The sequence below is a fragment of the Engraulis encrasicolus genome, chromosome 9 (assembly GCF_034702125.1).
Source record: "Engraulis encrasicolus isolate BLACKSEA-1 chromosome 9, IST_EnEncr_1.0, whole genome shotgun sequence".
NCBI lineage: Eukaryota > Metazoa > Chordata > Actinopteri > Clupeiformes > Engraulidae > Engraulis > Engraulis encrasicolus.
The window spans coordinates 13,899,514-13,970,778 of NC_085865.1; the positions used below are offsets into that span (position 1 = coordinate 13,899,514).

Below are 71,265 nucleotides of genomic sequence, written 5' to 3' on the forward strand. Positions count from 1 at the left end.
ATTTTTGACTTTTGCATTTTATCATTGAAAATGTTCAGAGGTCCCATGACCTGTGTGTGAATTCTTGCTTGCAATTCAGATATTTTGAGAACATACTTTTTCAACCCATTTAAAATGCATTTTGCAATGCAATGCGATGGAATGCCCAATAAAAAAATGTCAATTTCTCAACATTCTACAAAATGTAGATACACCGTTTTTGCAAATAAACTCTAATCAAGGAGTGAGCTGGTTGGTCCCTGAAGGTAAGGAATCAGAAGTATGTTAAATTCATGACTGACACCTTTCCTCAGAAAGATAAGAAATCATGCTTTACACACCCAAATTATCTTCATGCCAGGCAATGGTGGGGAAAAAAGGTTTGAGAAAAATATAATTGGCAATCATTTAATTTGTAACACATACCCAGTAAATTAGACATGGACATTTAAAAGTATTTTGCAAAACTCTTAATTAAAATTCAGTTGTGTAAAAAATTGTACCATTAAGTGAGGGAATTCATACTAACTTTTTATACAGTGTTTTATTGTGTTGTAAACGTAAAACAATTAAGAACATAAAAGTTTGAGTAATGCCAGTGAGGAATCTTGAAAATGACATTGAAAAACACTGTAAATTCTTGGTCCCTGCCTAAAAAACAATAATAAAAAAAATCAAGAAATAGGCCAACACACAAAAAAAAGCAATTTAAGATCATTCAATCTGTACATTCTATACACACCCAATATTTATTTATTTATTTATTAACCTTGCCAAATTCTGGTTAAGTCAATATGGGCTACTACTCGTCTGTATGGGTGTCAGCAGCTTGGCATCTTATCGAGTTCTGAGAGTAGGTCATCCATAGTCGGCCTTTGGTGTGGATTGGCATTCCAGCATCTCACCAGGAGAGTCATACAAGTCTGTCCAAACGATGACTTCCTAAACGTGTCCCCATTCACTGGCGGCCGCATATTGTACGCCACAACAGCGTATAGAATGCACTGGCGGTCTCCTTCGTATGGAAGCTCACGGGTGATTATCTGCCACCAGGTGATGCCAAAAGAATACACGTCCGCCTTCAGAGTCACATCTTCCCCTTTCAGCAGTTCAGGCGCCTGGTGTGTGTAGGTGCCTCCGAGATGAGTTGTGAGAGGGCGCAGATCTCCTGACTGGCCAAGCTTCAGAGAGCAACCAAAATCAGCCAATTTGCACGCGTCCGCGTCCGAGACTATAACGTTGGCAGGCTTCACGTCAAGGTGTCCTATCTTGTGCGCGTGCAGATATTGCAGACCTCGTGCGATGTCTTTGGAGAACTTCAAACACCTGTCCCCCGGAAGCGGCTCAACTCCGTAGATAACCTGTTGCAGATTCCTGGTTCCAGCCAGTTCCATAATTATTGTACCAATGTTATCGGCGTTATCTTCATTGTCAGGTATGCATGTGGTGGCCGCAATTACTCTGACAAGGTTTTTGTGGCGCAGATGCGCCGCGTTCAGTTCCGCCCAAAAGCTTTGTCGGCATGCAAGCTTGTTCTTGGCGCATCTCTTCACCTTTTTCACGGCAACGGTTTCGTCGAAGTACTGACCCTTGTAGACAGACCCAAAGCCACCGGACCCAAGGGGCTCTGAGCAGTGGAGCTCGCTCCAGTAAACAACAGACGACCAGAGCCTGCTGGCTATCTTGCTTCGGAATGTGTGAGTTGGAACGGCTAGGGTAGATCCTCCGGCATTCTTGAACAGCGGACTGCTGCATGCTCCCAGCTCCACTGTTGGTCCAAAACCGCGAGGTAGTAGCCGTGTTACGGGGATTGGAGACGGCATGGTTAACCAAACACCTGTTCTGCCAAACTTTCATCTCATTACTTATCACTACCACGTGACTCCATCTGTGCGTCAAGGTCATTGGTTCACAGTCTTCGCGCGTAAAGTGATCCTGTTAAAATCTGGGAGCATTCCATCAACAAACGAGTAAGTATGTTAAATAAGTACATGAAAAATTACTATAGGCTAATTAATATCTGTAAGACCCAATGTGGAAAATATCCGCTAATAATGGCCGGTATTTGTGTTTTTCCATGGATATACCACGATATCTATTTCAAGAGTTTATATTGGCCCTGGAGGCCTGCATGAAAGGTGGTCAGGCCTTCATAGCACACTTAACCTTGAACTGGGCCACTTAAGAGGGCTAGTCGATATTCATTTGCCCAGCAAGTTTGAAGGCATGTAAAGTAAAGTGTTACACATAGCACTAGCATTAAGATTTGTATAGAACTTTAATGCATTGCAGACTTATGTGACCAAGCTGCTAAACCAAGTCTTGTGCGTTTTATTGAAGAAACACAATCTGTCTGAAGAAATAAATAAGATATGCAATATGATGATATATGATCACATGCCTCATTTAATGAGCCATTCAATGTCTCATATAACCCTTCACATCTAAACAGGGGGCAGACTGGCAACCTCCCCAGGTACCATTCTCTCTGTCCTAGTGCTTACATCTTCAGTTGCTTCATCCGTCAAGCCTTGAGCCTTGATGCTCGACGTCATTGAAAAAGTCTCGGTTGTACACAAATAGCAAATGGGTGAGAAGATGAAGGAGGAAAGATGCCGTAGAAGCAACCAGTACTGCTCGATTCTTGCTTCCTCCATTGATTCCGTTGTTTCTTCCACAGGAGGGGCGAAACCGAGGCACAAGGATGGAGGAAACACCTGGAGGAGGGATACTGAGACCCAGGCCATGTGATGTGACACCCAGGCCATGTGATGTACCATTTAATTGGCGGAACGAAGGAGAGAACTACAGTCATTGTACAGGTATGAGAATTTGAACCACCACAAGTTAACACGCCAACTGCTAGCCTGAGACTGACTGTTGTGACTCCTTCACACAGTCTGGAAAAAGCTTAGAGGAATCCTTTTCCATGGAGGGTGGGAGATGGTCTGACCTTACTCTGCTGTTTACATTAATTGGAGTTCCGAATTCAAATTAAAATTCAAATTGTGCTTTATTAGCATGACTGTTACGATACAGCGTTGCCAAAGCGTGAAACAAATATGTGAATAGTGTTGCCTTAAAGGGACAGTTTGGTCAATTTCAACATGCAGCTGTAATGCTCACACTACCCTGGACTTGTCAGTGCCTGAGATTTTTTTTTCTTCTTCTTCAGCCGTTTCCGAGATCCTGGTCATTGTAATGGGGGCAGCTCTTTGTTTACATTTCAAAAAAACATTTTTATTAATTCCCAAAAACATCCAAAAGGTTATAAAACATCAGCAGACAACTAGCAAACAGCAGTACCTTTTGGGAAAATATTTGGAGTTGGCCTATGTTTCATTTTTTTAAAATGTAAACAAACGCTGCCCCCATTAGAATTGCTCATATCTCGGAAAGGGCTGAGCCGAAAAATGTGGCATCACCAGTGTTGTGTGGTTTGATGAAACACATTAATAAAACACTGGACAACTGGAGTACGATTCAAGTATCAACTGTATTCAACTGTATCACTGTAACCAGTGTTGGGAAAGTTCATTTTGTACGTGAACTAGTTCAAGTTCAAGTTCACAGCTCTCAGAATGAACTAGTTCGTTCATAGTTCATATTTATTTCAAAATGAACTAGTTCATTCATAGTTCACAAAATAAATGAACTAGTTCATTTCAGTTCATCCCCCCCCCCAAAAAAAAAAATACAAAAAAAAAAAATCAAAATTCATTGAAAAAGCCCATATAAATGCTTCACAGATAGCCATTATTTAATGGGTTAATTAGTGTTAACAATGACATTGCTGGATATAGGCCTAACGGTATTTTAGTTGTGCATTAGAGCAGCGGTTTATTAGTAGTAGTAATAGAGAGTAGGCCTACAGTCCTTAACTGTGTTTTCTGCAGTGTTGGGAAAGTAAATTTTCTACTAGTTCATTGTTCAGTTCACAGCTCACCCCCCATGATGAAAAAAGTGTAGGCCTAAAGCCTAAATTAGTTTTAACAATGAGATTGTTAGATATTAGTCTACTGTATTTTAGTTTTGCATTAAGAGTGGTTTATCAGTAGGCCTAGTAGTCCTTTAGAGTGTTTGTTGTTTAGACACTGTGTGCTGAGCGAGTTCACTTCTTTTCTGTTAGCCTACTGTATGGACTGGACTTAAATCGGGTGCGTGGACTCTGTAACGTTTTCCTGCACTGTTGTTCTCTGTCTCATGCGCAAAATGTGCCTTCCTGCAACATGCCAGCAGGCAGCTTTCTCTTGTTGTTGTTGCTGCGCGCGGCGCATTTTAACTTAAATAGTGAAGCGAGAGCACTCCACACTTCTTCCGAACGCCCAGAAGACGGTCGCTAGAGGCGTTAATCTAAAAAGTCACCGGAAATCAGAAAACTCGCACACTGCTGGCTGGTTGCTCTGACTTTTAAATAGAGCGATGCCTGCTGTTTGCTTGGTCCCGCCTCTTTGCACGAGACTAAAGACAGTCGGAGAGAAAGGTGTCTGACGCTGTCAGAGAGAATGGATAAGACATAATATTAGACTCTCTGACATTGTTTTCAGTAGCGGTTTCGGCAGGAATATTAATGAAATCTGGTAACTACGGAATGAACGGAATGAAGAACTAATGAACGTTCACGTTCACGCTCCAGATGAACGCGTTCATAGTTCGTTCATCACCTAGAAAATACTGTCCGTTCAGTTCACGTTCGCTCAAAATATGAACTCGTTCATGAACTTTCGTTCATTGAACGCGTTCGGGTACATCACTGACTGTAACTGTAGTAGACTGTAGACTGACGTTCACATACGAGGACGTGGCTTATATACCCTGGGACCAGAGTTCCCCCTAGTGGTAATAATCGGTATAACACATGGCAAGTCAAACACATAAACACATTGGTTAACACCACATCCCCCTTACTGGAAGTTGAAGAGAAAATGATTACTCTTTTACAGTTTGCATTCAACATCAAATCACTATAACCAACATTTCATTAAACTTACCAGATTTTCTTTTCTATAACTTTTCAAGATAAAAGTTTCATTTCATTTCAAACATTTCATTACAACAAACATTTAACATTTTGCCACATTACTGTCATCACATAAACAGTGTGTTTTACATCAAACATGTTAATCATATTTCTTTGTCAACGTTCATTTTTTTTTTTTTCCTTTTTTTTTCCACCTGTCTTTTGGTTTCTCCTTTTTTTTTGTTGCAGGTAAGTGTTTCTCTTTTCTCAGATGTATCTTTTTGATTGTGTTATACAGGTAAGCATTTCATTCTCTTTTCAAATGTCACAGATAAACATTTCACATTTATTATTTTCACAGGTCAAGTCTGTCTGGTTTCTTTATTTCCCTGCCAGACCTGGTTCTTGTGATGTGAGGTGAGCTCACAGTCGGCGTGACTGTTGAAGGAGTCTCTTCACCTCTGTCCACCTTGCGTGGCTGCTGCTCGCTCTTTGACCCCTGCTCTGGCATAGGAATCAGGTGAGCACGGTTCCGCCGCAGTGTCCCCTGTGGTCCAGCGACCAGGTAGGATCGTGGGGTGTTGTGTGCGGATGTTACCTGACCTGGCTCGGCTGTATCTGTGATCCAGACGTCGTCTCCTGGCGACAGCTTACCCAGGTCTCGTGTGCGGTGTCTGCTGTTGTAGCGTTGTGCGTCTGCTCGCCTCTTCTCCCTCTCCTTCCGCCGAAGATCGCGAAGGTCTGGAAGTGCCGGCTGTAGTCTCTCTGGCAGGACCGGCAGAGTGGTGCGCAGGCGCCGTCCCATGAGCAGCTCGGCAGGGCTGTAGCCGTTGCTCAGGGGTGTCGCTCTGTAGGCCAACAGAGCGCGGTAGGGATCGTCGGCTTTCTTAAGCAGGCCCTTCACGGTTTGGACGGCCCGTTCCGCCTCGCCGTTGCTCTGGGGGTACTTTGGGCTGCTGGTTACATGCTCAAAACAATAGTCACTGGCAAAGGCTTTCATTTCATGCCCAGAAAATTGGGGTCCATTGTCACTAATTAGAGTCTCTGCGATGCCGTGACGTGCAAACATTGATTTGAGGTGTGTGATAACGTTTGCAGATCGTGTGTGGCTGAGTTGGGCAATCTCAACATAACGAGAGAAATAATCAAACTACTAACAGGTAGGTTTTGTCATTCAGCATGAAAAGGTCTGCACCTACTTTCTGCCATGGCCTATCAGGTAGTTGGGTTGGCATCAGGGGCTCTTTCGGGTTGGCCCTCTCCTTGATGCATTCTCTGCATTTGTGTACCAGCTCTCTAATCTGGTTGCTCAGCCCAGGCCACCATACTGCTTGGGTAGCCCTCTCTCTACACTTCACTATGCCCTGGTGCCCCTCGTGTATTTTGTCTAACACAGTGTCTCTCATTGTGGCTGGAATGACTAACCTTGTGCCCTTCAGGAGTAGTCCATTTTGCACAGTCAGGAACGCTCTCTCGTGCCAGTAGTGCTTGGCGGGCCCCTGGAGCTGGTTCCTGTTCTGGCCAGCCCTCCACGCAGTACTTCATCACCTGCGCGCAGACGCTGTCGCCCTGCAGCTGTTCGCGGAGCTCTGTGAGGTACCTGTCGCTGGTCGGGAGATGCTCCATCACCACTTCGACGTAGATGTTGGTGTCCTCCATCAGGTCCTTGTCGCTGCTTGTCACTGCATTCGTCAGTGGGGTGCGTGAGAGTGTGTCAGCTGAGGTGAGGCCTTTTCCCAGGTGTGTGGAAGATGGTGTAGGAGTACCTCATCAGACGCATCCTGAATCTCTGGATTCGTGGTGGCAGTGCGTCCAGAGCCTGGCCCCCCAGCAGGCTCACGAGAGGTTTGTGGTCTGTTTCGAGTTTCAAAGTGCACTCCGAGTATGAAGTCACTGAACCTCTCACAGGCCCATGTCAGTGCCAGTGCCTCTTTCTCCAGCTGGGCGTATCGCTGTTCTGTGTCAGTCAGCGACCTGGAAGCATACGCGACCGGTAGCCACGTTTCTGCCTTCTTCTGTAGCAGCACGGCCCCCAGCCCATAAGATGAGGCGTCCGCTGAAATCTTGAGTGGGCTGTTTGGGTCGTACAGCTGGAGTACTGGCCGCTGAGGAGAGTTTCATGCTTGAGGGGTTGCGGAAAGCACGTTGCTGGTCGTGCCCCCAGCACCACATGTTCTTCTTTGAGAGGAGTGCTCTCAGTGGCTTGTCCTTCTCAGAGAGGTTGGGGATGAACTTCCCAAGCTGGTTCACCATCCCCAGAATGCTGCGAAGCTCGCTGATGTTCGTCGGCTCTCTCATGTCTTGGACGGCTTTGGTCTTGTCTGGGTCTGGTTTCACCCCCTCTGCTGAGATGATGTGCCCCAGGAACTTTACCTCTTCTCTCCCGAACTCGCACTTTGCCATGTTCAGCGTCACACCTGCCTTCTCTGCCCGCTCCAGGACTGCATGTACCCTGCTGTCGTGCTGCTCCTTCGTGTCCCCCCAGATGAGGATGTCGTCGACGTGGCAGACGACGCCTTCCAGGCCCGCCGTGACCTCTGATGTCATCCTGTTCTGGAAGTGCTCCGATGCTGAGCTGATCCCGAAGGGTAGCCTGTTGAAGTGGTACCGCCCGAATGGCGTGATGAAGGTGGTGTACAGAGCAGAGTCTTTTGAGAGTGGTATCTGCCAAAAGCCCATGTTTGCGTCGAGTTTGGAGAAGTATTTGGCTCCGGTCAGCATGCCTAGGGTGTGTTCAACAGATGGCAAGATGAACTTTTCCCTGCACACTGACTCGTTCACTGGTGACATGTCCACACATATTCTCACCTCGTTATTCTTCTTCGGAGCCACCACCATGCCGCAACACCACTCGGTTGGCGCCTCGATGCGGCTGATGACGCCCAGGCTCTCCATCCTCTCCAGCTCCCGCTTCACCTTGCCCATGAGTGGTAGTGGTACCCGCCGTGGAACTTTGAGAGAGAGAAGGGTTTGGCGTCCGGCTTGAGTTTGATGGTGTAGGGCTTCTGGACCAGCCCTAGTCCGTCGCAGAGCTTCGGGTACGTCGTCCTCACCGTCTCCCGGTCGATCATGTCCATCCGAGCAACCAGTTTGAGCCTCACTGAAGCTGGCCTGCTCAGTAGACCGACGTGCAGGTCTCGGACGATGTAGATCCTCTCTGTGATGCTCCTGTCTTTGTAGGTGAGTGTTTCGGTGACTGACCCCAGCACGTTCAGCTTTGCACCACCAGGGCCATACAGCTGTTTCATGGCAGCTTTAATGTCCTTGGCACCGGGCATGACACTTTTATACACAGTCTCTGGTATGGCTGTTACATCGGCGCCTGTGTCGATCTTAAAAGTCACTTTGCTGCCCTGTAAGCCTATCTCAGCCATCCATGGATCTTCTCCCGAGGACACTTCACCTAAGAACAGTCCATCAGTGTCCTCGGCTAACTCATTTACAGTGCTGGCGAGTCTACATACCTTGCCATAGTGCCCTCTTTTGCCGCAGCTGTGACATTCGGCGTTCCGTGCAGGACACTGGACCGCCGGATGAGATGGTGCTTTTCCACATTTGTGACATGCCTTGTGTGCCGTCGCCGTGTGCGTCGATGTCCTCGTCTTTGCATGTCCTGTGTTTTGCCCTTTTGCCTTGAATTGTGTAGAATTCCGCGGGCTTTCCTTTGCTTCTGTGCAGCGCATCCACAGCCACTTTGCCAGCACGCGCCCGTCTCCCCCCTCAGGTCCGTTTGTTGGCGCCGAATTCCTCGACTGGCCTGGCCATGGTGATCGCCTTGGTGAGGGTGAGTTGGCTATCTAGCTGCATTTTCTGAGACAGTGCCGTGTCTCTGATGCCCACTACTAATCGGTCTCGTAACAGTTCATCGTGTAACTGACCGTAATTGCAGCTTTCTGCTAAAGCATAGAGTGCCGTGATGAATGCATCGACAGATTCTGATGGCTGCTGCACTCTTTGATTAAATTTTAGCCCGCTCGTAAATCACGTTTTTCTTAGGCACGAAGTAGCCATCAAATCCCGCCTTTACTGCACCGTACTGCAAACGCTGCTGCTGGGTTAGCACTAGCCCTCTTAGCACGTCATCTGCCTCATCACCCATGCAGTAAACTAGCGTGTTCACACTTGGTTTGCCTCAGAAGAATTGTTCAAGTTACTTGCAGTCTGAATCTTTCAAAAGCGACGAATCCATTTTTCCCACTCGTGCGGTTTGGAAAAGTCAAACGGTTCCGGTGGCTTAATGGTAAACGTAGCACTCGGGATAGCCTGACCTTGTCCACTTGGCGCGTTAGCCACCTCTTGGCGTTCCGGTACGTTAGCCACATGCTGGTCCGTAACGTTAGCATCCTCGTGGACCGTTGGCGCCTCAACGTTCGCCTGCGGTTGGTCTCGCTCGCTCATCCTTGCTTGATGTCGTCTCCGTCGTCTTCTGGAACTGGATCCTCCTGTCATTCACGCTGTCTCTTGTCCGCAGGTCGTGAACTACACTTCTGACACCATGTTGTGTGGTTTAATAAAACACATTAATAAGACACTGGACAACTGGAGTACGATTCAAGTATCAACTGTATTCACTGTAACTGTAGTAGACTGTAGACTGACGTTCACATACGAGGACGTGGCTTATATACCCTGGGACCAGAGTTCCCCCTAGTGGTAATAATCGGTATAACACATGGCAAGTCAAACACATAAACACATTGGTTAACACCACAACCAGGTACTGACAAGTCAAGGGTAGCATGAGCAATACAACTGCATGTTGAAATTGACCAAACTGTCCCTTTAAGGAATCAGTAGTGGGCTCCATGGGTGAGTTCTCAGTCACCACTCTCAACTGTTTGCTGATTGGCAGAAGCGTGAGCGAACCGAGTTTGGAGGGTTGGGCCAGACTATGCACGGAACCAAAATATTTGGGTGGAAGTACATAGGATGGAAAGATTAAGATTCCTTTTGAGGACGTCAATCTTCAAGGCACACGCACAAGGGTAACTTGACATTGGACCCCATATCTCACATCACATTGACCATAACCCTAGATGTCTGAAACCTTGAACTTGTTAATAAAAGATTACTATTTGATCAGTAGGGTGATGACCACCTTCGAAAGATGATCTGCTGTTCATGTACATGTGTCCTGTATTCGCACACAAGATGACGTCAAAGTCTGTCCACCTTTTCAAAAGTTATTGTGCAAATCAAATCTAGGACGAACTGAGGGATAGTGAGTAGACATACATCTACATACCAGACTTATTTAGTAATATAACTGTACTTGGTAAAAGACAGAATAGCAAAAATAATAGTTCTGTGAAAAGCACTAAAGTTGCAGCGGCCATGCAGGTGCATGATGTGCAGCCATTGAGGTCAAGAACAGTGCAGTTTCACATATTACCCACCAGATGGCGCTCTAAAACCAAGCGTAACTGAGGTCATCATGCACAGTCCGCCACTCAGGGCTCAGACCAGTGACCTGCCAGCAAATGGCCAGCCATGTGCCATCACAAACACCCCTGATGCTCCAGTTCAGCATGGGAGGCACAGCACCATGTGAAAAAGAGGTCCGCGACACTGCTTGTCTTACTGTGTATTTAATAGAGCAACGTTTCGACCTTCAGGTCTTCATCAGGCTCTTTGCCTGATGAAGACCTGAAGGTCGAAACGTTGTTCTATTAAATACACAGTAAGACAAGCAGTGTCGCGGACTTCTTTTTCACTTGGATTTACTCTCATTGTCCTGCACCTGGGCCATCGGGTGGGATGTTCACACATCTACTCCTCTGAACTAGGCACAGCACCATAGCACTGACCTAAAGGTGCAGGCCTATACTGCATGAGGCTTCGGGAGGGAGGTTTACTAACATTCTACGCTGAACTCTGCTATTTGGCATCCATTACACAGCAGTGGCACATTAGTCCAGGACGTCCGTATGAAGACCACATTTTGTGCAATTTTGTTAAAGCAAAAATATTTTTTTGTGGAACATCTCACCAATCATTGCAACCAAACGGTTATTTAGACCTGTGGCTCGCTGCATGACCCAAGCTTACAAATGTGCATTTGGCATGTACACCCCTTTAGAAAAAATGTAAAAATCATATTAACACACCATTGGCTTGACAAATTGGAATGGGGAGAAATGGAATTTGCCACGTGGGACAACTATCCATCTTTATGTACAGTTCTTGAAGCACATTATGTTACATGAACTTTGTTTGATGGTGAACTACTGTAATGCATATCCTACATTGATATGCATTTCCCAATTCCCACACCCAAGACAACCAGCGTCAAACTTGTTTGGCCTCTTTTCGTTGGCCAGCTTTTCTGCCATTCTGTAAAGAAATGGAAGCTTACTTAAAGGTGCAGTATGTAATATTTTTAGCTGTTTACTTCCAGAATTCATGCTGCCCATTCACAAATGTTACCTTCTTCATTAGTACTAACAACCATCATCAATTTCTAAGTATTCATTATGCCATTTTGAATTTCCAATAACAGGCCTTTTTAACTGAAAAACGTACTGTACTTTGATTATACTAGTACATATTAGTTCATTATTTATTTAGTAAATATTCACGAAAAGATCCAATTTGGCAGTAGACAGCACAGTTTCAATGAGCAGCATACTTGAAATACCTACTCTGGCCACCATCTTACACAATGCACCTTTAAGGGCATGCAGTCAGTGGTCAAATCATCTGCAGCCAACAGCTTAAAAAAACTAAATTTTACACCCCTCAGTTCAGCACTGCTAATGACACAAAAGCAGTATCTGTTAGTCTGCAAATCGCTTATTTTGTCTGTCTGAACCACCAAAACGTGAGCAAGGAAAATGCAAACGTAATGCACGGTGTGTGCCTGCGATTTGTCTCCCAATCCTTAATACATTACATAAGATTACACTTACCTGACACTTTTATCCAAAGCAACTTACAGATATTTTTTGCAGGTTATTGGTTACAGTCCCTGGAACAATGTGGGGTTGGGTGACTTGGTCAGTTAGGGAGAGGGAGGGATTCGAACCTGCAACCCTCTGATCTTAAGATGCTTAATACATAAAAATGATGTCAGACGCAAGGCAGACGTTATTATAATCCTTCTGTATGTTTATTGAGTTTCAGTACACTGTAGACAGTAACACTGGATGGAGGCTGCAGCTCTCCGTACGTAGCAGCAAAGGTCTATACATACACATACACCTGGCTCGGCTCAGCACCGCTCAGGGCCATGGACTTCAGAGTTGTGACAACAGGGGTAGAGGAAGTCAGTTGGTGACATGATTCACGTAGAGTTAAATCATTCTAGGCAGCGGCTTTCTTTTCACTAGAGACTTAACACAGCACCACTACATAACAAGCACAGATGACGTAAAAACAAATGACATTTACCTCTACTGCACTTTCTGTGTTCATCACTCACTTCCTGGAACTATTGTGGAACTATGGCGATCTGTGTGTCAAAGGCTCCATGAGCCGCCATCTTTGTGTAAAACTGGAACACGGAGGTTAATGGGATTAACTCAACTCTGAATTCCATGGCTCTGGGCACAGCTCTCTCAGCCAATAACCAATAATCTGTCAGACACTACACACACTTCTGGCTCTCCTTGCCAATCAAACAATCACTTGTCAAATCCCAAATCCCATTCCTGGCCCACACAGCCAGCCAATAAATAACCGTCTCTTTGGATGATGTCATCGGAAGGGAACTCCAGCAGAGACTGCAGCGTTGAGTTCTACCTTACACACACGCACACACACACACACACACACACACACACACACACACACACAGTCACACACACACTCTCTCTCTCTCTCTCTTTTTTTCTCTCTCCCACACATAGATATATTTTTATATATTTATATATAATAGATTTATATATATATGAATCATAAGGCCTATATTCATACAAATACAACAGTAGTTTGTAAAATACATTTAAGTAAAATATACATGATTAGCAACAGAGGTTCATTGTCACAGGATGGCATTACTGAAATATAAACATTAAAAAAAACAAAACAAAACAAAAAATATTGATTACAACTTAACCACAACAACTGCAACAATGTCCTCTTTTTTTCTCCCATTCTTGTTCGCCATTGCCATCATCATCATCCATCATCATCATCATCATCGTCGCCTTGTCTCCACCTCTGCAACCTTTGACCTCTCGGTTTGACAGCAAAGATGGAGACCAGAGTGTGCCCATCCGTCACCATGACAATAGAGCTCCCAAGCAAGGCAGGTGTGTGAGAATGGCGACACACATTTACAGGCAAGTCACAGTACACAACACTCAAGCACTGTCACACACACACACACACACACACACACATACACACACACACACACCAACCTTTTAGCACAGTTTGAGATTCTTGTGAAATAAAAAAATATAGAGATACAAGAGGTCTGTAGCACCTTCAGAAGGTTAAGGAGTGTCCCTTAGCAGCTTGATCCAAAACAGAATATTGCAGAAGTGATTTGCATACACACATCTGCAAAGTCACTCATGCACTGACCACACACATACTGTACACACGCACACACACAAATACACATACACACACTAGGGCTTGGCATGCCACGGTATGATACTTCAACACCTTCACAACATGTTGATACAGGGGAAAAAAACAGAACTTTCCCAAAACGTCTGATTCTATGACAACAAAGGCAAATCTTTAGGTTTCCACAACGTAACAACTTCCCTGATACACCTTAACTGCCAATTAATTCAATTAAAAAATAAATTCTGGTTCAATTTTTATGGTTAAATAAATTTAAGTAGTTAAACTCTTCAGTTGTCTCGTATGCTTTTTGCTATAGGCCAATGGTGTATCAATACTACAACAACTGTAATCAAAACATATTAAAACAAGAGTATGCTGGCAACAGTAAATCAGGATATTGATAAATTAACCACAGCCCTAATGCAAACACGGACGAACACACACAAACACACACGCATGGACATGGACACACACACACACACACACACACACACACACACACACACACACACACACACACACACACACACACACACATTGGTACCACTGAAACTGAGAGGACGATTTGTTAACAGTCTATGTCTCCCGTCAAAATCGGAAAAACTGGAAAACATCCAATCCCAATCAAATTCCAGCCATGTTTTTCAATGCAAGCATAACGGTTTCGCTGTTGGAACACTGCAGCATTGCAAACATTTTCTGACTTTGCTGGAAATGTGTTTTTTAATTATTCATTAATAATTTTAAAAGGGTTAAACCGCACCCTTATTTAATATCTCCAATGTGACAAAAAGAGATTAGACTTGACATCATGAAAAGCAATGGAAAGTCCGATAAGGCTAATAGCTAAGAGTTAATTCCAAGATGGCGGGTATTCACAGGAGCAGTTTAGTGACTTGCTCCGATTTGTCAACTCTGCCATGGTCGTTAACTGCCTGTAAGTAGAGCCGTCATTCTTCTAACAAAAATATACACGGCTCTCATTTTAGAAAGCTAACCAGTTGCTTAGAGTTGTAATTTCAAAGTATGTTTATAAACATGCTTTTCCAAAATACCCCTTGAACGATTGTGAGCACAAGTTATATTCATTTTTTATGCATGCATGCCGTTGGAGCTGTTAGTCCTGTCAAACTCAATTCTCTGAGAGTCGCAGACACTGTGTGCAAGTAAAGCAACATTTGAGTCTAACACTGCAAGAGCTGTACCTGTAAAAAAACACACACACACGCACGCTCACACACTATATATATATAACTGTACACACTATCATCCATCTGGCTAAATATGACATCTAAACCTTTAAGCATAATAAAACAAACAAAAAAATATTTGAGAAATAAAAGGCATTCGATCTGAAAGTGCTATATTCAAAACTGCCCAAATATATAGAGGCTTATCAAATATTTCATTTCAAAAACAAACTCTTCTGCAATTGTTCACTCACTCTCGCTCCCTCACACAAGCGCACGCGCACGCACGCTCAAATACGCGCACAGACACACACACACCCACACAACCGCTTCCAGCAGGTTTCACAACTAAAAAATATTCTTTTCTCCCATTTTAGACACTAAAACATCCACAGACAGCGCCTCCAAAGGAGGTGTTCTGTTCTCAGCTAAAATGTACTGGAAGTGCTATTTGCAATAGAACTGTTGCTGTTATGAAGTGGAGAAGAAGAAAGAACCAGGACTGTCACTGATCCCAGCCAATCAGAACTGGGTTTGCTGGGTATTCACTTATCAGGTGGAGCATAACTGTCAGGCCTGAGCCAATCAGAACTGGGATTGTTAGGTCTTAACCTATCAGAACCATGTCTGTCAGGCCTGAGCCAATCAAACCGTGGCTATCAGTCCAAAAGACACTGATATGTTGTTTCAATGTTCAACAAAATCCCATGTCAGTGCAACAGCATTTAGAACTGTAGGTTTGACTTTCTTCAACGAATTATTCCCTTTGTGCATGTGTGCGTGTATGTGTCTCTGTCTACTGAAAATACCTGTGCAAAATATTTGATTACTGGTTAAACAAATAATTACAGGTTCAGTTGTGTGATTGTGTGTGTGTGTGTCCTATTTTCCCTTTCTTCATTGTAAATGGAACTAGAACAATGTTCTTTTCTATGAACAGCAGCATTAAGAGATGTGGCCAAGAGGTCAACAGGAGTAGAAGGAGTGGAAGAACGAGAGAGGAGAAGATGGGGTGGAAGAAAAAAGAGAGGGAGAGAAGTGGAGGGTTGAGAAGGGGGTAGGGGTGGAGAGGAGGAGAGAGAAAATAAGACGAGAGGAAAGGAAAGGAGAAGGTAGATGTTGGGTAAGCAGGTCCTCTGTGGCTCTGGGTTTGGTCAGCTTTGGCTTTGTAGAAAACAGAAACGGTCAACCAGAAATGCTCGGCTTTCAGCACCAAGCAGCAACGCATGAGTGTAACTCACTCACATACATACAAAGAAAAGAAGAAAAAAAATGTAAAAGACAACAAACCAAAAGAAATTAAATTGGTTAGCCGTGATGGAACTCTCATCACTATAAAAGTTAAAAGTGCTAAATGGAAACATCACTTAGAGGAACACTCCACTTCTTGGCAAATGGTCTAATTTTCCAACTCCCTTCAAGTGAAACAGTTGGGTTTTAGCTGGGTTTTTTTTTTTTTTTTTCAAATTCATTTAGCTCATCTCTGGATCTGGCAGTAGGATCTCCAAAACGGACAGTAGCCTTGCAACTATTAGCTGAGCATGAATCATTCAATCAGATTAATCACCACTGCTGGTATGGTCTGATTCGTTAATTTATGTCTAAATAATAGCCAAAGTACTATGCCATTGCCAGGTCCACACATTGTCTGAATGGATTGAAAAAAATAAAAAATAAAACTCAACTTTTGAAGAAAGTTGGAAGATGAGGCCATGTCACACAATGTTCCTTTAAAAAAAACAACTAGAATCTACGTCAATGCTATCAGAGACACTCCACTGCAACCACACTTTAATCCCCTATCCTCCCTTCTCTGGCAGTGAGTTAGCCAGCGCTTGGCTACACTATCTTAGAGATCGTCAAAGGAAAAATAAAGGATGAAACACTTACATTTGAGGCATTGTGTGTGCAAGGCATAAGCTGATATGGGAGAATGTGTGATACAAGTTTTGTAATGGATGTGTCTGTGAAAGGCCTTTTTGTAGATAATATCTGGTAAAGCACAAAATAAAAATCTCTATATATGGTTTATCGGTAAAGACACGTCATGTGTTACTGGCATCAGGATTGTCCTTTGACTGGTAATGTTTATAGCTGAACGTAACTGTTGGAGTGAGGATGTGTATATGATGGGTGTATGATGGGTGTGTGTGTGTGTGTGTGTGTGTCTAAATTGAATGGTACGTTCACACAAAAAGCAACAAAAGCTGTGAGGTGACTAGTCGATTCCCAAAAAACATTGTTGTAATTTGTTTGTGTTTATGGGTAACTTGCATAATGTTTATAGTCCTCAACTTTTAGGCCGAATAAGTTGCCCAAAATGTGGACACTCGTACCTTCTTTTTTATTCTAATGGCTGGAATATGCTTGCTGCAGGGTACATGTGCATGTGCACATTTGGTGCACACATGTGTTGCCTTGACTATTTTATTTCAGTTTTGCACACAGTAGCACACTTCTGCGTAAGGTGTACAGATGCATGCGCAACAAGCAATATCGACACAATCACTAGGAGACTTTTTTTTCTGAAAAATACAACGCGTGATGTGGCGTTGAGAAAGGAGAGCGCCACAGGCTATCTGCTCCTTAGAAGATACCCCCACTATCGTACATAGTGCTCCAATAGTTCTACAGAAAGTATGCGAGTATGCAGCGAGTGCGTTCGCTTCTCACATGGTTGTGCGCATGTACATAAGGTCACACAGCAAGCATATTCCTGCCTTAATCACATTGAGGCTTTTTTCGCAATTGGAAGTGAGTCACAATTTTCCTGACAGAGTGGATGGTAATTATATTGTGGAGGTTGGGAACTTAAAACAACTGGTTGACTGTTTATTTTGCTGAAAATGTAACTGATTGGAAATGGGGCACTAAGAGGATTTCCTAACGTACTGTACCGAAAAGTAATGTTGGGCAGTGTGCTGGTTGACAATCTTCAATCATCATTGCAATTGGCAATGTTGCTTTATAAACTCTTGGTGTGAACGCACAGTAATTTTGTGTTACTGAAAAGCTTGATGGAAGCGAGGCAGGGTGGTGGTTGTGCTCAGGCTAGCTGAGTGTGTGTGTGTGTGGGCATGGGTGCTGCTTAGACTAGCAGGGGTAGCGTAGGTGGAGGAAGAGGAGAGAGTTTGTAGGGGACTGACGGGCTCTCTGCTGGGATCCTGGGAAGAGGCAGAGGGGGGTGGAGGCGTGCCCAGTGACAGCCCCTCCTCGGCTGGGTAGGAGAGCCCGAGTGACGACCCCAACACCCCCTGGCTGTAGCAGGGGCCGTTGAGAGGCAGGAAGTTCAAGAGCTGCGAGAACTCCAGAGACGAGGAAGAGCCGAGGGCCTCGCTGCTGCCGGCCGCCATGGCCGCAGCGCCGCTGATCTTAGGAAGTAAGGGCGAGTCGTCCGCGTGCCCGTGCTCCGGGGGTAAGTGACCCTGCAGCTCCAGCAGGTAGTTCTCTAGCTCCGCCCTCAGGGGTGGAGGGGGCGAATAGGACATGGAGGAGCTCAGTGAAGGGTAGTGCAGCGTTAATGGAGGTGAGGGACCAAACATGCCACTGACACCACCACCACCACCACCCAGCACTGATAGCTCATCCTTCACGACGCCCCCGCCAGTGCCCATCTCACATGGGACACCGGTGGCGGCGGAGGCAATAGCCGTAGGGAGCTGGCAAGCGATTGGCTCCAGCTCCACCGGCTCGGCCTTGACGGCCAATAGCAGCTCAGGGGCGTGGCTCTTCTTCACGTGTCGCGTCAGGTGGTCCTTGCGGCCAAAGCGCTGGGCGCAGTACTGGCACAGGAAGTCCTTGCGGCCCGTGTGCACCACCATGTGGCGACGCACATCCTTGCGCGTGTAGAAGCGCCGCTCGCAGTGCTCGCACTGGTGCCGCTTCTCCTTGGCGGCGGACGAGCTCTTGCCAGCGTGGCCGCGCAGGTGCTCTAGCAGCAGGGGCGTACTGGGGTACGGCTGGAGGCATACCTGACGACAAGGTCAAACACGAGCAAGCATTACCACTAGTAGTTACCACTACTTACCAAATGAGCAAGCGTTACCGCTAGTTACCAGTAGCTAGAAATTGCCATACTTGTAGGGTGACCAGCTGTCCGGACTTCGGCCGGACAACCCCGCCCCTTAACTTTCTAACCTAGCGTCCTCGCGCGCACCCATTGCTTCGACTTGCCGAATCCCCGCCTCCGTGGAGAAAATTGTGAAGTTGGCATTCTAAACTGTAGGCAGAAATCAGGGAACAGCGCTGCCATCTTACCTCAGACAACTCAGCTGCCAACAACAGTTTTACTTGTAAAACAATATTTTTGGGGGGAAGGATTTTCGCATTGCATTACCTCACTCCGATAAAGGAGTCATCACCACTAACTTAGGCCTATGGTATCAGACGGCAGGTTACGATAGACAAATCCTTCCGTTGTTGTCTGTGTAGGCCATTTCATATTTATTTATTTATTTTTAAATGTATTTTGGGTAGTCGTGCATTCGTAGGCCTAATAGCCAACCATCAATTTGATATACTTTATTCAAAGTTGGTCAGAAGTATTATCAGCGGTGTTTTAAGGGAGGCAAACCGCTTTTGTCAACCTTTTTTTCATGCAGACGCTGGATAACCAACAACACGAGCTCAAAATACAGACAGCGCCCGTGCAGAAAGACGTTTCTTTGCCCTGTTTGTAAAGTTGTGAGATATCGTTGTAAAGGCATTTAGCGGACAAACTTAATTGCACTAGGCCAATGCGTTGCCAACAGTGCAGGAAAAAATAGGAAACAGACAGTAGGCAATAATATAGTTGCCTTATTTAACTTTCATACAGTCAGTTAATGAACTTCATATATGGCTATTGCACGGAGATTTCCCCGACACAAGGCGACAGCAATACAGTTAATTCGCTGGGCGAGAGGTTATATCTGGAGTAACATGGCGGCCGCAGATATCGGAAACGCGACCGACTATCAAGGTGTAGTTTGCGTCGATGACGTTGCCTCGCAGCTCGAGGCCATAAGCAAAAGGCTAGGAGGAAAGGAAAGACAAAGAGAGGGACACACGGACGTCGTGAACAGGTCGTAAAAACGGACTGATGGCCACCCTACATACTTGTCAAACGAGCAAGCGTTACCACTCGTTACCAGTGAGTGACTACCACTAGTTATAAAACAAGCGAACATTCCTACTAGTTAACCACTGGTGTGTGGCTGGAGGCACACGTAGAGTCAAAAAACGAGTAATTAGTCATGAGAAATGGATATTGCGTGATGGGATAAGGTGTTGCGCTGAGACACACTATATTAGTCAAGTATCAAACAAATAGGCCGTTAAAGGTGCGCTGTTTAGTATGGTGGCCAGAGTAGGTATTGCAACTATCCTACTCATTGAAACTGCCAAATTTGATCTTTTCATGATTATTTACCAAATAATAAAATCATATTTACTAGTACAGTAAGTTTTGCTGCTAAAAATGTATATTTCTGGAAATTCAAAATGGCAGACAGACTGACATGGAGATCCACCTTTTCATGTTTGAAAAGTGCAGGTTTCCCAGTCATAATGAATATGTTCATGGTGTTGGTACTGTAATTACTTGTGAAAAAAGGTAACATTTGTGAAGGGGCAGCATGAATTCTAGAAAGAAACTGCTAAGAATATTACACAGTGCATCTTTAACATAACCCTTCTCACCCCTAGTGGGCGCTACTGTAGCATATTTTAATGGCTTTGGCAGGTCGCAGCGTACTACAAAACTACAAGACAGCAGCTGGAGGGCGGCACGCCTACCTGACAGGTCAGATCGCCGCTGTGGGCCGCATGCAGCGCCAGGTGTCTCTTGAAGCCCAGCTTGGTGTTGTAGCTCTTGCCGCACGCGTCGCACGTGAAGGCCTCTTTGTTGGGGTCGTGCGTATGTAGGTGGTTCTTCAGGTGGTCTTTGCGGTGAAACATCTTCTCACAGTAAGTGCACTTGTGGGTCTTCTCTGGTGAGTGTGTGGCCATGTGCCTTGTAATAAGATCATAAAAAACAATGAACTCAATGACCTCCAGTTTTGAACTCGATAACCTTCAGCTTAAACTCACTTTTTTGGCGGTTAATTGTGTTGAATTCAGAAAATGGACACGTAAAATACATAAAAGAGAAAAGGATACATTAAACTTTATGTATGGATATGATTTTTATAATCCAAATCATGTAGATGAACTCAGTGACCCTTAATTAAACTCAAAGACCACTCGAGTAAATTCCATTTTTTAGGCTGCAGTTGTGTTAACTGTGATAAAACCATGATAAAACAAGGGTAAAATTATATTGTATGTGATTAACTTATGATTTTAAATAGTGCTGTAATCGAATTCATGTAGATCGAAACCATGAACTCAATGACCCCAGTTTGAACCCAGTGACTCTTACTTTTCCAGTGTTCTAAACAGTGTTTTACTCGCACTGACATAGGATAAAATTAATGTTACACTATACATACACCATTTTAATGACTTTTATACATGTAAATGACTTTTATAACGTAATAAGTATAGAGGCCAAAAGTGAGGGCCACACGGTAAAACAAATAGAGAAGTCTCAGCTGCAGAGAACTAAAACAGGGGCTCAGTCATGGTGAACATGTAGGTTATTATTTCCATAGTCAAGAAAAGTACGCACATCCAGGAATTTAAACTCAGCATGGGGGCCAGACCAAACAGGATTGCACAACTGCAAGTAGCTTTAAACAGCACACTAACATAGTGAGCTGGCCTGCATGTACAGTGTTTTGGGAGGGAAAAAAAGAGAGGCAAAACCCATTTCCTGTCTGCCTACACGCGTGTATGCATACATGCATATTAAAACCTACCGTAAGAGTTTGTACTTGGAGACAAAGGCCTTGGTGCAGTCGGGTTGAGTACAGCCGTACGGCCTCTCACCGGTATGCGAGTACGAGTGGACCTTGAGCTTCTCCACGCTGTTGAAGGCCTTCTCGCACAGCTGGCATGGAAAGTTCTTCCTCACCTTGCCCTCCACCCTCCTCTTCCTCACCCTGCTCGCTCGGTCCGTGGCGTGAGGGCAGTCGCCAGGGGTGACTGTGGCCATGGCAACTCTCAGGGCAGGCCGGCCAAGCGGTCGTAGACGACGACGCTGCTGTGCCCCGATGCCGAGAGCTTGAGGGACCTGAAACTCTCAACACCGCGAGGAGCCAACGGTCTACAGGTGGGGACCAGAATGGGACATACAGAAGAGAAGGTGAGCAATGGCTGTGTGACGTTGTGTGTGTGATTATGCAGCACACAGCGCACAGGGCACAATTTCGCCTCAATATGGAGCCTGTCACATACACAAGAGCAGAGGCAGCTGTCGTCTAGGAAGTTGGTCGTTGGATCAGAGGGTTGCATGTTCGAATCCCACCCTGGCAAATAGAAAGAGGGTGTGTCCCTACACCTTCATTCATGGCTGAAGTGTCCTTGAGCAAGACACCGAATGCTACATTGTAAAAATTGTGGGTGGGCAGCTGTAGCCTAGTGGTTAGGGAATTTGCCATTTGATCAGAGGGTTGCAGGTTCAAATCCCACCCTGATCCTACAGAATCCCTACACGGCCTTCATCCATGGCTGAAATGCCCTTGAAGTCCACGTTTCTCCAGAGCCTTTTGCCAATATGCTGACGTAACTGTATGTCGCTTTGGATTACACTGTCGGCTAAGTGTAATGTGATTTGAATTTCGCTTTGTAGAATTACGTCTCAAGATTTAACTCATCGCACATGTGAGCAGGAGGGGCAGAGCCGTAACAACAGAACCCCGGGAGTAGTGTATGGAGGTGGGACGGAAGGGGTGGCACTTTGTGGTAGATGGTGGAGTCAAAAGTAGTGTCAAGAATGCGCACACATCCAATACTTGAAATGCGCTCAGAGAGTGAAGACCTCCGCCAAGGAAGCTGTTCGATAGAACATTTGACTGTTACACCCTCATTTTGTTCAAGTCTTTCTGCCTGGTTTAGAAACTGGAATGTCAAAATTCACCCTATCCAATGGTGAAGGATCATTTTAAAAAATCCTGGATCCGGATCGTGGTCCAGATCACCACCAAAATTAAATCACTTGTTCCTTTTGTCATTTCCAGCAACGTGTCATTTCCAGTGACAGACAGCCAAACAAACCCGACCGAAAATGTAACCTCCTTGGTGGAGGTAAAAATAGGTGCCGGATCAAACAACCAACATGAAGAAAAAGAATAAAAACACTGTTGCTGCTCACCGATTTATTAACACAACGTTTCGACCTCAAGAGGTCTTCGTCAGGTGTATGGTAGGTGTGTGTGTTAATGACAGTTCTTTTATAGGCTAGGAAGGGGCAGGCCTAGTCTATGAAAAAGATGTCACTCACAAACACACACACCTACCTTACACCTGACAAAGACCTCTTGAAGTTGAAATGTGTTACTTAATCTGTGAGCAGCAACAGTGTGCAGATTTTTCTTCTTTTTCTTTCATTTGGTGGATTTTGAGATAGTTGGTGGATTTGCACCTCAGACAAGTCACAGGCCTGTAACCTCATTGTCTTAGTAGATCACGAGCAAAAATGTTATGGAATGTGACTAGTGATGGGTGATCTTGATTAAAAGCTCCAATCTGGCCATAGCTCAAACTGTTTGGGCATTGTCTGTTACACCAGTGACCTGGGTTCGATTCTGGCCCAAGGTCGTTTCCCGATCCTCCCTCATCTCTCTCTCCCACGTGCTTCCTGTCATCATCTCACACAGTCCTGTCGAGTAAAGGCATGAACGCCCCTTAAAAAAGCTACAATCTGTAGTAGTATGTCTGTAGTATTTTCATCAACAAACTTGTACTAGGTCTCTCAATCTTGCTGTTTGGATATTGAATAAAAGTATTCATTTTTCATTGTGTTATAAAGCCACAGATTTATAACATTTCACACATGGATAATCCCGCAAATCCGATGCATGCAAGGTTGATTTCTGCAAAAACTGTATAAAGAGTGTATGGCAAAAACTGGTATAAGCTAATTAGCTCTTCATTGGACAGCAGTCATGATCTCTTACTTAATACCTGCAATTTATTGGTTGGTTAACTGGACATAACTGGTGGACTAGACATTAAATCATTTAGTAAGCATTAGGTAATCGTTTGATTAGGTAATCATTTGTTTTTTTTTCAGGTCCCTGAAATACTTGAAATCATATCCAATTACATCCAAAAATGCTTTGTACTGCAAAACATGTCATTAACGATTAATAGTAATATGCATGAATTAGGCCTATGATTAAGTTTTCATAGGCCTAATAGAAAAATTCAATCACATATCACTATAGTGAGATATCTTTAATTAAGATGCACAAACTCATTCATTACTAAGATCCCATCCTGTAAAAGATGAAATAATTGATAAATCAATATGTTGGGAGGCTATTTAACCAATTACAATGGATTGACTGATGAAGAAATGTAATGGATTTATAATATATGTTTTAGCCTAGGTGCACACTCGTCAAATCCCAGATATTCACCACACAAATGGCAACAAATTCTTTAAAATCATCTAGTATTAATTAGATTTTTTTTTAAATGAATATGCCTATTTTATTATTTCACAACAACATTCAATGATCTCTGAATAAAAAAGGCAGCAAATTATTTTTTTATCAAGGCACTTTGATAAAAAAAACCCTAGCCATCCAGATAAAGAAAAAAAACTCTAATGTCATCGAGGCATAAAAGACTATTGTCAATATATGTTGACCATTTTATTCCAATGCCAATTTAAATGTGCATCCAAAACACAAGGAATGTACGCATGTAAGACTTAAATACACATGCCATTTTTTGCTCTAGTTCTAGAGAAAGTGACCAAAACTAGCTCAAGGTGGTTGGTTGAGTAAGAGATGCCTCTGTCTCTTTAAGAACCTATAGGTCTCCTACTTCTTCAGACCTACACGCCATACCAGAGAAGTCGGGTTACTCATAACTAGCAACTAGGTCAGAGGAAAAGAGGCACAGCACAACTTGCTTGTAATAGCTCATGAGTTGCACAGACAACATAATTGCAATTAGCCGCTTTCATAGTTTAGAAACATGCGTTTGGATACAAAAACAGCCACACAAGTGACGCAAACAAGGGGAGACTCAATCGAATTCTTCGCAAAACTTGACCGAAGTCTTCTAGCAATCAACACACATGATGACACTCCAGATTCCACTCGGCAGTTGTCACTCAACTAGCGTCAGTCCAGCACTGATTGATCTCGCGCATTGAGAAGACAAGCACTTGTAGATTCTTTGCATCCCCGCAAGTGCAATACCGATGATGGGGTGATGCTCACTGACTACAAGGCGGAACATTTATGAACGAGATAAGACTATACTGTTCAATCGGTGTCAATCAGACGGTGCTGCCCGTGCAACCCTGCACAACAAACGGTTATTTAACGACCAATATTCAACGGCGCAACCTATGCAGGAACGATAGACGTCCGCGTCATGTAAGGAGCCGAATTAGAATGCAAACAGCTGCTCTTTCGGACCTCACTACATGAACAACAGTTTAAAGTTTAGGACCGCTCTGACAGGAAAGCGTACACTGATGTGCAGTGTTGATACGGCATGTTTAACATCGCCTAATTAGTTTCCCTACACGTCTCCCTCCATTTTGGTTGTTTATGATATTGACAAGCAACTTCTCCACTTCGATAGCCTACTGCAGACGTTTGCCATCGCACGTCTTTAAAACTGTCAACACCGACTACTACAACATTGTTGACAATAATTCGTGTCACAGCGTGCTTCTTGTGGTTTTAATGAAAAACTATGGTGCAAAAACGTTTTTCAATTTAAATGCACTTTTCGTACATGCAAACCTGCTACCATCGATAACAGCATGTTTACAGTCGTTTCGCGTGCACATACATGTCAAAATTAAAGCGGCGTGTTCGCAGCATGCATTTTATAATCATTTTTGTAGCATTAAAATGCGCGTGCGTTTGCTTCGGCTACCTCGTAGCGCGGTTGTTATTATATTCAGATAAAAACTTAAACTAAGCAAGATTTAAAAACTTTTCTTCAACTTTGGACGACTCAGTCGCTTCCTCTGAGTGTTGACATTCGTTTGCATGCAACGTGACTTGACATAAACTAATGACACAATTTATTTTAATTTTCTTTATATTTATGTCTTCCGCTGCTTTTCTCTCTGGTCCTAAACTGGGCGCTGATTAACACAAACTTTTTTCCCTAGCTCACCCCCTCTCTCATAATTTGAATAACCCCGATATTTTAATTCAAGAAGACAGTTACAATTTCGGTAACACACGTCAAACTCACCGCAGACGCGTTAACATCCTTTCTACGGTGTTTTTCTTGAGTTTCAACTATTTTCCGAATTTTTAATAATTTTTTTCTCATATTTTTTGCTGGACTCCGCGGGCCTGAAAATTGTTTGCTTTCCCCTCTTTCCAGCAGCCATTGTGTGTATGCGCTGCGGTGCAGCCAAACATAGTTTGGCCACGCCCCCTCACGAACCCGCCTTCCTCTTGCTTTTGATTTGTGAAACGCCCTGTCATTTTCATATTTTACTGTCACTGATGGTCGCCTTTTTAAATGTTCAATTTTAGGAGTCGTTGGCGATTCTGTCAATCGCAATAGACTTCGTTTTACTTTCAGTTATAACAATAGGTGGGCTAAGGGTGTCTTGTGCGCCTTGCCATTGGTCCTTGGGCATGCCAGTGGATTGTGTGGTCGCAATACTTCTCTCAGAAAGCATTCGACTGTATGCTACTACTGTCTGTCATCGGTAGGCGTACCCGGTTGTGCGAACTTGCAGACCCTGCAATGACGTCTGCTCGGGCATGAGGAGCACAGAAATGAGAGACTACGACCTACGGCTAACAACTACAACACGGCCAATGCAAGGTAGGTGCCGTCCTGATGTCCATTTGGCACGTATGTACTAAAACTAGTTCATATACCACCAGAGAGCGTTCCGTTATATTCAAGTTTGTACCAACCATGATTAAAGAAAGTGCACTTGGAAGGAATAACACCTTACATAGCCACCTGCTCCATAGCATTCTGGTACTCTGCGTGCATCTAGCATGTTTGATAACAGTATGCCGTGTGCTGCATGACATGAGGATGTCAAAGCCGGCGTTTGGATTTTTTAAACTTCTTGAAGAGTTTTAGCACCTGCAATCTAGTCAGCCTATAATACAGAAGAAGGGGCTGAGGTGTTCGTTTACTAGTAAGACCCCATTCTGGCCAGACTGCTAGCTAGCCAGCTAGCTGAAGGTCAGTGGTTTGATAAGTTCCTTTCTACTGCTCGACCATGTAACAGGGTTAGAGGTAGTTCTATTCCAAACTCAATTTTACATCAACCTGAGAATGTGCACTCATGGCTGACTGAACTTAACACAAGGCTTCTTGTAGCTGAAATGTCTATGCTAGTAGTTGTACAACATACTGCGCCGTACGTTTTATGGTATTGTATCAACCAAAGCAGCTGAAGCTGTACCAACATTAGGTGTCATGTTCCTGATCTAAAATATTTTATGTTGACTTGGCACATGGGACTTTTGCTTGACCCATAGTGTGTGTCCGGTTGGTGGTGTCCCTGTTTTCTATACTCCCATGGTGACAGGACAACCAGACGATGAATACCAGTGCCAGAAAGGTCCGCGACGCGGACATCAATCCTTGCCTTGAGGTAGGGGAGTTTTTGTTTTGTTTTTGTTGTTGTTTGGTTGTTTGTTTTTCCACTTGCACGCGCTAGTCAGCCTTATGCAAGGCAGACATCGAAGTCCAGGCAGGTGTTTGCAACTAAACTCCCTGGAGGACAAGCCATGTCTAGTGTCACTGATTAATGTACAGAACACACCACAGATCGACTATTGCCGTATTGTTCAATTTTATAAATGACATTCTTTTCTTAAATAACTACACAGTTGAGAAATGTGGTAGACATTGTGGATGAAACCTGATATTGTGTGCGAAAAGATCTAGTGCCAATATGCAAAGCAGCTGTGCCATTCTTGGTGTTTTCAGGAGAGTGATGGTTCCCAGAAGTGCCTGAACAGGAACAACTATGAGAAGGCCATGTGTTCGTACTACTTCCAGAGATACAAGGACTGCAGGAAGTACTGGGTGAGTAGCCCAGGGCTGCAAGTCAAGCTAGAGTGCATCTTAATATGGGACCTTGCCTCCTCCACTTGCTTCTCGTCATGATGACATCACTGACAACAGCATTATATTTCAATATCTTGCAGAAGCTCAATTGTAAAGTCTTTTTCTCATTTGCAATTGGGATGGTGAATGAAAAACAGTCCCTCAAAAGTTGTTGTGGCGAGGCTGACAGCTGGGAAACTTTATCGTTTTCTCCACGGCGGAGGGGCCAGGAGGCGGGGCGAGGAGACAAGCACAAGTGGAGGAGGCAAGGTCACATATTGGGATGCACCCCTTCTCTCTCTCCCATCTTCTCCTCTGCCCTCTGACCTTCGTGTTGCGTGGAGAAATCAATGGGCTCGTGCGTGGGGGCGCTGAATGCGAAAATATGCATAGCATTGATGCACACACTGAAATTACGATGGACGTTGTGGAGATTGGCAGATTATGCGCCATCGCGAACAGCAGCATTGTTTTCCACTGACAACCAGTGCAGAGCGCCCATTCAGCATCTTGAGTGCTAATGAGAGAATGACTTTTGAAATTTCTTTTTGCAAGATATTGAGTAAAAACGGCACTTCAGGGTACAATAGCCAAAAAAAATTAAGCGGGCAATCTGGGTTGTCGCAAACACATTTTCATTGGGCGCAGTTGTGATGGTGCATGCTGCAGCAGTCTGCCCATGGCGCATGCACACTTTGATGTTACAAAATTGTTAGACATTCCTAACCCAGAATGCATTGTAATTTCATACTGCACGTGCACGCTGCGCAGACTGCTAATGCATGTGCTATCACACATTAGCACATTGAGGAGAAGCATTTCTTTCAGACCACAATGGTGGCTCGCATTGATCGCAGCTATATGGAGTACCTGAGTCTCCTCCCCTTCTGGGCAGCTCATGGGGCTGTGAAAGCCAAAACTTTTGACTGGGCTGTAATGGACTGATCAAAGCTATTTTCCGATCCACCTCGCATTTCCCCTTCGATCACACATATGCTGTACCTCAGAATGAATGATAACCAATTATGTACTTTTCGACTTAACTTGGCGAGCGATTTGTGAGTTGTGTGTGTTCAAAAATATGTCATTATTTGGACAACACAACATACAGTAAGTCGCATGCGCAGTGGTAGGGCTGGCTGTGCACCTTCAGCCTCCGTTCACGTCAAATACCTGAGGCGCACGATGTAGTCTCATAGCCAGTTTTGCACAAAAAATAAAATAAGCTGTCTTGCGCGCCGAAAATGAGTGGTCTCACGACGCAAATCCAAACCTTTTAAAATTCACTGCTATCATATGTGAAATCCAGAGCACATGCTAAACGGAATGAGGATTTAGCTTGACTCGCTCCATTCACTCCCATTTAAAGTTTTGCAATCTACAGCCCCATGGATAGGAAGTAGAAGGGCGTGACTTAGATGCCCCATTGTCTACCTGGTAAATCAGTCATGGGTTAAAATTCAAAGGCACGTTTAATATACCAATTTACCAGATGTTAACACCAGGGCTATAAATTAACCTTTTCCACCACCAGCCAATTTGGCTGGTAGATATTTTTTCTAACCAGCCTAACAGAAGTTCAACTAGCCATTTTTTTTTTATCTCGCCAAAAGAAACTATGCGTTAAAGTTTTTTAATTATTTTTTTATTCAACTTTTTCCACAACACAGATAAAGGATATCGGCCTACATAGACCTACTATTATATATATGCTGTAGCTTACATGCTATATACTTTTAAAAACATTTTTCAACTTATGTTTATTTTTTATTATTCAATCCATTTAATTCGTTTTTCCTCCATTTCCACTGAAAACAGTGAATCACATCACATATGCCAGACCTTTAACATAGCACTACCAAATACGCCTACAGCTAACACTACAAACCCTCCCTCAAACCAAGCCTAAGGTAAATAACAAACCTAAACCTCACAGAAACACAGCATGCCATCAACATACTGGCAAATATCATGGACCATGCCATGCACAGAGGAGAGGGAGCGGAGGAGAAGAGAGGAGAGGAGAGTACACACACACGCGCACGCACACATTGTGCAATAAAGTGTATGATGTCTTGTGTGTTTATGCACAGAAGTAGTCTAGACACCTTCATTTCCTCCAGGAGCTCCACGCGCAACAAAATGACAAGTAGCGATTACGCCATGTCGCGGAAATGTTCGCTTTCTTTTTTACTTCCATAGCATTGGTAGTTTTTTTTGTTAATGCTTTTTTCACGCACTCGCACGTCCATGCAAGGTCTGCCCTTCTTTTCGATGGAGTGGGCCTTACGAATCAGCAACTCCATGCAATTTCGCCAGGACTTAGAAAATGTCAGACTACTTCTGACTGACAGCTACGCGCATAAATTGACAGGCAGCTCTCCTCATCTGTCCTTGTCGCATTCGCTCCACCACACCACTCCATTTAACGTCTCTATTAGCCTATGTGCATTCACTGACACAGAACCTTTGCCGTAACCACTAACACATTCTTTATCACCCGTACAAAATATACAACGCAGAAGTAACCCGCGCTAGTACTAATATAGAAACTGGTTTCAGCACAAGCCGCGCGGCTCTTTTAAAATCTCTCTGCTCTTCAAACAAGCAGTGGCTCTGGTGCGCGCTGTGATGCAGTTAGCCAATAGGCGTGAGGCTACGTAACTGTGATTAAATAACTAACCAATGGTTGTAGGCTGCATCATGACAGTAGGCTAGTGTCCATGGGTAATGTAGGAAACCTTGTCGTCTTTGGGTTCTCAGAAGCAACCGTTTAGACGCTTATAATTTATTAGTCGGGCGCTACCAGCCAAATTGCCGCGTAGATCATTTTCTCTACTAGCCAAAATGAATATTCACGCGCATTTGGCGGGTTGGCGGGTGTTCATTTAAAGCCCTGGTTAACACTACAGAGCAGGTGGCATTAGCTATTTCATGAGGTGGGAGAGAATATTGCTAATGTATGCCTTTTTCTTAACATTCATACTTAAATAAAACCTCATCGTGCACCAGCGTGAGTTGTGGCCAGGCCATAGTAGTGCCATAGAGACATAATGGTTCGCCGTTTCTGATCTGGCTTTGGTGCTGTAGTAGACACCTTAACTGTTTGTACACAGATGTGACTTAATCGGGCTGCTCACTCATTGTTGGAACAGAATCGAACATGTACCGCACATTTGTAAAGAAACTAGCCAGGTGAGGTTTTTTTTCTCCTGTGTTTCTCCTATGCTTCTGGTACAGCCATTCCCTCTCAGAATAGCCTAACAAGTGTACTTTTTAGGATCCCTATTTTTTACAACCATATACGCTTCAGGACGGCGGGTCTTCTCTCTTTTAGGGTCTGCTCTGTGTGTGTGTGTGTGTGTGTGTGTGTGTGTGTGTGTGTGTGTGTGTGTGTGTGTGTTAGAGCCAACAATGTGCGCGCAGTCAGTGACAACGAAACTTCTAAAGGGGTCAGTAGAGTACCTCAGTGAATCAACTTCACTTCTGATGAATCACATTTGTACAAGGGGTAGCCGTGGCCTAGTGGTTAAGGAGATGGACTGGTTGCAGGTTTGCATCCCACCCTTCCACCCCCCATCTCATAGCTGAGGTGCCCTTGAGCAAGGCACCTAACCCCTCACTTATCCAGGATACACGGCTGGTACTCAAAACAACTGTAAGTCACTTGAGATGAACGCGTCAGCGTCCTAATTTATGCTTCCAATGCATAGCCTCTGCATTCGTCAAATCGGTGTCTGTGCGCGACCATGCCCCCCACGCAGAGGCTCTGCGCCCGTCGTTGAGTGCCTCAAAATATCCTGACCATCCTTTGGACGGACGTGAAGGACGCAGACAAAAAGGGCGCTGTGATTGGTCGTCTTGCCACATCCTTGTTCTTGTGGCAGCACAGTGCCGGTAGTTTGCGAGAGAAAACCTGTCTATATTCTTTCAATATTAATGCTTTCTTTCTAGTGTATGCAAATATATGAAGCTACAAGCTAAGTAACAACAAACAATGCATCAGTTAAACACTCGCAACACAATGCCTGCAGTCTGACTACCGTAGCCTGTTCTCCTCCACTGAATGTAAACGCACATTGGGCAGAGTCAAATGTTTCCATGCTTGCATTTTCTGCACGTATAAAACAGACTGGGTATGTAAAATAATGATACCAGTACATTGCCTTTGCAGTTTGTGTGAAAATACTTAGCTAACTGAGCTAGAAAGCAACATTGCTTAGTAATGGCCGCAGTGCGTGCAATGTAGTGAAAGTAATCGCGCTATTTCAAATTTGGCTCGCGACATGAGACCTCGGGTGCCGATGCATAAATGGTTCGTGACCACACCCAAGCGACATTTGACGTTCGCAGTTGCAAAAGTCTAATATGCGCTTAAGGGTAATGTCGTTTTTTCTGATGCTGCACTTCTTCGCAACCCACCATCTCCCCAGCTCCTTCTTCTTCTTCTTTTTTCAAGTATTTTCCAGCCTTTATTACTACAGGACAGTGGAGAACAGACAGGAAATGATTGGGAGAGAGAGACAGGGAGTGCGTCTTAATATGCGACCTTACCTCCTCCACTTGCGCTTGTCTCCTCGTCCCGCCTCCTGGCCCCTCCTCCGTGGAGAAAACGATAAAGTTTTCTTTTTGAGGGACTGTTTGTCATTCACCATCCCAATTGCAAATGAGAAAAAGACTCTACAATTGAGCTTTTGCAAGATATTGAAATATAATGCTGTTGTCAGTGATGTCATCATGACGAGAAGCAAGTGGAGGAGGCAAGGTCGCATATTGCAACGCACCCAGGGAGGGCCGGGAAATGACCCCGGTTGGATTCGAACTGGGTTCCTCGTGGGGCTGCAAGCCCAAATGTGGGGGGCTTAGCGCGCTGCGCCACAGCGCCCACCTCAGCTCCATCTGAACATGGCATAGGCTACGCCTACTCTATTCATATGGGCATAGCGAGCTCTCCTAGTCTTAAATTGGGCAAGCATCCCCTACTGCTGGTGCCGTCCCGACATGCTGGTTTTTCACATGATGCTATCTCTGCATGCTGCGCTTAAAGTGATACTGTCCTATTTTTGGAAGTAAGTTTATTTTACACCTCTCCTTGAGTGAAATGATGGGTTGTACCTTTCTCCTGTACTTTCAACCGTTCTCTGACTATGGCAGTGCAAATTTTACTTCAAAGCTAGCGGCTAGCTGGTCTCATAGGACTCAATGTTAACTGCTAGCTTGGAGGTAAAATTTGCACTGCCGCACTCAGAGAACGATTGAAAGTACAGGAGAAAGGTACAACCCAATCATTTAACTCAAGGGGAGGTTTAATATGAGCTTATTTCCAAAAATGGGACAGTATCACTTTCATAGAAGCTGAGGACAGCACTGATTAACAGACCAGCAGCATTTCTAGAGCAAGGGAAGACTATAAGATGCACCGCTGTTTGGTAGAGAAACTTCTGCAAACAACAAAACTACAGCACATAGGCTAGTAGGCTTACTGGTGGCCTGTTTACTTCCTTACCCTTTGCTTTCATCAGCAAGTGCAGACACAGTGCTCACACTAATCATTAATTAATAAATAATTTCATCATTTTATTCTGTGTTTGTATGCTTTAGAGAGTCTTTCACCTTCTGTACTTAGGTCTGCAACTCTCACGTTTCCACAGCTACGAGACCTTCTGTTCTACCTACCTCAAATGCCACCAAAACAACCATTGAAAATATATATATTTTTAAAAACGCATGATCGAGTGGAATGTGCCAGCGTCCTTTACTTTCAAGTGTGGGAAACCCATGTATTCTTTACAGTTTGCTACTTTTCAGTAATGAAACTTGAGGAATATTTTGAATATTGATTCATCACAAAAAGGGAATTGCAACTTATCGCAACTTTCACCTCCCAGCCCACCGCAACAAAATCACTTATACCACGATTTTCTGGAAAGCCTCTTGCAAAATTTGGCATTTTAAACTGCAGCTTTTTGAAAAAATGCACACTAATTCCTAGGGGGACTGAATTGAAGTTCAGCAACAATGATGGCTTCTAAAGAATCATTAGTGTACTGTATGTCTCTTAATGTATATGCACCTGTGTGGATACATTTGGCTCGAAGATGGACATGCATTTATAATCTCTTTTCCTCCGTTTCTTTCCTAAAGCACAACGTCATGATCAATCGGAGACGGGATGGCATAAAACCAGACATGCCCACAGCGGCTGAGCGGGAGGAGATCCTGGCAGCCCTCGGTGGAAAGCCCTATTGAGATCTGTTGTACGAAGACCCACAAACCAGCACAAAGCAAGTCTGTAGGTGAGCGCCCTTCAGAGACGGGGTGTCTCTACTGAAAATGTGAATCTTTTTTCTTTTTTTTTCCTGGAGCGTTACAGCATCATGTTTGATGATGCACTGAAAATTTTGAGGACTGAATATTTGCTCCGTCCTGTGTAATGAAATATTTCACTGTGCAGTGACCACGAACACAGTACAGTGACCATGAACACAGTGGACTACACAGTGGAATACACTACCATGATCCGGAGCACTATGACCACCAAGGAGCGGTTTTGTGTGATGTGTTGATGGGACTGTATACCCCATATTAAGGATCATCAACCTATACCTGGTCAGGTCACGGATGCTCTGAATGCCACATAAGAAGACATACATTTGCAGTTGCAGATGGTTGTCTGAAGTTTGTAAAAGCCTGTGTGTTTTGTGTAGGGGTATTATTTATGTTTGTAAAATTCACCAGTATTCATTGTCACCTGGAAAACGCCATTAAACAGGGAATTCTCAATGAATATTGTCACACCAACTGTGTGCCTATGTTTCTGTGTACAGTAAGTGAAATAGTGCTCGTAAGTGCCATAGAGTTCCAGTATCTCTTGTTAGCATTTCAGGACTTCCTGGTTCCCTTTTGCGAGAATAAATGGAATGGATGAATGGGGACCAGTCTCAAATGTTGTCGTTTGACACAAGAATGGCCAATCATGTCATCCCTACAGCCTATTTTTAATACCCTCGTCAGTTTGCGGGGGTTCGCTAATCGCATGATTGCACACACACCTTATTTGAGACAGGTCCCCGTTAATTTTTAATAGCAAAGGGAACCAGAACTTAGTGTTGCCAGATGTGACTGATCAAATCCTGCCCAAAAGGTTCTCGAAATACGCTAAATTATGCCCAATTTGAACAAATTACATTGACTTATGGGCAAACAATGGCCGTCCGTTTTTACCCGCAGACGGCCATCGCAAATTGGGTGGGTAACCGTCCAATCTGGCAACACTAACAAGTTAATACTTGGATCTCTATGGTACTTGAGAGCTCTGTTCTAAAATCTGAACATCAGTTTGTCCTGAAGCTCAACCCTAGCAAAAGGGTTTTGTCAAAATGTTGTTAATAAGATGTTTATGTAAATAAACATGTACATTTTGGTTGTATGTCTGTGTAAACTCATATTTGCCTTAATGGTTTACTTTAGCATAATGTAAAAAACATCAATTGTATAATTACTCTCATCGATACAAACACATGTGTAGTATGATTAACCACAGATTTGTACATCTTTGTAGTTTCATGAGGTTAAATTGTCAAAACAAGAACCAGACCTTTTTTTCAAAGCACTGTTGAAATTACTGGTAATAAAATCAAGTTTTTTTATAACCTCTTAGTAAGAGGCATAATGTCAGAGCGGCTCATCAATGAAATAGCTCTTTTTTATCAAGGGGATCCGCCATGGCACATGTATGTGCAATTCTCATTATCTCCACCAGATGGTGCTGCAGTCATTCAATAAAACTGAATGAACTTTCCATCCGTAGTCAGTTAAATATGCATTAAAGCAGTGGTGGGGAACCTATATTTTATCCGCTCCCCAATATCACTCTGCTTTAAGATTCATCACTAGAAGTAAGCATTCTACGCACCATTGTGTGTTGTATGACCTAGTAGGCTGGCCATCACTAGATTTTAGACGTCATAAACATTGGCTTTTATTCGTATACAAGGCCTTAGTTGGCCAGCTCCCCTTGTATATACAGAGCCTTTTATCTTTTAGCAGTCAAGGATACAATCTACGCTCAAGTAGCTACATTGTTTTAAATGTCCCCATGATAAAAACTGAATTTGGTAAAACTGCTTTTATTCATTGTGCCCCAACTCACTGGAATGAACTGCAGAAATCTCTTAAGCTTGCTGTTTTTATGTCTGTAGCTGAGTTTAAAACCTATCTTAATGACACTTTTAAATCTGTCTGCACTTGCTTTTAATATTTTAATCTCCTTCTAATGTTGTTTTATGTTTATTATTTTATGGTTTTTATTGTGTAATTTTATCTCTTTATCCATACTGATTTGTTCTGTTTTGTCTGTGTCCTGTCTGTAAATGTAACTTTTATGTGTGCTGCCGCCTTGGCCAGGGCTCACTTGTAAAAGAGAATTTTATTCTCAATGTGATTTTTTATTTCCCTGGTAAAATAAAGGTAAAATAAAATAAAAAAAAAATAATATAATTTTAATGTTCTGCAGCTTCACATGAAATGTGACAAACTTTAGTAGAGAAATCTTAGAAATTGCATTTGCAATACAATTAAGTTATATTTAGGGGACCTTCAATATAGGCCTAAAGTGCAGAGGGAAATCCTGATTTGTGTTCATAGTACGATCCTTGGAAGACTTTAACAGCCCCTGGGGGAAGTTGAATTGCCCACTCGAATGTAAAAGGTTCCCCACACATGGATTGAAGGTTCTCTGTGTAGGTTGGTGGTCAAAATAGTTATTGCAACTATGCTGATCGTTGAAACTGTGCTGCCTATTGCCAAATTCGATCTTTTCATGAATATTTAGTAGGTAATAAACTAATTGAATAGTATGACCAAATTACAGCAAGTTTTGCAGCTGAAAATGTCTTTCTGGAAATTCAAAATGGCGGACATGGACAAGACTCCTCTTTTCATGTATGATAAGTGCAATTTTCTCAGTCATAATGAATACTTGGAATTTGGTGGTGGGAAGTATTCATGACTAATGTAACATTTGAGAATGGGCAGCATGAATTCTGGAAATAAACTGCTAAGAATATCAAAGAGTAAACCTTCAAGCCGTAGAAAAGGACAAGGATACCTATGTCCACTAACGCCTTACATCCTAAAGCATCCCTTTCAAAAAGGATGTGAAAAAATGATGAAGCGTGTATGTGATGGGTTCTGTAATTCATGTTTGTGTTTTGTATTTCCAACCTATAGCTATTCCAGCTGCATTTTGGATGAGCACTCCTTGAAAAAAGCTGAAATGGGTTATGTAATGGCTAAATCATGATTCACTGGGGGGGGGGGGTTCCGCCATACATGCCAACATCGTTTCTTTGGCCTTCATCAGGCCATATTACAATGGTGGTTGTTACCCTGCCCTGATGAAGGCCATACTATGTTGAATCATGTAGAAGAGTGTCTTGGATACTTCTTCAGTTCGTTATCTTTACTATTACCAAAGAGCACCTTCAGCCTACACTGCAGCCCTCCAAACCTCCTCTTGTTGTTTTGTTTTGAGCAGTTTGTTGTACTTGCTGTTGAGCTTGTCATAGTTACAGCCCCTGACTGCACTACACAATGAAGCTGTATTATCCCATTCTCATCTCCTTATATTATGGCTCTGTCAATGCACCAGTGATTTTCAAAGTGGGGGCTGGGGACCCCTGATTGGCGGACAGGTTGGCAGGGGGGGGGTCCTAAACTTAACAATATTCCCATTAATTTAGAACTGCATTATAATAATCTTTTGCATCTCTGAACATTACTACTAGGCTATGGTTGTAAAAGGGGATGCACAGAAATGGTGTAAGAAGCCTCATGTAAGGGGGGCCTTGGCTGGAATATACCGGTACATGGGGGCATGGGGTACATGGGGGGCCTTGCCATGGTAAAGTTTGGGAACCCCTGGGCTAGACAAACCAATTTCAAGGGCTGTTTCACATCAAGCAGATCTCTATCTCCCTCACAGTGTGTGTGTGGATGTAGAGGTTAAACACTCACAAAATGATTTCATGAAAATGTTTTATGAGGACGTAAATGGTTTGTACAGAACATTCAATTAAAAAAAAACATTCATAGTGTGAAAATGAGTCATAACGCAGTACTGTATTATTGTGTAAGTTGATTACTGATGAACATGATGCTGTTGAAATGCTTATGATTATGATATTTAAAGGAACACTATGCAACAATTAAAGTTAGCTTATCTTCAGTCAGAAGCTTCCCTGAAAAATTAAAAAAACAAATGAAGACTTGACAGACCCCATTTTCTGGACTGAATTTCATGCCAGCAAAATCTGAGCATTGTCCTTGCTGCCTCTGACGTGAAGTCTGCACTATAACACTGCTTACATATTTATCAGCTAGCTGAGTAGAAAACATGCACAGGGTGAGCAGAAGGGAACATGTGTGTCCATGTAATATGAGACTAGGTAAAATTAACTGAACATGAAGTGCTTGAAGTTGCATAATAACCTCTCTTCAATTGGTCTGCATACAATTCTGAATTGAAAATCACTTCAAAAAAAGTGCATGCACGCACACGCACCAACATTCAAATAACATATGGAAATTGTTATATTTGTAGAAATTGTTATATTTGTAGACATTATTTTGTTTTTTAAAAAATATTAAAACATTAGCAGTACAGCGATTATAAACTGGGCAGTTCCTTCACAGTCCCGTCAGTCTTCACGTGGTCCTTCTTTGCGTGGTCCTTCTTTAAGTGATAAGCGCTTTTCCTTCAGGGTCACTGGCTCTTCTTGGCACGGCCTTTAAACTGTGCCATGAACTCAAACGCTCCCAGATACTGTCCCAGCAGGACTCCAATCTTTATAGGCAAAATGCTGTGGCAAGAGAAAGTAGCAGGGAAGAAAAGGAATGAGTTCCAGGCAGGGCTACTGTACATGCATGTACACACACACACACACAACACACACACACACACACACACAGTGAGTGCGTTTTAATATGCGACCTTGCCTCCTCCACTTGCGCTTGTCTCCTCGTCCTGCCTCCTGGCCCCTCCTCCGTGGAGAAAACGATAAAGTTTCCCAGCTGTCAGCCTAGCCACAACAACTTTTGAGGGACTGTTTTTCATTCACCATCCCAATTGCAAATGAGAAAAAGACTCTACAATTGAGCTTTTGCAAGATATTGAAATATAATGCTGTTGTCAGTGATGTCATCATGACGAGAAGCAAGTGGAGGAGGCAAGGTCGCATATTTAAATGCACTCACATACACACACACACACACACACACACACACACACACACACACACACACACACACACACACACACACACTTGAGTTTAAAAGATTTACATGCTAATCTTCTGCACAGTTTAGTGTTTAGCTTCTATGGTGCGTACTCCTGTATGAAAAATAAATAATGATTGGCGTTTCAGACAGGCTTAACTTACAGTACCTCCAGGATCTCAGAAGTTGAGGAACCTGAATTTATATCCTGATCCTAGCTTAGTGCTGAACCAAGTTGATTTCAATAAGGATGTAACAGTGAGGTCTAGCGAAATTATTTACACTTTTCTGATTGGACAAGAAACAACTTGTGTGGTACTGGACTTTTGAAAGATGGGTTGGGCCCATCATGCTTGAGTAACATTACACAAATCCATGTTACTTGAAGTAACCCTAGGGAGTTTGAAGGTTAGGGTTCTTCAGAAGAGAGAAGCTTTTACCAACAAAAAATGAGTTTTTAAGAGCTTCAGGAAGGTAGAGAGGGATGACCTTGTGTGTGTGTGTGTGTGAGAGAGAGAGAGAGAGAGAGAGAGAGAGAGAGAGAGAGAGAGAGCGCGAGAGAGAGAGAGAGAGAGAGAGAGAGAGAGAGAGAGAGAGAGAGAGAGAGAGAGAGCGCGAGAGAGAGAGAGTTGCAACATAGCTAGTCTAAAAGCTGGGGCTAGTGTGTGTGTGTGTGCGCGCGCATGTGTTGCAACATAGCTAGTCTGAAACCTGGGACTAGTGTGTGTGTGTTGCAACATAGCTAGTCTGAAATCTGGGACTTGTGTGTGTGTGTGTGTGTGTGTATTGCGACATAGGCCCATGTGGCCAAGGAGGTACTCCTACTCACTTCTTGAGTGCGATGACGAGGTAGACGCTTCGGGGCATATACAGGTACACCTGATCCCTGAGGATGGCATCTGTGATCTTGCGGCATGCGTAGTCCTGCTCAAGGATGGGCATCAGCCTGGGCCACCTGTGTCACACACACAGTCAACATCACAGACCAGTGGGTCAATTGCACGCAGGGCCCCAAGACAAAACACTGATGGAGCCCCCCATACGGCCTGCAAATGGGGCAATAGCCCAACCTCCAGCCACCCCCAGCTCTGCCACTGGTCACACCACCAAAAACCTCAATACATGTACTGTATGGTTACTCTATGGGTTTCTACATACTGTACTTACTGTATGGTTTTCTCCTGCAATGTTTACAGCGTACAGTGCTCAGTACCTACTGAAATATCTTAAGTTCACTATCTATGTGAACCTCCCTGAGTAGATTTTTCTTTCCTTGCGTGTCTTTGGAGGTAGCCTATTTCATGGTTCACTGTGCACATCTCCTGTGCACAGTCCTCCTCAGATCACCCAACAGATGTTGGATGGGATTCAGGTCTGAACTCGGTCTGGACCATTCCAAAACCTCAACCTTTTCAATTCTGGTGAAGGCAGTCTTCTGTTGATTTAGGCGTGATCTTAGGGTAATACAAGATACAAGATATTTTATTTGTCATGTGTATATATATGAAACATATATATATACAATGAAAAGCTTCCCTGCTCTGGGAGTCCCAAAAAAGGTTAAAAAGAATTGTTGATCTGAAAGATTATGTTCCTTTTTCTCCTCACCTTTCTAACAGGGGACCGAAGGTTTTGTGCCACTACCACTGCCATTGTGGAACTGATCATAATTCCCTCCTCCCTGACTAAGGCCCCAGTTTAAGCTGAAGGAAAATAGTCAAAAAGCATTATGCTGCGAACCACCATGCTTCACTATATATATATATATTTACAAACATGGATCTATATATGTATTTATTTTAGATTTTCACATAAGCAAAGATTCAGTCGAGAATCTATGCAAGTCTAACTACACAAGGTCTCTAGTTGATTAGCAGGGACAATTTGAGAGAAATGGACATAGATGAATTGGCAGGCAATGGATGCTGTCTGACAAGCGCTCAGTTGATTTATGCATACCTGTACATCATTTAGGATAAATAAACAGTACATGCTTTTTAACAGCTTGAGAAATGGCTGGAAAATGATGATGGCACCAATGTTTACAAAACACAGTTTGTCCCCCTTAGACTCAGGTTTGAAAAGTGGGCTCTTTGTGATGTAGTGATGAAACCTTATCATTGTACCGTATGTACTTAAGATAACCTCTCAGTGTACAGCTGGCCATAATGGTTCCATTAAAATGTCATATCCTGAGAAATGATGGGCTTGCCCATCCAAGTTGTATGTCGACGCTGAAACACATGAAAATGTTTATTATATCCCCTGTGACTCATCAGGTCTTGGGAATAAATTAGGGATGCATGATGTATCGACCTTAACATCAGTATCAGCCAATATTTGACATTTCTCAACACATCGGACATTGGTCCGATGGGTAAAACTGGGCCGATGTTAACGCCTATGTTTTTTTAATATGTTACGGTTCTAAAAGATTGGACTTGACAGTGACTTTCATTGTTTGTCTTCTAGTTTGTCTATTTTTTTTATCTGATTTTATCACAGGGAGTTAAAAAGTGTTTTTGGAAAAAAGAGGACATTCAAAAATTCAGTTTGCATCATTGTCAGTATTAAACGTTATCTCCTGGTATCGGTTAATATCAATTATTGGCCAAAACCGCGATATCAATATCAGAAAGAGTAGAAAGAAAGAGAGAGAGAGAGATTCCGTTGGCCCATTGTTTCCGTGTTCTACTATTGCAAGGGAGAGGGGGAGAAAAAAATCCCTTAAAGGCCAGTTCAGACCAATGATTCGCTACGAGACGAGCTGCAACGTTCTAAAAACCAGCAACTGTCTGCAACATGCTGTTCTACTCCAGGCGTTCAGACCACTGCAGCTGCAGCTGCAACTGCGACTACGTTACTATACTTGCCCAATAACAACGGTAGCGATAGGTCCCCGATCTACGTGCGCGCACCCACTGAGTTGTTTTACAAAAGCAAAGTAGATGCACCATTGCGATCAGAATAAACCAACTATTGTAGGCAGCCATACTCTGCACCATGCATTTTGCGCAAAAACAAAGGCTATGAAGCTCATCTTATAGAGATGCTAGGATGCATCTGAATGTAGTAAGTTTGTGGACTAGAGCATTGGTTCTTTACTTGGGGTCCAAGGCCCCCTAGGGGAGCCAGATAATGCCAGATAACCTATTTATGATCCACACGTTAAGTTATGGAGGTATTGATTAACAGGGGTGGGCAATTATTTTGGCCCGAGGGTCACGCTGGGTGTAGAATATTGGCCGAAGGGCCAGGTGTTGAAGGCAACTTGACCGTGTCAATAATAAGGAATGGTGTACGCTGACATAACTCATCTGCTTCGCCGTTCCTGCACATTGTAATGGAATGTATTTAGATGTATCCTATGTCCTTGGTTAAAGCCATGTTTTTGATGCTGTCTAATAAAGGCTCTGCGGGCATGACATGAGTTAGCCTGAGTTTTCCCACCTCTGGATTAATCAATGTCTCATTGTATTTTTTGGCTTGGGGGGTGTCTCATCCTTTTTACCCTATCCCTAGTCCTCAACCCGCAAAACACTACTCGCCCTCTCTCTTTACTCTTTACTCTTTAGCCAGTTACATACCTAGTACCGAGCTGAAGAACAGGGGTAACAGGGCTCTCTGTACTGCTGCTTCAAGCTGTTTCAATGAGTAAGATTTATCTTTTGATAAAATATTGTTTAACACATGGCTTTGGGTCAAGACTAAACTGGCTTGTTTTAGTTTACATTATCCATGTTGTGGTTGGGAATACAATTTTATTTCTTCTGTATTTACGTCATGAGTTTGTAGACTTGTAAAAAAAAATACGTAGAACTTAAGTTGTAGACTAAATAAAGGATGTAAATCACAATGTAACCCACCATATTACACGCACACGTATGGACAGACGCATACCACATTGATGGAGAATCAGTGGGATTCAACCTGACAGGAGTGGTGCGTGTCCAAGGCAGTACTGAGTCCTGGACCTGTCTGCCTGTCAGTCATGATCACTCAGTGTTCCCCTTCGGCCAGGGCACCTTCTGCCTTCCTGTCTTAAAGCGTGTTCTCAGGTGTGAGATCTTGCTTTCCTCTGACCCTTGAAAGTGACTGGGGCACCTTTGGGTTGTAGTATCATTCAAGTGAACAGGTGCTGGATCAAAGAACGCAAATCAAGTAAGAGAATCGCAGCACAGTTTCTGCTCAAGGTTTTGACCAGCGAGGTCTCCTTCTGCAATAAACCTGAGAAGAGATATATAAATAAACGACAATTTCTGTCTACCATGTTGAAAAGGTCAAAGTTAATCTCATCTGGGCACCTCATGTATCAAAATATTCTACGAGTTGCCCAATGGAAAATACCACATAGTGTGCTTTTCATGCTCGTGTGCTTTTCATGTCGGCGTTTGGTATTAACCATAATTCCCATAGCATGTGAATGACACATTAGATACGAAGTGAAAACAGCTAGAGACCAATGCCAAAGTGTCTACTCAGATGCCTCTGTGACCATCTTCAAACATAACTTTTCACATATCTGTAGTTCGAAAGATGTTTTGGATATTATCCTACTGAGGATGTCATCCCAGTCTAAAAAAGATCACTCACACTGCCCATTCCACCAGCAAACTTAAAGACAACATTTCGGTCATCCAACCCTCTGTCTTTTCTACTATTGAAAATACTATATTGGCCTCCAAAAGCCTCCTACTTTGGTAGGTGGAGGCATATATTTTTTACACAGCCCTTTAGTGTATACTATATTTCTTAATAGTAAAAAATATAAAGCTTAATTAGCCTTTTTGTAGTATTTAACTCTAAATCATGTTATCATGTTAACAAGGATTACGTCTAATTACCTGTAATTCTTACTGTTTTATGGTTTTAAAACCCTACCTATTAAAAGTATGTTCAAATAGATTGGTTTCCATTCAATTTGAGTCAGTGACGCATGTTCATGTTTTTCATGTGTCTGACCCGACCACTACCATCACAGGGTATAATGATGAGTAGAATTCCATGTCTCGTTTCTCACATACACTAATATGACAAGATGCAATTACTTTGTGTTGGCTCCACCAAACATGATGGTGTTGATGAAGACGGGACATGCAATGGTGGTTTAAAACCCCTCCAGTGGAATTAGACGGGTTAAAATAGATTGGGGTCCATCCATTTACTGGAAATGTGTCAGTCCCTCTCATTTATGTTTCTCATACTCCACTTAACCGGGGATAGATTACTGCACAGGCCCAGGGGTCCAAGAGTCAAGGTGGGGGGCCTTAAGCTCTAGTCTCTATATTTGAAGGGTTTATTTGCAAAACGGTGTATCTCCATTCTACAAAATGGAGATACACCGTTTTGCAAATAAACCCTTCATTTGCACTCTCATATTGCCTAAACATTACATTTTCAACATTGTATTTTCCAATTCTGTTGGGGGACAACAAACCTCGACAACATAGACTCTCACGCCTGGCCTAAAACCCTGAATTGTTTTGTAAGATAGCAACACCCATTGAGGTGGGGTTTTCTTGTTGTCTGGCCCAGGGGCCCATGGAATCGTAATCCATCCCTTGACTTAACAGCAACCCCCTGCTACCGTCCGATTTCTCATATAATATATTAAATGCTTAATTACTTTGTTGTGGCTCCATCAAACATGCCTGTGTTGATGAAGAAGGGACATACGATGGTCGTCTTCACTTGTTCAGCCCCAATGGCAAGCAGCTCCAGAGCCATGGACTCTGCGAAGCCAACGGCACCAAACTTACTGGCACAGTAGTCTGTAGGGGTGCAGAGAAGAAGGGAAATCAAATGGCTGACTGTCCAGGGGGATTTTTTTTTTGCTTTTTAAAATGTTTGGTTGTACTTTGTTTTGCTGTCCCTGTTAGAACAATATAGTACAGTGTCTATGACTATGTCATAGTCTAATGACTATGCCATGGGTTATAAGCCATGAAAAGTATATTGCATACATTGAACTATACAAAGAACTATAAATCTTGACTATAAAATACTGTTACCATTTTTTTATTATTATCATTATTTTATTTTTTTGAAACAGCAATTCATTGTTCACACAGCAGTTTAATAATGGCTGCTAATGTATTTGTCTATTCCTAAGCACCTGTCCAATGAAGGGCCCATACAGGTGTAGTGTAAGTTAAAGACAAGAGTCTAATAGGTAATGCCTAATTTCTCTCAGACTAACATTTATCTCTAAATGACAACGCTGTTGTAAGACATTATGTCTGGGTAAGGATTCATTTATAATTCAACTAGCTGTTTTAATTGAGCATGATTTGAATGAGTGCGTCCCATACCTGCAAGTGCGTTAACACCAATGAGTCCAGCAGAGCTTGCGATGCTAACCACATGACCATGATTACCTGCAATCATCGCTGGGAGAAACGCCTTGTACATCTTCATTTAACAGAAAAAAACACAAAAGGGCAATTACTACAGCTTTATTGTTTGTGTTGGCCATCATATGATTATATGAAAACAAGCTTTCACTTTCATATAGTACTCATGAAACAACTAAATCAGCTTTTTGGCACCTTGGGAACATAGATAAGATTAACGATTGTATATCTGTACAGGATCTGGAGAAATCAATTCATGCTTGTATTTCCTGTAGATTCGACTATTGTAATACCCTAATTTTAGTTTTATACAATATTGCTTAAAGGTCCAGTGTGTAATTTCAGAATGTTCCAAATTTAATTTTCAACATGTATACTGCCCATTCACAAAGTTGATCATTTCATGAATATTTACTTGGTAATAAACTTGTACACTAAGTTTTGCCACCACAGATGTCTATTACTGGTCATTTTAAAATGGCGGATATGAAGAAGAGCCACCGATTCTATGAAAGGTGTGGAGAATAAATACTTGGAAACTGATGGTAAATACTCATATAGCTCAGCCTAAGCTATGAAAAACTCCTAAAAATGCATCATCTACCTTTTAAGCATCAAACAAGGATTGCTGTTAAGAGAAATCCACTTACCCAGAAGTGTGCCATGGTGTTGACCGCCATAGTCTTTTCAATTAGGGCATCTGGAGAGTCCAGGAATTTCTTCCCCGTCACGATACCCGCATTATTGATCAGAATTGTCACATCACCCACTTCTCGTTTAACCTAGCGAATGGAAAGAAACCACAGTCAGTGCAACTATGTACATGCATGCACAGAGAAACCATATTTATGGAAATCATAGTAGAGTGCTTTTATTAATCCCGAAGGAAGTGTGTCTGTCAGACTCAGCTTACATAAATACAACAATACACAATAACCTGTACGTATGATTGCACATTAAACATAGAGCACGCGCTTGAGGTCAATCATTAACTGTAGAATTCTGAAGTATCATGACGTGACATTTCAATGTATTTCTTATTACATTTCAATTTGTCGGTTTCTAGCGTTGAATGAGTACAGCAGCTGTGGTCTAAAGCAGTGGTTCTTAACCTGGGCTGCGGGCACCCCCTTGGGGTGTGCCAGAGATTTCAGGGGGTGCGCGGAATTGTGTTTGTGTTGAGGTTGTGACCAAAATTCTGTTAGCAAACATTATAATTAGGCCAAATTAAGACCAAATTTAAAGATGTTTTCGTCCCCATGTAAATTCATTAAAGTATTGATCAATGTCTAAAGTAAGAATCATTGTAATTGATCACTTAAATCATTGTTTTGGTGCGTATACACGTGTAGATATTTGGGATGGGGGTGCGCAGCTTGTCTTAGGAACAGCTAAGTGGGTGCGTTCTGAAAAAAAGGTTAAGAACCACTGGTCTAAAGGAGGTGTCGGTGTAGGGAAGGAGGTCACGGGTTAGATTCCTTCATTACCACCGCCAAAGGAATGCGGGGTGCAGGGGTGAATAACCAGTGAGCACACTCCCCCACATCCTTTGTCCACGACCGAGACGGCCTCGGGCCATTATTTTCAGGCTGACCTGACCAATGTAAATGAATGGAGAAGGGGGCTTAATAATGTGAAAATCTCCATCGACAGACTGTACAAGGACAATAGTTGAAATGTGCTGCTACATATAAACCTAACTAACATGAACAGATTTTAAATTGTATTTTATCGACTCATATGATTTAAGTAGACATTTAGCCTGACATTTTGAATCTGGTCCTTGATTAATGTGTCACTTCATATTCACAGTTTTAGGCTTCTTTTTTTGACAGAGATGGACGTGTTCTCCATTGATTTGCATTGATTTAAGAGCACACAAGATGGAATACTGCATGTGCCGTTTTCCAGTGCTGTCGCGAATTGCCGTGTCACCTCTAGTCTAATGTTCTGCCTCTACGGGAAAGACCTCTAACCCCACATTCCTCCGAGGCCTTCCTTCCCCCTGTGTTAAACCCAGTGTGGATCACGCTGGAAAAGATGGTCAGCTACCATTTGTTGTAATGGTAATAAGAGGTGTCAAAAGTAAACGTAAATTCATGGCGTAGGTACAACACCAGCACATGATATTACATTGCTGTAATACTTTACTCTATTATACCTAATGAGGTGGATAGACTGTTTTGTCACTAAAAAAAACACTTACAAGACCTAACCTAACAAGAACCCACCATAAACCACAATCAGCGCAGAGGCAGCTGATCGTAAGACAAGTACACGGGTCTACTGGTTACTGTGTTGGAAGGAAACTGTCTTTTCGTACTTTTACTTTCGACACCTCTGGATAATACATATCAGTGGTGTAGTCTACTTTTTTTATGGTGGGTATACTGTATAGTTGAGCGTTTTTTGAAGTGGGTATACTGTATTTGTGCTATTCAAAACAATGGATCAATCAATTTTAAGTGGCTATACTGAAATCCCGGAAATTTAGAAGTGGGTATACTCCGTATACCTGCGTTCTACATAGACTACACCACTGATACATATTTACATGAATGAATCATGTTTAGATTAGGTCCCCATTGTTACTCTTCAATGACTTCCTCATGCTCATTTTGACCAAGGTTAATGCAAGTATGTGTTAAGTCATCACCCCCACTAGTAGGGCAATGCAGAGGGAAATGAGCATATAAAGAGGAACAGAGAGGAGTTATTACACACTCTACTTCCCACTCCCACTCCTTTTTTTCCAGCATATGCCAGTCTTGATGTGCTGTTGTTTCAGTGCTTGTTACACATAATGATGTCCTTTGAAGCGCCTCGCTGTGCATTACCCCTCCATCGTCTCCGCTGTATCTACACTCGGCCCTGTAGTGACTAAGCTCCACATTCTCTTTGCCTCATTACCTGTTTATTGTGTGGACAGGGCACCATTTAGGACCCATTTAGCTACATTGTGCCAGATGTTGTGTTCTTGTAGAAGAACAGACCCCTCATGCTCCTTATAAACATAACATTTAGAGATGCACCGGATCCTGATTTTTAGGATCCTGCCGGATACCGGATCCACTGCTTAAGATACTGCCGGATCCGGAACCGGATACCGGATCCTACGAAAGGGTTGAAACACATAGCCAACTCGCACACGTGGGCCCTTTTTATTACGTCGGCGCTAACTATTTTTAAGACTCATTGGCTTACTGCCACACTGCCTTTAACGGCCGCTTCCAAAGGGCTTTCACTCCATGCAGCGATTGGGGTTGTGAAAGACTGACTGAAAAGCCTAGGCTACGTAAAAAGTAGAGATGCCCCAGATCCTGATTTTTAGGTAACTGCGGAATACCGGATCCACTGCTTAAGATCCTGCCGGATCCGGATAGTCTGAAAAACCCTATTATCCTGCCGGAACCGGATCTTGGATCCTGTACATCTCTAATAACATTGTTTTTTTACGCAGTGGCCATTACTTCATTCAATAGTGCTTCCAAATTGTGCTAATCTGTCTTAAGCTTGCGTATCAAACAAGGTCTGCTTAATTGTTGGTACTCGTTACACATGGCAAGATATTCAACTCTTATGTTTTATATTCTACAAATATGCCTTATTGTTGTTTATAACCTCTGTTGTAAAACCCATTGAACAAAAGTGTCTGGTAAGTCTAACACAATACAATGTGTTCTGGGTTATCAGATCTAACAGATGATGTCTCCTAAAAACCAAGGCATTCCCAGATTCCAAGACATTTTTATGACGATTGTAATGCCGCAGCTTCAAAGACAAGGGGGCAAAATTGTGTTTTTGTGTTCCACCTCAACTGATTACCAAATAGTGGGATGAACCCTATGCCTCACGTAGGTAGACAAAAATATCACATACTGACTAAAATAAAGTTTCTTGTAGTTTTTCTTATATTAACATTTACATTTGCTATTAATAAAAGTTTTACCCTAAACAGGCATGGACACATACATGGTAATTTCATTACACTTCATTTTCAACATTTTGAATGGAAAATAGTAGTACACTATCCTCCTTTTAAAATATAAGGTTGACACATTTCATTTTAAAGTATTTTATGGACTGCCCTATAAAGGGTTAACCCATTGCAGTACTACTACATTAATAGCTGACACTTTTATCCAAAGCAACTTATAGTTATAACAGGGTGTTGGTTCCAGTAGCAATGTGAGGTCAGATAATTGAAGGGATACATCTGCTCACTTGGGGATACTTTTTATCCATTTACATATTAGATAACATGTGGACCAAAACAACTCTATTGTGTCAGGTGCATTTTAGCCCCCCTAAATGGTATATTTCTAAAATCTGAGTTTTGAAAAGTACTTTGGTGCTGGACTAACTACCGTAAACTGAGGAAAAATGAATAAAATCTTTAACACCAAGGCACCCGTAACTGTTTTTTTAATTATGGGCTGCATTAAATCTGATAATGGGTAGGTCGCTCAAAACACCATGATTAAAAAACAGCAACTGGCCTCATACGTATACTTTTATATTTAGTTTCTCAAGGTGGTATTCAAACTGCAACCTACAACCCTCTGATCCAAACACCAACTCCCTAAGCCAGGGGTGGGGAGGCCGTTGAGGCCGTTTTATCCGGCCCCCGATATAATTTTAATGCTATGCAGCTTCACATGAAATGTGACATTTTGTAAAGGAATCTTAGGAATTGCATTCGCAAAACAATTAAGCTATATTCAAGGGACTTAGAGAAGGTGGGTTCTGTTTTAAAGGTGAATGACTTAAATAAAGGCCTGAAGTGCAGGGGCAAATCCTGGTTTGTGTTCATAGTATGGCCCTTAAGGGACTTTTACAGAATTTGAAGTGGCCCCTCGAATGAAAAAGGTTCTCAACCCTTGCCCTAAGCCATGGATGTGAGACCTATGGCTGGGGGGTCGTTTACAGGCCTTTAGGCTGTCTTATCTGGCCCCCGATATAATTTCAATGTTACGCCGTCTCAAATGAACTATGACATGTTTTGTAAAGCAATCTTAGAAATTACATTTGCAATTTAATTAAGTTATATTTCAGGGGACCTGGTGAAGGTGGGTCTGTTGTGAAGGTGGGTACAGGGGAGAAATCCTGGTTTGTGATCATAGTACGGCCCATAGAAGAACTTTAAAAATTTGAAGTGCCTCCTCGGATGAAAAGAGTTCCCCACCCCTTCCCTAACCAATTGGATCACGGCTGCCTACCACCTATCCACCCACCCATCCAGGGCTCTAAATCACTGACTTACATACGTCATTGCTCTAAATTATCACCCGCTAACCGGCCAAATGCTGGTGTAGGTCCAGTTTGGCTGGTAGAATAGAAAACTAACTACCCACTTTGACCCATTAGGTGAGTGTGTGTTTGACCAGTAAGAGTAAGGTCGACAAGCCATTTTGGCTGGTGATGGGAAAAAGTTAATTTGGTAACACTTTATTTTAGGGATACATCTATTAGCACAAATACATACAATGTCCCTGTATAAGTAACTTGTAAGAAATGTACGAAGCAAAATCAAACATTTGTTAGGCATGTATACGCAAATGTCTTGTTCATGCACAATAAGGGATTTATTACCAATTTAACCTTAGTAAGGACCTAGTAGGCCTTAGCGTTTGCTTAATACATGTCTTACAAGTTATTTATGCAGGCATTAACATTGTATGTATTAGTGCTAATGGATGTATCCCTAAAATAAAGTGTTACCGTTAATTTATAGTCCTGCACCCACCAGAGACCACCAGTTCCAATGCCCCAGGGGCTTCTTGCGGCCTTTTGAGTGCATGTGAATGGCCTGGGGTGGTTACTTGCGGTGTATACACTATACGCAAGTTGTGTACACACAAAGCAAACGGCACAGGCTTAGTGGGTGGGGCACCCGGTTGCCAGGCTGATGACAGCAAATGTTATGCAAACTAGGTGCAAAGCAAGAGTGTATCCGTTCCCACTCGTTTTCAGGCTATGTGTGTGGGTCGTTGTTTAGCAAAATGGAATAAGGTACACATGGAGGGGATTTCAGTTCTCCAAATGAAAAGAACAAAATGTTTCTTTCCAACACGGCTAACCAAACCAGTAGACATGTGTATCTGTCTTATGATCAGCTGACTTACGTTGGAACTGAATCAAATTTGTGATGGCTTCTTTTTAGGTTTTTTAGTATTTTTCAGCAACAACGCAGTCCAACTATTTGGTACAGTGGAAATACCTGGTGTGACATATGAAGTTGTACTTACACCATGAATTTATTTACTTCTGCTCTTACTTTTTACATCACCGAAGAGAATTAAAGATGATCTTCTAGCTAGCAGATAGTGGAGCCTTTAGTTCAGGAGATAGCCGACTTAGATTCTTCAGCAGGCTGAGGAGAGTTTGCTACATGTGTAACATATTTTGAAACAATGTGTGACAGAGTTGTATAAAATCGAAGTCCTCTTACAGATGTAATTACAACTCTAATAGTATGACATTAGTTGAAACTGTACTATCATACCACTGGAGTAAATTACATCTGTAAAAGTACTTCTACAACTCTGGGCATGTGAGTGTGATCTAGAATAGCCTACTGATGCACAAATGCATGGTCATCACACCTGATCAGCCACCCGGTAGACCTCATCTCTGTCACCGCAGTCACACACGTAAGTGTTGGCCCTGGCGTTGTGGCGCTCCATGACCAGGCGAGCTGTCTCTTTGATGCCATCCTGGTTGATGTCCCACAATACTAGTCTGGCACCCAGCTTGCCAAACTCCAGTGCCAGTCCACGGCCAAGGCCGCTCCCAGCTCCGGTGATAAGGACCGTTTCGCCTGCCACACTTTTCCGGCGCTGGGGGACAATCAACCGAAAGAGGGTCTCCAGGTTGTAGTACAGGGTCATTCCGAGGACCATAAGCGTCTCCAACAGGAAATTCATGTTGAAGGATGAGTAGAGGGAGTGCTGGAGATGAGAGAGGAGTTGGGTTACTGGGTGTGTCACATTGTGCCAGTGTTTTGCATAATTGTTGTCTCGTGAGTAAGCTGAATGTTGCTATGTGTTCAGCAAAACCTTCTGAAGTATTTTAAACAGGCATCTTGTGCCCATACAGTGGCAATGACATTTTGGAGCTAATCTTCGCACCGTTCCGCTTAACAACCTCGAGCATAAACATATAGGCAGCCATCCACTTTTAAAAAGCAGTGAGAGCGACTACTTTTGATCTCGTAATTAACCATGATGCATGATTTGATTCCAGAATTAGGCTATATCAAACCAGTACACAGTGAACACATATAGCGTTCTTCAACAAAGTAAAAACATCTCTCCGGCGAGCGTAAAAAGCGTAGCCTACGGCTGCCTTAAATACTACGGAAACAGCCTAGACGGCACCTTACCTGCGTCACCAAAAAAGCATGAAGGAGCGACTTCTCTCAGACTGTTGCAGAATTGCAGACTGCGATCTCTTATCCTTTCTCCTTGAGCAAGTTCACAACCTTCGAACCTTCCCTGCCTTACTATGTAGCAATTGTTTACATCCAGTCAAAGTTCACAGGGCCTGCAGTAACGGGACGGGATAATAGGGCGTGGTCTGAAGTTAACACTTACGTTTCCGGGTAGAACTCTTGTCAACAGAGTCTGCGATTGAAAAGGGAGTTAAATCGGCCAATAATCAATAGCCTAATAGGCTAACAAGTTAAAAAAGTCAAACAATAAATGATAAAGAAACCGTCTTTGCCTGTAACTTTCATTTAACAAACAGTGTCCCATGGGCATACCCACCTAAAAATAGGCATAGGCTATTGGCCTACATTTCATCTGCATGAATCTGTGCACTTGCCTTCCTGTAGGCCTAATTATGATGACAAAGGTTTGTCTGGTCATCTTGATGAACTCTGCCCTAGTGCAATGCATAATGGGTAAATAGGTTATATCCTCTACTTTACTGATCCAATAAATATGAGCCATAACAAGCAGTAACATTACAAAATATAATCAGAAAAATAATACAATGAATTAATAATGTAAAAAGTAAAAGAACTAGATTTTCCCTCTTGTGCCGCATGCCACACACAAGTCTCTTTCCAAGTATATTACACCTTCAATGTTTTGTGATCTTTATTAAAACAATAGGCCTAGTATAGAAAGTCATAAGGTAGCAATTAAAATATTTTATTCGCCTTGACATAAATGAAAACAACCTTAGTGAAACCTAGGGTTGTACTAGCCGTTAATAGTGAAAGAGTTAAAGAGTCTGTCTAGAATCACACACATCACTTCCAGTAAAAGTAAAACCACTGTACATTAAGACAACACAATCAATAGAAATAAGTGCTCAGCTTGCACTACACACTCCACTCCACTACACTGCCTACTTTTGAGTGTCTGTTTTACTGCACATCGAAATGCCAGTTACAATGTTATGGGACTTAACCCTTAGTGCAGCACCATGGCTCTGTGTAATGTCATAGCAATGTTGTTATGATGTAGTTAAGCATTTCCAGCAAGTGAATTGGGTTGCCGGCGACCCCAGCTGCAGTAAGAGGCTACGATTAGGCAACATGCCCATTTACACTATAATTCTGTTTTTAGATCTACTGCAATCTTTTCACAGATATCGGCAGATGCGGTCTAATGGTTAGACCGCCTTCAGCAAGACACCTAACCCCATACTGCTCCAGGGACTGTAACCAATAGGCTACCCTGTAAATAACTGCAAGTCGCTTTGGGTAAAAGCATCAGCTAAGTGTAATGTAAAAACAATAGCGCTGCACATCACAACGGAAAAACAATCTTTTGTTAAAAAAAAGTACAAGTTTTAACTTAAGATTGTGACCTTTGCGCAGTGCTTAATTTGTAAATCACAAGGTACCGGAACGCAAAACACATATGACATCACAGCGACGATGAGTTGGACAGAGGTCCCGGAACGCACAGAAAAACTATTATTACGCAAACGAATAAAACGGGGAAAAAGTAGATGCAATTCCCTGCATTTTAACGACATTGAGTCCCATGTCAGCTCATATCCATACTTTTGTTTCTTAATACAAGGGACGGTTGGCGATCCAATGGCTAATTTAAACAACAGCCATAGCCTATTAAATGCTGTAATGACAACAACAAATATTTTTTGTTTGATCGCTAACTTTATGCTCAGTAGTTTCGTGCAGTGCATGGAAATTATGCTTTCCCCATGAGGTGAAAAGAAACCGAAGCGGTCTTCTACTAGTCTACCTATTGAAAGGACAGTGCATGGCTGTCCAATTCATATCCTTTCCCGTATTCACACAACGTTGGCATAGGCCTATTAAACGTTAAATCCACGCTTTGTTGGCGACTTTGTTGCATATAATTTGGCTAATCCGCATGTGCTGTTGCGATATGCCACTTCACTGTTTCAACGGCTCGCGCACTGATGGTAAGCGAGCTGCGATTTTCAGGGCTCGCGCACTGATGGTAAGCGAGCGGCGATTTTCCCGGTAGACTTGGCTTTTCACACTGACTGTCTGCTCGCGCTACGGTCCGGTTGAAAATCCCTCCGACCAATGTTTTATTTGGAGCGTGTAGGCCCTATTTGAATGAAATAGGCCTATCACCTTGTCTTTGCTGTTTTCGTGCTCAACTTGACTTGTAAGCAACTGTCTGGTCTTGGGAGAGAAGGAAATGCGCGCACACATGCTGAGCGCTCGCCAGCCGAGGACGATCTCATCCTGTCACCCAGGCTGTCTTTTTCGCTAGGCTACATGACTGATCAATGCACCAAACGCAGCCCAGGTGCCACTAGAAATTAGTATGTCCAAAACCTTGTGTGCCGACCAAAATTTGATGAAAACTTTTAAACAATGTTTGGCACAGCCAGGCTTTCCATCTCATCCGCGCATATGAACAAACAAGGAGAGAGGGGCAACTTCACGTAGCCTACATTTAGTCAGTAGGGAGTATAGTAGGGATGGAAATGTAGCCTAGTAGATCTATAGTTATGATTCTTAATGTATGGGACAAGCAGTAGGCTACCAATTGCGCTTCCCCCACCAAAATAGCCACGCAAACGCTGGACTTCTCCTACTGCAATAACTCAAACAAACACACTCTCTTACACTAGTTTTGTGAGATGGCTTTGTTTTCCATTGGAAATCCAATATGTCGAATAATTAACTTGCATGCCCGTGCGTCGCGACGATAAAATATGTCGATAGTTTTTTTTCAGTCGGTGCGCGTTGCTTTCAGCTCTACCATATTGTAACGGTGCAGCCGACTGTAGGCTATTTTTAAGTTTTAAAGGTTATGAGTTGGGCGTCAGGCAGCAATACGACTGCCTTTGGTTTAGCCTTGTTACCTTTCCAAATATGAATAAAAAAAACACTGACCAAGAAATAACTTAGATCAACACAACGAATATCTTTTCTCATTTTTTAAGTAGGCTAGTGCACTTTTGCAAACCCTTGTTTGCAGACTTGCGCGCTCGGTCTCAATTTGGAACAGCGCACATCAGTGTCTGGCTTTAGCATTCAGAAATGATGGTCTTCTCTGCGCGCACACTTCATGGTTCCTTCTCGCTTGCTCACTCGGCTTGTGGTTGTTGCGATCCTGACAGTCTCAACCCCAATTTAGGCCTATAGGCTGCTCGGTGAGATGGGAAATGTAGCGAACATGGGGTAATGCTGCGCTCTCACTCCTGAGGAGGCAGAGATAGTCCGTTACAATATAGTAGCCTCTATATATTTTTTTTTTATTCATTCACGAGAGGTTCCGGATCAGCCATAATAAGTCCCGGAACACAGGGGGGTCAAAATTACGAGGTGGGGGATCCTGTTCCGGCATGATCCGGCTCAAATTAAGCACTGCCTTTGTGGAACCTTACATGTAGTCTTGATGTCTAGTAGGCTACTTAAGAGACAGGTTCAGAGAGTTACTGTACTTATCCTTTTAAAGGTCTCGAAACTTACAGGGATGGATGTAGGCATAATATCTTAAATGGCTATGTCACTCCAGATTAGAGTGTCAGATCAATATAATACAATAAAGTGAGACACACTTTGTATAGCCTACAAGTGGATTCCAAAAAAAGTTGAGACATCTCGTATTTTGTGAATAAAATCAAAACCCTTTCATTTTCAAAACATTCAATCTGGTAATAAGACGGAGCATTGTGCGAAGACAACATCAGTTGTTTAAGTCAAGCAGAATTATTGTTTTGAGGAAAATACGCGCTCATTCAAAATTTCACCCTTGCAACAAATTCCAAAAAAGTTGGGACAGGACCAATAAAATGCTTTCCACGTTGGATACTTCCATCTGGCTCACGCTTTAGGTTCCCATCAGTCAAGACCAACAGATTTAGGTTTTCATTTGTCCCTAGTGCCATCTCCCTTTTAAATTCACATCCCCCTGATTGAGTTCTTGACCTGATCCCTGGCGTTGTTTATGGTATTTTATTGTATGATGATGTTCTTATTTTATTTATTCATGATGTGTTTTTATCTTTTTTATAACTATATTTATGGTCATTTTAACCTTTTATTGACCACTGCACTTTATGTCTGTCCTGTGGTATCTGTTGTTGCTGTCTATATGTGCTTATGACTTGCTGCACACCTAATCGCCCCTTCTGGGGACAATAAAGTTGAAAAGTTGAAGTTGAAGTTGATAAGACTGAAGACACAGGAGGAGACAAAATAAAAAAAAAAAAATTTGCCCTTCTGTGGCTCAACGGTAGGGCACTGCACTGCTACACCGGTGACCCGGGTTCGATTCCAGCCCAAGGTCATCCTCCCTCATCTCACTTGCTCACAAGATATGTTTACACTTCAGTTTGGATAAAATAATGTATATTTTGGCTTATTACCACAGGCAGTCTTACAATACAAACTGACAAAAAGAAAAGAAAAAGGGTCTGCTTCAGTCATTTTTCTTGAATATCATACATAACATATTTTGTTACTCTTGTCCTGATCCCCTCATATCTAAGCACCCCCCCCCCCCCCATATAGCCTATATTCAGTTTACCCAAACATACATATATCCCCTCCATACATTTCCCCGCCCCCAAAACCACTTGCTTCCTGTCATCATCTCAAACACTCCTATCTAATAAAGACAGAAGCCCTTGAAAATATGAATACAATGCAATTAAATTACATTAAATTCATTTTAAAAAGCAACAACTTTTTCCCACAGTAGAAAAACATGACCATTGCCCGCAATGCTATTGTCAGAAAAGAAATGGACTCAGGTCCAAACACTGTATGCCGACCCCCTGATTTACCGTACGTTATTGTAAACTCCCTGAATACAAAATATTCATTTTTGATGCTGAATGAATGTGAAAAAATAATGCACTAATATAAATCGGACTCCTAGCTAATGATGTCATCTTGTTGAACAAAAATGTAGGCCAAAGGTGAAACTAACACCAGACTAAGCATCATCACCTCGTGCTAAGTTCAGGAGGTGAATCAAGTTCAATGTGTGGATTATTTCAATGGCTATAAAAATCTATGAAAAAGAACTTCCCTGCTAGAGCAGCTTGATAAGGCTTATCAAAATGAACTTTCATCTTCAGGTGCTGACGCAACACAGCATAATCATTTTCAGCTCACTGCTCATGGTCTCCTGACAGATCTTCTAATCTTTTCTTGGTCACTGAAAAAAAACGTTACTACAACAGGGTCTTAAATAGCGACTTGGTCATCATTGCCATTCTGGTGACGGCTAATTTACAACAGGGGCTGTGTCATACCGCCTGGGCACGCCCATCCCAGTGATGTAACACATTCAGCAAGTCGTGCAAGTCTCGCTGAGCTTTGGAAGTCGATGGCAGTCAGGCTTGTGTCTTAAGGAGTTAGGAAGTATTCATTCTACTTGACCGTATATTCAGCTTGCTTTCTTTCTCTTGCTCTGTTGCCTCTTTCTCTTTCTCTCTCTCTCTAATAAGAACGCTTGAAATGAAGTTATTTATGAGAGACGCCGTAAGACAGTGCTTGAATGAACTCACCCAAGTGCCTAAAGGATTTCTTTTTCAATGCCTCACATTCAGTCATTCACACACTCATATCACTGGCTTTCAATGGCAACATCCAGCTTTGCAAGCAATATAGTAGTATGGCAACTCTACTTCTTTCTTGCAACCTCAGAAGATTTACGTTTGAGTCCACAGAGGTTGGTTACAGTGGTGCTGTGTACCTTCATGGAGTAGTGTTTGGGGTAAGGGGGTATTTGTTTTGCACTCGAGTAGGCGTTTCATACTTCCACAACACCAGTTTCAAAAAAAGACCATTATGACCTACAAATTTGGTGTCCGGAACTGTTTATACGTGAAAAATTGGGACAATGGAGCACCAAAAATATAAGACTGTCTGGCTTTTCTGTTCCTCTATTTCCTTTTCAATGTGGTCCTAGAGGACCTGCCAAATGTACAAAGAAGATCCTTTGTCCTGTTGTCCTTTATGTTGCAACACCTGTTGTCATTTTTGATTATGCAAACCTGCGGTCAGTGGCACAAACCGCCGTCATTATCACAATTTCAAACCTCAGACAGTTTGTTGGATTGTGCCACAAGGGAAACAAGTGAAAGGGCATTAACACTGGCTTACTGCCACCTCTGTTCTGCCGTCCCTACAGTATTGTAACTGTTAACTCATTAAGACACGGCCACTGAAATAAACTGACTGTTACCAGAATGGCAAGGACCAAATTGTAATGCATTACTAATAAAAACGTCATGGTGCAGTACTATGGTGGTAAAATCTTTTAGTGACTATTACATCGTTCCACCATCAAGTGTTATTAGCATGTGAAACATCTATTTTTTAGTCAAATTACGTTTTTGTATAATTTTTATTACTCAGTTATGATATGTTTACACTTCAGTTTGGATAAAATAATGTATATTTTGGCTTATTACCACAGGCGGTCTTACAATACAAACTGACAAAAAGAAAAAGGGTCTGCTTCAGTCATTTTTCTTGAATATCATACGTAAAATATTTTGTTACTCTTGTCCTGATCCCCTCATATCTAAGCGCCCCCACCCCCCCCCCATATAGCCTATATTCAGTTTACCCATACATACATATATCCCCTCCATACATTTCCCCGCCCCCAAAACCACCCACGACACACACACACACACGCACAGTCACACACACACACACACACACACACACGTCAAAGGTTTCCATTCCTTCAATTGCTCTCAAGCACTGCCTTACTACTTGCCAATGTAATTATAATACTTCATATTGATCCTCCCACAGTTTTTTGTTATTGCCTTCATATATGGTTTCTTTAACATTCAGGTAATGCTTCATCAAACGCTTTAATTAGGAGAAGCCATTGTGTGATCACTGTCATTGGTAAAAGCTTACACTGTAGTGTTCCACCTGACGTATATGTTCTTCTGACCTGGCTGATGACGTGAGGGCATCAACACAAAAGGGCTTTTTAGACATTCCTCCTCCTTAGAGTCTAAAGACTGGTGACTAATGCCATAGTGTCTCATGGCTACTGTTGTGTGTGAGAGAGGGATGACAGGACAGGACAAAGAAAAGAAGGAAAATCAGAGGGGCAGCGAGTGGGAATAATGAAACGAAAGAGCCTTATTGATTATTGCAGCTCTCCACACAATTGTTCGGCGCTTGGTGTCGGCTTGTCACGATCGTGCCACCAGTCTCGTGCCTTCCATTTGCGTAAGAGCACATTGATGTAGTGATTACAGTCCACCTCAGAGGATGCTAAGTCAAACTGAATCCCCCCGGATAACACACCTTTTCATGATGTATAAAAAAGAGATGCCCAGAGATAAAGGAGCTTTTTTTATGATTAGGGGATATAAAGATAGAGATGAAAGAGAAGACACGGGGTGGTAGACAGTGCTGAAGAGTGCTGAAGACAGACAGAGAAAAGAGAGACTAAGAGAGAGAGAAGGTGTGTGTGTGTTTGTGTGTGTGTGCGTGCGTGCGAGAGAGAGAGAGAGAGAGAGAGAGAGAGAGAGAGAGAGAGAGAGAGAGAGAGAGAGAGAATAGATGTTGTGCTTCACCTCATTACCTCCAAATGGAAGTGAAGGAACCCCCTGAACTCCTTCATGATTAATGTTCAGTTAGGTGATGGAGTGTCTTCCCTCCCCATGAAACTGAGATATTGACATGATAATCCACACAGTAAAGCACAAAGAACATCATTGTCTGCAGTTCGACCACTTTATTTCATCTGTACATAATAGACAGGAGACATTTAAATTAATAAACACACATCATTATATGCATACAAAAAGAGGTGTTTGTACCTACAACCACAAATTGAGACCGAAGCTCAATGCCACTGGCCATTCATAAGAGATCTGTACACGGAGAGGTGGGGGTGGGAGCTCTGGAAAGAGGTGGGGGGTGGGTAATCATAAGCAGCCATTAAGGATAAGGCTTATGTGTCAAAAAGTGAGAACATTTTGGTAACTTTTTTTTTTTTGGTACGAGGCAGTGGGATACCGCTGCATTCTGTGACACTCACAGCTGTTGCCAGGGTAACAGCAATGCTTTGTTTCTAACTGGCAGCTTGGTGATTGTGCGCTCGGTGGAGTGTGCGCTTTAATTCAGTACAACATGCAGCTCAGAGAGTTTCTCTGATGAGATACAGAGGAGGACAGATACATGAATAATGACTGGGAGCAGCTCTGACAGTTGACAAATGTGCTCGCACACACCGTGTGTGTGTGCGTGTGTGTGTGTGTGTGTGTGTGTGTGTGTGTGAGAGAGAGAGAGAGAGAATGTCTGTGCATGCGTTCGTGCAGGCTATGTGTGCCTGTGTGTGTATGACTGCACAGGTGTGTGCGGGTAGGCCTACATTGCACAGTTTTTTGTGTGTTAGTGTTTTGCGATCTGAGTTATGGATGTAGAAATGTTTTTGAGTGCACTGATGGAGATGGCACATGGCCAAATGAGAAGACAATGACGACTTCAAACAAGAGTTGTAGGAAGTTCAAGTTGACATACTCTTACAGATGTAATTAGAACACTAGTGGTATGATTATTACATGGTTTCAACTTTGTAATATCATACATACGAGTGTTGTAATTTGATCTGTACGAGTACTTCTACTTCTGCTTCATGATACATTGCTGAAAACAAGAGCAGAGCCAGGATCAAGCAGAGTAGGGACCAAACTAGAGCAGACGGACGAGGGAGCCTGAATCCCACAGGTCCACTTGTTCACTAGACAGTGCACAGTGTTGTTGGGGGCCTAGAATAATGTGCTCCCACCCTCTAATAGAGCACTTTACAGCGAACGAGTTCACACGTCAGACTCAGGCCAGGGAGAGCGGGAGGAGAGACAAAAGAACGGATGTCTAAATCAAGTAAAATCAATTCAAATCAAATCAATCAATCAATCAATCAATCAACCAATCAGTCTGTTTTGCAGCTCAGTATCCCATAAAGCCTCCATACCTCTTCTCCACCTCTGGCTCCTGCTCTTCCTCGCCGCCCTCCTCCCCCTCTTCCCTTCCCTCCCCCTCGTCTCCGAAGGAGCGCCTCATGAACCCGCCGTATCTCTTCTCCTCCAGCCACTCGGGCCAGCCCACCCGGCGCATGAAGCCGCCGTAGCGCTTCTGCAGGGGCCGCGCGCCGCTGGACCTCCGCATGAAGCCCCCGTAGCGTTTGGCCACGGCCTCGGACTCTTCCCTCTCACCGCCTTTCACGGCCAGAAGCAGCTCCCTCAGCACGTTGATGGAGTCCCTGACGTCGTCGGCCTCGGCTGCGTTGGCCGCCGCCCTACCCCGTTCCGTGCGGAACGTCAGGATCTCCCGGCCGTGGTCCACGTCGTCGTCAAAGTCGGCCTCCAGGCCGCCGGCGTACGCCTCGTCGCTCTTCTTCATGAAGCCGCCGTAGCGCTTCATGAAGCCGCCGTAGCGCTTCATGAAGCCGCCGTAACGCTTCATGAAGCCTCCATACTTCTTGGCCAGCTGGTGGAGCGGCGAGTCCTGTGGCTGGGCCTCGAGCTGGGGCTCGGAGGGGATGTCGGCGCTCTCCAGGTTGGACGCGGCGGCGGCCGCTGCTGATGTGGCGGCGGTGGCTGACGATGAGGCGCTGGCACTCTGGAGGAGCTCACGACACGGACCCCAGGAGCTGCCGCCCACAAAGTCGGCCTCACACTGCCACATGCACATCTGGAGAGAAGAGCACACACACACACACACACACACACACACACACACACACACACACACACACACACACACACACACACACACACACACACACACACACACACACACAGACACAGTCAGACATGGACACACACACAGACATGGACATGGACAAACACACAAACACAAGGACATGGACATGGACACACACAGGAGTAAATGAAAATGAGGGTCATTAAGGCTGATGTTCCTGCTCCACACTGGGTTTTATTTTCAGGCTCTGCTCGCTTGCTTGCGTGCTTGTGATCTGACCAAACAAACATCACTGTACACATCAAAGGCTTTTAAGGCCCGGACTCTCACCCACACAAATGCACCTGGGCACGTACACTCACACTTACTGCGTACGGGTATACGCACATACACACATAGACACTGACACACACACACACACACACAGACACTCAACACACAGTGATGCCTCATCAGGTACCTGCATGCTCTCTCCCTCTCTCTCTCGTCCGGAAACGCACAAACACACATAAACCCAGAGTGGGAGCGAGAGATAAAGGGGAAAATCTGCCTTCATTCCAGTGTTAAAACCACTCATGATGAACCCTGGGACACCAAATGTATGTAATTACCGTCATTTACTCAGGGAGCAGAAAACCGTAAACACTGGACACTAGAGTGTTTTGACATATGACCGTGTGTGTGTGTGTGTGTGTGTGTGTGTGTGTGTGTGTGTGTGTGTGTGTGTGTGTGTGTGTGTGTGTGTGTGTGTGTGTGTCTGTGTGTGTCTGTGTCTGTTTGTGCGCGTGTGTTTGTGTGATAGAGAAAGAGAATATCAAGTGCATTGCCTTGTGGACAATTCTGTGTAATATGTTAGTGCAGCCTGCCTTTACAAGATAAAATTGATGACACCCATCTCTCCCCCCTCTCTCTCCCTCTCTCAATCTTTCTTTCTTTCTCTCTGGAGACATCACATTTGCATACTAAATTGAATGTTTATGCACGGTTTATGCAAAGATCAAAGCATAATGAAAATGGCTAGTGTTGACCAATTCAAAGTCAGTCACATTTGATTTATGCTAATATGGCCAGACACACGGCGCAGTGTCATGATCAGTCAGATGTATGTGTCTAAAACACATTAAACACAAAAGGCTTTCCATCTCAAAAGCTATTCGAGATTGGAAGTGGCAAGTGGATTTGCTGCCCGCTTTTCACAAAAGCCAGCCAATAGCATTTTAAAATGTTTAACTCCACAAAGCATTTCTTTAAAAACAAACGTTTTAATCAATATCAAACTATACAAATCAAGAGTTACCTAGTTCCACAAACTAATATTTCAATTTAAATATGTATGAAATTTTAAACATGTCCAAGAAGCACATGATAAAAACGTAACCTACTTGTCCGTCCTTGTTGAAGGAAATACATTTCTGTTATTGACAACATAAAATGGATAGTCTCGTATGATTTTTTTTGTCGACAAAGATGCTTTGACGCACGTTAGACATCATTTTGCGCACATGATTGCACGCCCAAATAAAGGCGACAAAATTAAACTGTCCTTGTTAAAGAAATGTTTGAAATTGCTGTTTGACACATACACACTTAAAACAGTACTTACTGTAGGGTTCAGGTCTGATTTTCGGAATCTGTCCTGCACTGCGCAGAACGCGCAGTCCGTGCCACAGTCCGCTTGAGCCGTCACCGCGAGGTATGCGCATAGGACGGTCAGAAAACAGAACTTCACTGGTAACGCCATTGATCCTAATAGATAAAACCAGAGGGTTGAAGCAAACATGGAGATATTTAACACTATTTTAATGTATTAGAAAACAAGACATCAACTAATGCGTAAGTAGATAGTGGAACAGATGGCGCACAGTGGTTTGATGCGCAATTGTTCAAATGGCACGTATCCTTTATTTGCAAAGTATCAAATAATAACAGTACTAAATTCACGAATACTCACTGTCTGTAATCAGCGTGATATCTCAACTTCTTATGCTTCGTCGTCGACCAGATGAAGACTTTAGATCCCCAAGCCCAACAAATTGGTCACGCGTGTGCGTGTTCAAAGGATGTGCCTGCGCGTAAAAGTCTGGAAGAGAGATAAAAAAGCGAGGAGGAACGCAGCACTAAAGAGCGGTCTCTGTTTAAACTCTCGCTCTCTGGAGCTTTCTGTGGCAGTCGACTCTCTGTGTCATTAGAGCGCGTTAACGCACGAGTCTGCTAGCTGTCTCTGTGCGCGCGCTGCCTCATCTTAAAAAGCAGCGACGTGTGGCGCGGGAGTGATTCCTTCTAGTCGCAGGAAAGTTACAACTGACGTTAAATGACGCACACTGATGTGCGGGCGGAGTGGGGTGGGGGTTATCCAAACTCTGTCTGAACAGAAATATGAAAATAATGTGGTGGGTCAGCCTGAAATATTATGAACTGTCATGAACTTAGTTATGGCAATCATGCAGTTGAGTTGACTGTATCTTAGACGACTTATGCAAAGACTAAATGGTCATCATTATATAGAAGCTACACATAAGGACATTTGCCACGACTTCACTTTAGTCTGTTTTCTGTCACACTTGTTGTCAGACCAATTTGTCAGCGACTATGGATAATGGCAGGGTTGAATGATGTGTCATTGTAATGAAAATGCTGATAAATAAGTATAACCCTTATTTTGTATTGCGAAAAAAGATAGACTGAGATAGATCTAGGCCTACAGAGACGTGAAAGATGCCATTTAAGTTTATAACATCTCCAGTAACTTTTCTTTCACACTTTGACAGAGAGTACCTTTGATATTTATTCCTTACCAGGGAAATGGTAATGGAGAGTGAAGCTTATGGATGGCCAGGTCAAAATAAAGATAGGCCTACCTGAAATCAAAGGGTACGTTTGGGAACCCTTTTTTTACAACTGCATGTTCAAAAACATTTCAACAAACAGACCCGAATTAAATATTATGACATTGCTGGTGGAAAAATGTCCCATTCAAAATAGAGGAACTGTGAGAGGAACTAACTCTGCAGTATTACAGTAGAATGGAATTGTGTGGCTCTGGTCTGTGTTTGCTGAATGCAGAGTTGCATTTAACACATTTGAATCAACGGTTTCCCTATGTGGAATATTTCATTACATTTGGCTTGGAAATGCTACTTCAAGGACCTGTTAAATACATTTAAATCCAGGACTACATTGCGTGGTGTTTTTGTTTAGAATCCCTTTAGATTTCCCTAATTTGTTCAAAGTGGTGGCAAGATGAATCATCTGGTCATTCTTATCAAAAATGCCAGCTTTCCAATGAATTTGTCACTCTAGGCTATGGCGTTGCCATGGTTTGCCCAGCCCGCACAATGGAAGCTCTTTCGGGAAGTTTTTATATAAAACTTTGAAAGAGTGAACTCAGACGCATGCTAATGAATCTAAAGCATCTTAATTAACTTTGACTGACCCCATCAGCTGTATCTCCACTAAGTGCACATCCTCAAATGACCTGATAATTGTAGCAGAGTTTAGCCATGAGGCACTGCGGTCTACATTTTGTGGTGGTTGATCATTGGATTGGAGGGTCACACGTTCGATTTGCAGTAGGGAAACAGACGTGTAAGTGGCTAACCTGTGCTCTTAAGAAAGTCTCTATCATCTGTAGTGCTCTTAAACACGGCATCTAACCCCGCATCGCAGTGGGATTGTGTCTGTGCCCAATTCACTGTAACACAGCTAAATGTAACATAAATGTTAACAATTTAGGGGGAAATAAACCAGGTCACTACTACCAGTGTTAGAAAATGTAGAACAACTCCTGGGGCCTTTTGAGGACACTAATAATGATAATTATACTTTAATGTTCACTTTTCCATTCCCAGTATTTTTGCTCAGTATTCATCATTAAGACAATGCTGAAAGGCAGTCTTTTAATTTGAAGGCCTTTCTCTTTCCGGAGGAAAGTTATGATAGACTCAGGCAATTTTATATCCATATTTGCAGTCCAGCAAAATGATTAGTTAATGATTAGATCGCTGTCTTTTGTACGTCAACCATTTCTTAACATTTGGTTTACATTTAATTTATGCAACAGGGATAGGAAAGTAAAGTGCAAGTGAGTGTAAATAATGTGTCAAAGGAAGAACACAGTAGTTTTCCTTCATTTGAAAGTTTTGTACATTCACAAAGATGAAGATGGGAGTCAGACTCATGCGGGTATTAGCAGCAATGTGACATTTCTTTCCATAATACAAATTAATTTATTCTCATTTCCTCTGTGGACATATGATGATTATATCTATTACGTTTTTAACAGATTCAAAGTCCAATTATACACGATTTATACAAACACTGTCACACGCACACACGCGCGCACGCACATACACACACACACACACACACACTTGTTTTTTTTGTTTGTTTGTTTTTTATCTGGTATTTCCACAGCTATAAAACAGAATACAGACCTGCATATTTCAGTTGGGGTTTAGCATTGCTCAAGTTTTCCCATGCTCCAAATGTATTTCCTTTCTTGTCGTTAGTAGGCAGACACTGACATGGACAATGCAAATCGGCGTTATGGAAAAGAGTTGAAGAGGATATCAAAACGGCCTTCGGCAAGGGAGAGACAATGTAACAAAATGTTTTCATAATCTGTGCTTATTCAGGTGCCCTCTCCATGAGAAGTTTGTTTATGCTTTTGATTTGGTTTGATATAGGACGTTTTTTCGTCATCACCTCTAAGGGATTGAGATGTGCGCTACTTACTCACCCTGCACACATACATCAGCTTGTGCTTATGAAATGATAAATACTATAAGCAACAAGAGGCCAAATCCCAGTGGAGTTGTAGGGGAATACAGGAGAAAGGTGTGTGTGTGTGTGTGTGTGTGTGTGTGTGTGTGTGTGTGTGTGTGTGTGTGTGTGTGTGTGTGTGTGTGTGTGTGTGTGTGTGTGTGTGTGTGTGTGTGTGTGTGTGTGAGTGAGAGAGAGGGGGGGCAGAGGGAGGGAGAGAGAGAGACAGACAGACAGGGACAGAGAGAGAGAGAGAGAGAGAGAGAGAGTATGAGTGTTTGTGTACGTGTGTGTGTGTGTGAGAGAGAGAGTGAGAGAGTGTGTGTGCGCGCGCGCCATGTTGAACCGAATCGGAGCAGGTGAAGGTGATTCTATGTTGGTCCTGCTCTCGCTGTTTCTGTAATGGGAGAATGAAACTCCTGCAGAGAGCCTAGGGCTCGGACACACACACACACACACACACACACACACACACACACACACACACACACACACACACACACACACACACACACACACACACACACACACACACACCCTTATCAACGCACACATGCAGACAAACATTCGTATAAGCCACACAGACATCCAGAGGGGAGGGAGCATGGGGGCAGCCAAGCACATATGCATGTGCTCACGAGCAGACACGCACACACAGACACACACACACACACACACACACACACACACACACACACACACACACACACACACACACACACACACACACACACACACACACACCCCAACACTAACTAGTTATACCACACTACCTGCCTATACCACACACACACACACACATTTTCATTACACACATTTGACGTTGCCATTGTCATTTTATCTCAGTGGAGCACATGCTTACAGCAACTGTGCTTGGTCAGGTCTCTCCGTGGACACATGCTGGACTATTAGACCGTTCCACACACAATTAATTTATGCCCTTCTTATGATACGGTTGAAAGGTAAAACTGTGACCTGATAGGGGAGCAGTTACAGGGAGAAGCAATTTGCAGTCCCTTTCATAGTGCATCTATGTGCAACTACATGTATAGGCTAAAACTTGTTAAGGCTAAAAGATAACGCCCCTCTTATTAACTTGCAAGTTACAAGATTGACAGTAACCAAATCATAATGCTTTACTTTAAGGTTTACATTAATCTGTTTCTATATCGTTTCTATTGCGGATGCACTGTCCAGATGTCAGATCTCTGAAGGTGTCAGTCAGATCTCTGAAAATCCCACGATCCTGATTGGTCCTACTGCATTTTGGTCTGGGACCAGGGCGAATCCCATGGTCCTCCAGACCCGTGTGAGCTCACAAAGCTGAGTGGAAATGTACGAGTGTCTGGTAAGAGGCAGGCTACAGCCTATTTTGAACAGAACGCTGGTGTGCCGATATGAGCTGACAATCTGTACATTCAGGCAGTGGAAGGGCCGATTAATCAGATAAAGAGTGACTTTGGCCAAAAGGCACTTTATACAAATATTCCATATTATATATTCCAAATGCAACACACACACACACACACACACACACACACACACACACACACACACACACACACATACACACAGCATTCTTTTCTCAAACGACTCACACATAACACACACAAACATCCCTCGAAGACAATATTCTGTCATCATTGCAACATATTAGACAAATACAGCTTTTTCAGTTGTTCAATCCACCTGTGACCTTAGCTACCAAGCCGTTACGATGCACTACACTACTACCCATTGGGGTTAGGGCTTGGGTTAGGGCTATGTTAACAGGCTACCGCTAGCTCATTTCAACAAAGCATGCCATTTCGACACAAGACCAGCTCCTGGTCCTCGTCTAATTTTTTCTCAATTTCTCTTTTTGTCTGTCCTATCACCACAGCACGAAAGAGAGAGAGAGAGAGAGACAGAGAAAGAGAGAAAGAGAGAGAGAGAGAGAGACAGAGAAAGAGAGATAGAGGGAGAGAGAGACAGAGAAAGAGAGATAGAGAGAGACATCCATGCACCTTATCCTGGCCCCGGTCCAGAGGCCTGGCCATCTGTTGTGAACTGGCCGCTGAGGCCAAAGTCTGTTGAAGGGGGTAATTGGCACTTGCATTGGATGACTGCAGTCCGGGTCACCACCAACCTCTTCAGCAGACAGACGTCCTCTGAGTGTGTGTGTGTGTGTGTGTGTGTGTGTGTGTGTGTGTGTGTGTGTGTGTGTGTGTGTGTGTGTGTGTGTGTGTGTGTGTGTGTGTGTGTGTGTGTGTGTGTGTGTGTGTGTGTGTGTGTGTGTGTGTGTGTGTGTGCTTGTGTGATTGTGTGTGTGTGTGTGTGTGTGTTTGTGTGTGTGTGTGCGCGCGCGTGTGCATTTGGCATTTGTGTGCGTGTGTGTGTGTGTGTGTGTGTGTGTGTGTTTGTGTGTGTTTGTCCGCGTGAGTGTGTGCTTGCATTTATGTGTGTGTGTGTGTGTGTGTGTTCATGTTCATACTGTGAAGTCAATTTTTGCTAAACACTATGATTGAAAACCAACACTTCCAAGCTTATGTTTACTTATGATTATTTCTTGGTATTTCTCAGCTTTTCCTTTTGCATAACGGATTTGCATACAAATCTACAGACGTTCTGTAGACACTGCACAGTCCAACAGATGAGAATTACATAATATATAATTTCACAATGTATATTATTATTTGTATTATTTTATATAGAAAATTTAAAAAATACATCAGTTGGCTGAATTTCCGTTACTGTTCGTTTTTCTTGAGGACACTATGATAGCGCATTCAGGACAGGTTTGGCAGTTCTTTTAGCAGAATAGAAGAGAACTGAACAGAGTATAAGTCACATTTCAACAGATGTGCTGTGTATCACACTCACTGGTCGGCCTTTAACGTAGGCAGTGTCATTGTTGTCTGTCGTCCGGAGTGCCTTCACCTATGTGCCATCAGCATAATATGCTAATGCTGTCCGTTTCACTCTAGACTTGGTATTGTGGCAGTGCTGTTGTGGAGGTAGAGGGAGCAGGGGATGACGTGGACTCAGAAGGTGTCCTTGAGAGACGTCACAGAGTGATCTGATGCTTGAGGTGCCGCTGATGATCCTCAATGTCTGATGCCTGATCTCTGACGAAGTCCAGCAGGGATGCTTTTGTACAGGCAAGAGGTTCCTTCATTGTGCTGCACTATATAGTCAATAAACAGTAGCGTGAAGCCACTTGTCTTGCAAGGTCCAGGTGAGGAGGAGTGGGAGCAGAGGTTAAGAGAGATGACTGTATCATCGCTCCTCTTTGGAACACACCATGTACAGTAGGCCACCAATACAGTACGTATGAATGTGCATATGAACGTATGAATACAGTATGCATGAAATATGAAATACAGTAGCATAATTATTCTCAACTTTCCGCTGCGTATTTCACACTCTGGATTGTTGATATTTGCGATGCAGAAGGACACGGTGGCTTCTGTTGGCTTGTTGACTCTGTCACTGACACTTTATACCACATTCAAATCCATTTTTGCTCTGCTTAATGTTTAGGTTATCATATTTATTATTTAAATTCCCTAAACATAATATTATATTATTATCTCTCTGACCCTGGCTCAGGCATGCTGTGTGCACCATGTAGTCTATGGTGTGGATATAGCCGGTGCATGTCATGTGAGCACCTGTGTGGGAGTTCGGCAGTGGGGTGAGAGTGTCATCATAGACTGATTGGTGGTGATTACGGTTATTATAATAATTATGATTATTATGATCCTGGGGAGAAATCACTTATAATCAGAAGCATCACTGTGACCTTATTAGCTCTGAAATGTCGGCTTTCCCGTACCGTACATATAACACGAACACACACACACACACACGAACACACACACACTCTCAACACACACACTCTCTGGGTCTTTCTGTCTCAATTTCCCCTTTCTC

At 43.1% G+C, this 71,265-nt stretch overlaps 5 protein-coding genes and 1 pseudogene across 6 annotated transcripts; 1 reads left to right on the plus strand and 5 right to left on the minus strand.

Moving 5' to 3' along the window:
• Positions 1 to 373: 373 nt before the first annotated feature.
• Positions 374 to 1,848, minus strand: mos (v-mos Moloney murine sarcoma viral oncogene homolog). The gene has a single exon (XM_063206580.1). The coding sequence runs from the start codon at positions 1,800 to 1,802 to the stop codon at positions 801 to 803; it is 1,002 nt and encodes a 333-aa protein (XP_063062650.1). The 5' UTR covers positions 1,803 to 1,848; the 3' UTR covers positions 374 to 800.
• A 13,179-nt stretch (positions 1,849 to 15,027) lies between these two features.
• Positions 15,028 to 26,091, minus strand: plag1 (pleiomorphic adenoma gene 1). The gene is made up of 4 exons (XM_063206579.1): positions 25,963 to 26,091; positions 21,489 to 21,835; positions 20,425 to 20,641; positions 15,028 to 18,620 (listed from the first exon to the last, which is right to left on the minus strand). The coding sequence occupies exons 2-4, from the start codon at positions 21,722 to 21,724 to the stop codon at positions 17,652 to 17,654; spliced, it is 1,422 nt and encodes a 473-aa protein (XP_063062649.1). The 5' UTR covers positions 21,725 to 21,835; positions 25,963 to 26,091; the 3' UTR covers positions 15,028 to 17,651.
• A 174-nt stretch (positions 26,092 to 26,265) lies between these two features.
• chchd7 (coiled-coil-helix-coiled-coil-helix domain containing 7) lies at positions 26,266 to 35,227 on the plus strand. 2 transcript variants are annotated; one of them, XM_063206585.1, is made up of 4 exons: positions 26,266 to 26,550; positions 27,275 to 27,340; positions 27,679 to 27,777; positions 33,943 to 35,227. In XM_063206585.1, the coding sequence occupies exons 2-4, from the start codon at positions 27,287 to 27,289 to the stop codon at positions 34,045 to 34,047; spliced, it is 258 nt and encodes an 85-aa protein (XP_063062655.1). In that variant the 5' UTR covers positions 26,266 to 26,550; positions 27,275 to 27,286; the 3' UTR covers positions 34,048 to 35,227. The 2 variants fall into 2 exon arrangements, with proteins under 2 accessions (XP_063062655.1, XP_063062654.1); XM_063206584.1 differs by having other exon boundaries at positions 26,277 to 26,550; positions 27,225 to 27,340.
• Positions 35,228 to 37,819: 2,592 nt separating this feature from the next.
• Positions 37,820 to 52,985, minus strand: sdr16c5b (short chain dehydrogenase/reductase family 16C, member 5b). The gene is made up of 7 exons (XM_063206583.1): positions 52,813 to 52,985; positions 52,034 to 52,378; positions 46,079 to 46,210; positions 45,387 to 45,486; positions 44,702 to 44,846; positions 39,905 to 40,030; positions 37,820 to 38,660 (listed from the first exon to the last, which is right to left on the minus strand). The coding sequence occupies exons 2-7, from the start codon at positions 52,352 to 52,354 to the stop codon at positions 38,564 to 38,566; spliced, it is 921 nt and encodes a 306-aa protein (XP_063062653.1). The 5' UTR covers positions 52,355 to 52,378; positions 52,813 to 52,985; the 3' UTR covers positions 37,820 to 38,563.
• An 8,848-nt stretch (positions 52,986 to 61,833) lies between these two features.
• On the minus strand, positions 61,834 to 64,682 carry penkb (proenkephalin b). Its single transcript, XM_063207547.1, has 4 exons — positions 64,541 to 64,682; positions 64,193 to 64,335; positions 62,152 to 62,577; positions 61,834 to 62,094 (listed from the first exon to the last, which is right to left on the minus strand). The coding sequence occupies exons 2-4, from the start codon at positions 64,328 to 64,330 to the stop codon at positions 61,834 to 61,836; spliced, it is 825 nt and encodes a 274-aa protein (XP_063063617.1). The 5' UTR covers positions 64,331 to 64,335; positions 64,541 to 64,682.
• Positions 64,683 to 70,396: 5,714 nt separating this feature from the next.
• The window catches only part of LOC134456114 (uncharacterized), a 20,859-nt pseudogene continuing 19,990 nt past the window's right edge, over positions 70,397 to 71,265 (minus strand).

Bases quoted from the DNA above. Each gene is read 5' to 3' on its own strand.
- mos (XM_063206580.1), bottom strand. From the start codon at position 1,802: ATGCCGTCTCCAATCCCCGTAACACGGCTACTACCTCGCGGTTTTGGA.
- plag1 (XM_063206579.1), bottom strand. From the start codon at position 21,724: ATGGCCACAGTCACCCCTGGCGACTGCCCTCACGCCACGGACCGAGCG. The intron at 20,642-21,488 runs GTAGGTTTTAAT...TCTTATTACAAG, and splicing joins TCCAAGTACAAACTCTTACG to GCACATGGCCACACACTCAC. The intron at 18,621-20,424 runs GTAGGCGTGCCG...CCTTGTCGTCAG, and splicing joins GCGGCGATCTGACCTGTCAG to GTATGCCTCCAGCCGTACCC.
- chchd7 (XM_063206585.1), top strand. From the start codon at position 27,287: ATGAATACCAGTGCCAGAAAGGTCCGCGACGCGGACATCAATCCTTGC. The intron at 27,341-27,678 runs GTAGGGGAGTTT...TGGTGTTTTCAG, and splicing joins ACATCAATCCTTGCCTTGAG to GAGAGTGATGGTTCCCAGAA. The intron at 27,778-33,942 runs GTGAGTAGCCCA...TCTTTCCTAAAG, and splicing joins AGGACTGCAGGAAGTACTGG to CACAACGTCATGATCAATCG.
- sdr16c5b (XM_063206583.1), bottom strand. From the start codon at position 52,354: ATGAATTTCCTGTTGGAGACGCTTATGGTCCTCGGAATGACCCTGTAC. The intron at 44,847-45,386 runs GTATGGGACGCA...GCACCCCTACAG, and splicing joins TGGTGTTAACGCACTTGCAG to ACTACTGTGCCAGTAAGTTT. The intron at 40,031-44,701 runs GTAATTAAGCAT...TGTGTGACACAG, and splicing joins TTTGATGGAGCCACAACAAA to GTGGCCCAGGCTGATGCCCA.
- penkb (XM_063207547.1), bottom strand. From the start codon at position 64,330: ATGGCGTTACCAGTGAAGTTCTGTTTTCTGACCGTCCTATGCGCATAC. The intron at 62,578-64,192 runs GTAAGTACTGTT...TCTTCTCTCCAG, and splicing joins AATCAGACCTGAACCCTACA to ATGTGCATGTGGCAGTGTGA. The intron at 62,095-62,151 runs GTCAGGGACTCC...AAAGGCGGTGAG, and splicing joins ACGCAGCCGAGGCCGACGAC to AGGGAAGAGTCCGAGGCCGT.